We start from the raw sequence: 60948 nt of genomic DNA on the forward strand, positions 1-60948 counted from the left end.
TGTTTCGGGATGCATACAATTTTTGTAAATCGTGTGAACGATGTCAAAAACTTGGATCCATGTCCCGAAGAGACATGATGCTCCTCACCAACATTTTAATTGTTAAAATTTTTGATGTGTGGGGGATTGACTTCATGGGACCATTTCCATCTTCTTATGGCTATGAGTACATCCTTGTAGCGGTGGATTATGTGTCTAAATGGGTTGAAGCCGAGGCTACCAAAACCGATGATCATAAAGTCGTGATCCATTTCATTCAGTCTCACATCTTTAGTCGTTTTGGTACGCCCCGAGCAATCATTAGTGATGGCGGATCTCATTTCCGAAATCATTATCTCAAATCCGTCCTTGCTTAGTATTCCGTCATTCATAAGGTTGCTACACCTTACCACCCTCAAATGAGTGGTCAAGTAGAGATTTCTAACCGGGAGATTAAGCACATTTTAGAAAAAACGGTTAGACCGGACAGCAAAGATTGGTCATTAAGGCTAAACGATGCACTTTGGGCTTACCGGACAGCTTATAAGACACCCATTGGCATGTCACCATATCGACTTGTCTTTGGCAAAGCATGTCATCTCCCGGTAGAATTAAAGCACCGTGCTTATTGGGCCATAAAAAGGTTTAATTTTGATCTTAAACAAGCCGGCTCTAATCGTGCGTTGCAATTAAATGAACTTGAGGAATTGCATAATGACGCGTATGAAAGCGCAAAAATCTGCAAGGCAAAGACTAAACCTTTTCATGACAAACACATCGTCAAGAAGTCTTTTGCCCCCGGACAAAAGGTTTGGCTTTTCAATTCCTGCTTGAAACTCTTTCCCGGTAAACTCCAGTCAAGATGGGATGGTCCATACATTGTCACTACTGTCTTTCCTCATGGAGCAATCGAACTTCATGATCCTGCAAAAGGATCACTCTTCAAGGTTAATGGCCAACGGCTTAAGCCTTGCATTGATGGCACAATCCCAACCCGAAAAGTTGAGGAAGTCCTCTTGAAGGACCCAATTTATGAGGATTAGTGCCAACTCTAACTTCTTCTAGCTATCGACATTAAATTTAGCAACTCAAGGGAAGCAATTCTTTCAAATTCCAAGCTTCCTTCTCTTTGGAATTGCTCGTGCCTTGCAAATTTTCTGGGAAACGGTTTAGAAAAGCCGAAAATTTGATTTTTCTTAGACCTTCTCAACTCTAATTTTCATTCCCGGAAGTCTCCATCGCTTTCTAGCAATTTCATTAGATTTTTCAAAAGCGACTCATGTGCATATTTTCTCATTTTTATTGAAAAGTTTGAAAATTTTCTCAAAATTCTTCATGCATTTGAGATGATTAAAAAGTTGAAAAATTGCAAGGTTTCAAAACAAAACTTTCAAAATTTCCCATGCATTGGAATGGAATGAGTTTGCAAGTTTAAAATTTTCCCCAAAAATTTCATTCATGCATTGTGTGATGTTGCAAAGGTTTGAAAATTTTCTTACATCCACCCATGCCTTGTGTGATGTTCTGAAAGTTGGTAATTTTTCCATGCATTAGAAATTGCAAAGTTTGAAAAAAAAAAAAAAAAAAAAAAAAAAAAATTCATGCATTCTAGATGATGTGCAATTTCACTTTTTCCCTCATTGCATTAGAATGGATTGAAGTTCAAAAGTTTGAGAATTTCCCATGCATTAGAAAGAAGTTGAAAAGTTTTCAAAATTTTTCTAAAAATCCATCCATGCATTGGATTGGAATAATGTGCAAAGTTTCAAAAATTTTCCATCCATGCATTGGATTGGAATTATGTTGCAAAGCTTCAAAAAATTTCCCTACATTAAAATTGGAATGATGTTGCGATGCAAAAGTTCAAAAATTTCTTCTATGCATGGGAATGTCATGCAAAGCTTCAAAATTTTTCTATGCCTAGCTTGAATTTAGGTTGCCGCATGCAATGTTTAAAAATTTCCCCATGCATTACATGGAATGACATGCAAAAATTTTCAAAATTTTTTCCATGCATGGGAAGGTTGCATTCATGGAAAAATGTTGCCACATTTTCAAAATGCATACCTTCATGGGAATGAAGTTGCCACTTTCTAATGCCATGCGAGGTTTACAATTTCCATCTCAATGTTGCAGTCCAGTTTAATGATTCCATAGCATGCATTCATGCAATGCATAAGAATAAAAAAAAAATTCATGCATGCATCCATGATGAAAAATGCATGCATTCATGCATGCATAAGAATGAAATTTTTTGCATGCAATCATTCATCCATGCTAGCACACCATGCATAAAAATGCATCCAATGCATGCAATAGTGCCCACTGTCAACCCACAATAAAGATGTCCAGTTGAGTGCTCGAAACCAATTATCCTGAGGCTACTGCTATGATTTCGAGCAATCTACCTTCCATGTCGAGTGCTCGAATTACACCCCATTCTCTCCTCACTCAACCCCGAGCCTACTGTCCCATTTTCGAGCACTCTACTTCAATGCTTAGAGTGCTAGAAAAACAACCCCAGCAGCAACCACCTTCCTCTATCCCTCATTCTTCATCTCTCTATCTCGAAACAAAACCAACCCACCAAAGCCTCACTCCCTCACCTCAACCAACCTAATGCAACACCCCAAGCAACACCTCTCGGCATCTCTCTTCCTCATCCACTCTTCAACTCTCGGCTACCACCAAACCCAACCTCACTTCTATCTCTTCAAACCATGCACCCCATTCCCAGCCAACTTCCCTTCATCAACTAACCAACACCATTCCCTCAACCTCATGCATGCCCAAAACCATCTCTCTCTCTTGGCACTTCCATACAACTTGCATGCACCTCCAACCAACCCACACACCTTGCTCTAGGCATAACCCTCACCCGACCTGCATCACCACTCCCCACTAAACTTCCTTCCTAACCAACCTCTCTCTCCATCAAACCATCACCCTCGGCATCAACCTCATACATACATCTCACACATCATGCAAACCATGCATGAAACTCTCGACATGCACCCACACACCATGCAGCCTCCTTGCATCCCACCCACACACCATGCAGCCTCCCTGCATCCCACCCACAAGCCTCACCTTCTCTATCTCAGCTTCAACCTCATCAACCCACTTCTATGCCACCCACCATGCAATCCAACCGAGTTTATCTCTCACCTCAAAACCACCAACTTCCTTCCATCGAGCCAACACCCTGCACCATCATCAACCCACAGCACCCATCTCTCTCTCCCGCAGCCTTAACCATCACCCACCAACTCAACCCAAAATCAACCAACCAAACACACCACTACACAAAACACCCAACCTCAACCCATGCATGCAACCCAGCTATTTTCTCTCTTATCAACTCAACTCCACCAAGCCACCTTCATTCTCGGCTTCTCCCCAAACCAACTTCACCTCCTCTTCACCTCTCACAGCCCACACAACACCATCCCCAACCCTTCATCAACCTTGCATGCACTAAACACCCTCTCTGCCAAATTCTAGAGCACTCAAAGCCAAGCTTCGAGTGCTCGCCATTCCTTGAGTTTTCTCACCCCTCGGCTCCCAACCCACTGCCCCATTCTAGAGCACTCGAAGTCCAACTTTGAGTGCTCGAACCAAGCCCTCCCCCCCCTCTCTTTTAAAAACCCCGAAGCCCCACCCATCTCACAACCTTCCCTCATCTTCTTCATCCCTCCATCAACCCACTCTCAATGCAACCCACAACCTTGCAACCCATAAACCATACACCATGAATCAACCCAACCAACCCATAAACCCATACACATCCATGCAACCACAACCTCATGCATCTCTCACATCTTGACATCCATCCTAAACCCACCAACACCATCACCACCCCCATTTCCACTCAACTCAACCCCCTCAACCAAACCAACCCACAACCAACATCACCACTCTCAACCCATCTCACTCAAAGCTCCCTCCCTCTCTTTCTTTTAAACTCATCAACCACCCATGCATGTCTGCATTTCCCCATTTCACATTCTTTCCCAAGGTATGTGAGCTTTCTATTATTCTCATTTCCTTGTCTTTATTTTCATCATAAGGAGGATGGGATTGCATGTTGGTGATTTTGTTGATGCTTGTGTTGCTTGTTGTTGATGATAGCTCTATGCTAGAGCTTGTTTTCTTGCCAAAATTTTTGGGTTTGCTCCTCCATCCCACTCACTTTCACCTTCTCCTTATTGTGGTGCACGCCAGGTGTTCGCTGAAATTCCTCAACCAAGTCCACCTCTCTAAATGTCTCGTGCCGGTCCTTCTCGCCCTCCTAGACCCTCTTTGGGTGCCCGTGCTGTCAATCGTGAGCGACTATGTGATCCTTGGGATCGCAAACAACTCAACTACGAACTCTCATTTCCGCTCACGGATGCCTTTGACATTCTACCCACTACTTCATGGGTTGTAGCTGAATTGACTAACCGGCGTCTGCAGCACATTTGCGCGCCCCTTGCCAGGGTTGCCTACCCCCATGTAATGCGCCTCTTCTACCAGAATCTCCAATGCCCTGAAGAGCCACCCATTTCTCTCACTACATCCATTAATGGTACCACCTATGCTTTCACTATGACTGACATCATTCAGGTTTCTGGTTGCCCCATTGAGTGCCCCGATGACATTGTCAATCGTGAGAATCTCCCTTTATATGAGGAGCCGGATACACTAACTGTAGAGCAGATTATTACTGCCATTGGCAATGTTGACGATCCTAATAGGCCCCGGTCTTTTATCCGCAAAACCAATCTTCCGGAATGCCTATGGTTCATTGACACTATTTTTAAGCACAATGTCTGCCCCTTTGGTGCAAAGCACCGAGCGTAGGGGCCTCCTTTTGCAAGCCTTATATGCCATGGACCAAGGCCAATGGTTCTCCATCCCGGAGCTCATTTGGAACACATTTATAAAGTTTTGGCATGACGCTCATAATGCACGGGCTCCGCGAGTTGAAAATCAGAAATTGCCTTTGCCGTTTTTCATCACTCGGCTCCTAAAGCATAAGGGTTTCATTGTTCCTCCCCATGAACCAAAAGGCAAAAAGATTAAAATTTTTACCAAGCGCCGATGGATCAATGTTCTTAGCCATTCTAGTACCCCTCAGCCTGCTGCCCCCCTGTTCATCCAAGCTCCACCTCCTCCTCCTTCTGAGGATGCTTCCACAGCAGCAGCCGCTACAAGGGTAGAGACTCCGGTCGACTCTCAGTAGGACCAGGCTTTCATTCGGGCTAGCATTGCCGGTACTCATGAGCGGATGGATCGTTTTGAGAATTCTTTGTCCGCGTACACTCGGACTATGTGTGAGACTTCTTCATGTGCCGAAGAAGATCATCATCTTGCTGCTGAAGACCGCCGTGTCGCAGCTGAGGAACGTCGTTTGGCTTAGGCCGACCGGCGTAAGACTCAGTCTCTCCTCCATTCCATCCTCGCCCGTCTTCCCTCTGGACCATAGCTGCTGCGCGTGTTGGACCTTATCTTTTTGTTTCATATGTACCTATTTCTCTTGTATCTATTGTTTTACTTTTGCACTAAAAGAATTTGCTATGTATAGGTTGCTCTAGTAGACATGATCCCTGTACAGCTCTTTTTGTAATCATGTAAACTCTTTTTGAAATGCAAATTCTCTCTTTTCTGTTAACTTTATGTACATTATTTTTTTGTATTTATGCTTGTGCTATTAATGCTTTTTGTGGTTGTTTCTTTTTGTTCTTCGTCATACTATCCAGGTGGCGCAGTTCATTTCAAGTTTGGGGGTTTTGTTTCACCATGCTGTTTCCTCCCCCTGTGTATTTTTGTTCCTTTTTATTTTTCTGTCATTTTTGTCTTTAACTTTAACCCATGTCCACATTGAGGACACTGTGTAGTTTAAGTTTGGGGGTGCATCAAAGCATTCTTGGCATAGTTTTGGTATCATATTTTTGTAAAGCAATGATAGTGTAACTTGGAACGTGTCAGAGATAAAGCATATGTTTAATACCTTGTGTATAGAAGCAATTGAGAAATTTTTGAAAATAAAGAAATTTGAATTTGAAGTGATCATGCAAATACAATTTAGTCTGTATAAATGCCTCAATTAGATTCTTGTTGGATTTACACTCTTATAAGCTTCACAATGCACAGATGCACATTGGAAACTTAACTGTGAGGCATGCAACTTGATCAACCTTGACCTTGGCCTAGTTAATCTGATTTGATGAACCTAATAGATGAATATCTTTGGCATGATTTAAGTTGGATTTAAAAAAAAAAAAAAAAAAAAAAAATGAGAAAGAAAGAAAAAAAAATGACTAGTTGACGTTCGTAGCCTTTCCAACTCGAGCTATTAAGCCCTAGGAGTGTCTCTACACTTAGCACCCTAAAGCCGTCTGGTTTGGGAGTTGTTGGCCTAACGCTTGCTACAAGGGTTGGCTAGAAAGCTTAAAAGACTTAAACATTGCACGGTCATTCAAAAAAAACTTGTAATAAGCATGGTTTGCTGGAGTTCGTAGCCTTTCCAACTTGAGCTATTAAGCCCTTTGGAGTGTCTCTACACTTAACAACCTAAAGCCATCTGGTTTGGGAGCTGTTGGCCTAACGCTTACTATATAAGTTGGTTAGAAAGCTTAAGGGACTTCAGTATTGTACAACCATTCTATGTTTCGCTTATGAGTTACAATAAATTGTTAACAGGCAACAAAAGTTGTCTTGAAAATAAAATCATGCCTTAGGGACTTCATGTAAAGGGGAATTCATTGATTTGAAAACTTGTGCCTTGGAATTGGAAAAGAAAGTAAAAGCCGCATGTTGAGAATTCAATTCACTTTCACTGGAGTTTGAGTTATTTCCAATTAAGATATGACAATTGAATTATTTATATGGACTATGATGTTGATGCATGCATGTTGAAATGCGTTTAGTATCAATGCTTCATATATGCAAGGTAATCTTCCCAATGACCCCATCTCCAGCTCTTTTTATGTTTCAAGTTATTTTTGAGCTATGTATATATCTCATTTTACCATGGATGATATTTTTGTAGTAGCATGCCCATGGTTGTCTTTTCATTAAGTTTTCCATAGTAGTTTTGCTAAGGGACTAGCAAAATGTAAGTTTGGGGGTGTGATAAGCGCCGAATACAGTATATTCAAGTGCTCTAAATTACATTAGTTATGTCCGTTGTTTATTTAATTCTGTAGATTATCTTCATTTGTGTGTTTTTATGCATTTTCAGGTTTAATTGCAAAAAGGGAGCAAAAATAAGCCCTTGTGGATTTTTGATCAACAATGTGCTCAAAAGCTGAATTTCTGGCAGTAGCGAAGCTCAATTTTGATTGCCACTTTTTACCTAGAAAGCTCGATAACTGGACTTCCATCATAACATGAAAGATTTAGAGTTCTGAATTAGCTTTCTAAATCTTCAAACGGTTCATCATTCGGAGCTCGGAGCAGAGAGTTATGGCCTTGTTACCAGAGGTACGCAGAATTGCCTGGCAGCACTAAAGTACTGCCTTTCTCCCCATTTTTGACCAACCAGACTTGAGAATTGGGTCTTCATCAAAACATGAAGTTTTTAAAGCTCTGAATCAGCTCTCCAAATCTTCAAATAGATCATCATTCATAGTTCGGAGCACAAAGTTATGGTTATTCTTCCACAGTGGGTCAGAGATGGGCAAGAATTGCATGTTGCTCATTACACTAATTTAGAGTGCTCGAGACCACCCTTCGAGTGCTCGAAATTCAGGTAGATTGCACTCGGAAATGGCTCAATTTTAGCCACTTGCACATTGGTTTCCTCAATGCCATCTTCCTTCTTTATGAAGTGGTTGGAGGTGTTCCTTAGAGGAGAGAGAGCCTTGACTTGAGCTTGATAAGAGAGAGGGAGGACCGATCAAAATCATTATCCTATATTCTAGCAAGAGAGAGGAGAGAGAAGAGAGCAAGGAAGAGGGTGTTCTTGAGTGCTACAGTAGGAGCACGAAAATGGAGTCTTGGATAAAGCTTCTTCCTTCTTCTAGCTTAGCAATGGGTAACTAACTCTTTCTCTAGGGAGGTGATGAAGTCCCTCCCTTGTAAGCATGTCCTAAGATAGTCTATTTTGGGGATTTGCCATGTATATTTTATGGTCTTTTCATAACCAATAGCACCTCATTTGTTGTAATGAATATTGATACATGAATGGATGATTCCTTTAAGTTGATTATCTTGTTTTAGATGATGTCTTAGAGTAATCATATTGCTTGAGTTTTCATGGTGAGAGTGGAAGCAAGGTTATGAAATGGTTTCATGGCATGTTGATAGGTGAATTTGATAGACCATTACTTAGGAAATCCTTTGATGGTGTATGCTTAATCTCTAACTCCATGTGCTTTATCATTTTGTCAAGAACTTGATAGTCTCTCATTTAAGTAAATGTGTATAAGCTACACCTTAGTTAGGTAGTCTAAGCATGTTTGTCTTTTGATGGATTATACTTGTTTGAGACCTAATGTACCTCTTGATTACTTACATGGCAACCATGTGTTGCTATGTAAGTCTTGACCATCATATGTTGTTTTTCCCCCAATTTAGGTCTAATCTAGCATATGTATAGGGATGGAGGCGGATTCACTTCCCTAGTCTCCTCTTCTTAATCTTTTCATCCTAAATTCCTTGCAAATTATTGTTTTATGCATTCTGAATTTGTAGTTTAGTGACAAACAAAACAAACCCTCTATGAACACCCCTTATCACTCTAAAATGACTCTAGACACTTAGGTTGCCATAGATTAGCGCAGTCCCAGTGGTTCGACTTACCCGACCAATAGCCCTATTTTACAATGATTCGTGCTATTGCGAAGGTTGATGTTTAATTGACCAACCGATCAATTTTTTGCACCGTTGCCGGGGACTGCAAACAGTTTAGCGACCATAGTTCTAGGGTTAAATTTAGTGTGATTGTGAATATTTGTTTTGTGAATATTTCTTTTGTGGTTTAACCATCTTTGTGTTGTAAGTGAGATTCTAGAAACTCAAGGCTTGCCGAGGGAAAATTGAGAAAATTGTAAGTCTCGAGGACTTCCGGTAAGTTTTTCAAGGTTCTAGTCTTTCAAATTGTGAATATCTTGCATATGTTTAACTTAGTGTTATTTAGCTTGTGAAGCCCTTGTCGAGGCTATTATTTTGTTTTAATTTCGTGTACAAGCATCAGTCCTTGGCGTGGCCATTTATTTTTGTCTTGATAATTGAGGAGAAAGGGAACATCGTATGTGGAGTATTGATGATGAATTGTGTTGTTGAATATATGCTTTGTTGTTGATGTTTGGCCGTAGGTCACTCTCTCTACCCACACTTGACTCGCCTATTGATATAAATTCACTTGAAAGAACTCTCAGATGGAACCTTAGGGAACCCACTCTTACAAGGGATCTTGAAACTGAATTTAATACAATGGGAGATAACGTAGGAAATCCGGGGAATGAAAGGGCTGAAATTCCTAATGTAGAACCAATGACTCTTAGAGATCATTTCATCCCTACCACCTATGCTCAGCACAAACAAGCTCTAGACTGGAAATGTCCGATACCTGAAAAATGATGAGTGGGTCAGGCCCACATGCAAGTTCTATACTACTACTACCCAAACAGAGACCCGATACGCATGTACATCCTAACCAATCCAACAATAGCTAATAGTCTGTAGATAAATATATATATAATCACACTACAGGACTCTCACTGGACTACAGGCCCGTCTCAACCTGACTAGTCGGCACCATGCGAAAACGCACCCAAAGGTGGGCATGACTACTTAGTCCTAGCAGGGTACACATCCAACCATCATAGCCAGCTATGCATCCCAATGCATATACGCTCCCTAACCAACGACTCTGAGACTCAGGCTCATATCGTGGCGCCATAAAAATATATTTAAATTCCATTCCAAACCAAATTGTCACTCAATTATTTATTGATCTGACACAAAAGACAGGTAGGACTTAACTTTTGTAGTTAATCCATCCCTTATTCCAGAGTAGGTAGGACTTAGCATTTTTTTTAGCTAATCCCCCTAGTATGTCACCGTCCCATACCGGTGCATACCAAACATCCATCCAGAATTGATAATATATATATGACAGCATAACATATCAATATCAACATATCCAATCATAAGCATAACAAGAATGTTTAACTAGCAGGCTTGTTCAACACATCCAATACCTGATTCTCCAACAAATTTTAAATGCAGAGAATAAATATAACCATCCTGTAACTCACAATAAGCATAATAATAACATTAACAGACTTTACATGCTTACTCGTAATTACTCCACAACATCCCACAAGTTGACATAAACAATTTTTTTGTAATCATCAACTAGTTCCTTATTAAGTATTAACTGAATTTATATTAGTTAATAGGCTTAATCCCATACCCCTGTTATATGATTTACATATCAAATGCCTAATTCAATTGCTAAATTAAAATTAAACAACTTGAATCATCCGCACAAAGCACAATAGCTAGCAGTCTCGCAGAAAACCAAAAAAAAAGAAAACCCTCGAAGGAGCCGGCTCCACCTAGAGTGGAGCCGCCTCTATCACCAAGTAGAGCCGGCTCTACTACAAAGTAGAGCCTGCTCCATCTTTTAATTGAGCCTGCTCTATTTGAAATAGAGCAGGCTCCTTCCCCTGTGCGTCGTTTTTCCAATTCCGGCGGTGTCCGGCTGTGTTGATCCTCCAAACCAAATTTCTTACTGATTAAAATTAAGTCCTTGGGTGTTCAAAAGTTAATTAACTTCCTTGATTTATAATCACATTCAGTGGGAACAAGAATTAAACAAAATAGTTTAAAAACGATTAACATGCACCTAAAAGAAAACATGTTGTTCAACTTCTTCTCCAACTCCGGCAACTTTGTTCCTCCAACCCAAGTTTCTTGTTGATTTAAAACTAAGTCCTAGGGTATTCCAGAGTAATTTAAATTCATCATTCATTAATTGAATTCAATTGGAACAAGAATTACACAAAACAGAATAAAACATGCAAAATACTTAATCGGAAACACAACCTGTTTTGAACAAATTCCATGCAACCAAACAGTTTAATTTAGTTATTACCCATCCTGAGATTGTGTTAGAGATGCAAAGAACACAGGCCAAAGAGATAGAGCTAGTATAAAACTTGCCTTACACTGACGTCGTTCAACAAACTCCGGCCAACTCTCTATTTCTTCCCTTTGTTGCTTCCCAAATTTCTCCCAGACTCCTCTAAACTTCTCTCTATTTTCTTTATGTCGTGACTAGGGTTTTTGATCTCTAAACCCAAAGTAGTCGTCTAATACTATATTTATAGGCTTAAGTAAAAACCTAAACCCTAATTCTAATTGAAAGAGAATTATACAACCGATAATATAACAATCCTATACTATGTCGGCTACAACAATGACGCTAAAACAAAACCCTAATTAATCCTACTAACGTAAAAACTCATTTACTTAATTAAATCATTTAATAATTAATTCTATTTAAAGAAAACAATTTCATCAAATAATTAAAACCTAATAAATTCACAACTAAACACATAAAACACAATTTAAATAATTAAATAAATTTCAGAATTATCCTTGTTAAATTAGGGTTATTACAAAGACGCCCTCCGCCGGATCTCCTAGGGTTTAGGACTAATTTTTTTCAATTGGTATAGGGGGTTATTCACCTACATTTGTCAATAAAGAGTAGTTAGTAAAATAGGGAAAAATATGGGTAGCGAAACGTATATAATTCGATATTTTTAAAAAAAAAAAAAGAAAATATAAATAAGGATGCGTATGTGTATAATATGTTATATGTATTAAAAATTCGGGACCAAAAATTAGGCTATACCCATCTTATTATTTTCTTATAAATCATATATTTGTAAGTATAATGAATAATAGGTAACAAATAATATAATATAAATATATTACAATTAATAATATCACAATAATCATAACATAACAGATATAAACTATCTAAATATAATTAATCAATAACCATAAGTCCATAACATGATCAATTTATCACAAAATTGATGAAAAAAATTATAATTCAACTAATCAACTATGTTGCCTAAATTAAAAATAAAATGCAGCAGCTTGAACCTCTCAGGGTACTTTTGAACAAATTTCAATATCTCTACCTTTTACTCCGGAAAAACATGATTTGACTATTGAAATACCTCCATAATAGTAAGAGTTTTATTCAACATAATCCCAAAATGCATCTTTTTTTTTTTTTTTTTTTCATTATTCCTTGATAGCCTATATATTTATAATAAATGCATAAGTATATAGTGTGATATTTGTGAAACTATCTTTATGTTCTACTAAAACATCTAATGAATGTGGTGATTTACAAACTTCCAAAATAATAATAATAATAATAAATATACTAACAAAATTTAAAAGATCTTAAAATAAAACAAAAAATTTGTAAATGTCTACAAACATCAATAAAAATCTATGATTCTTCAAAATTATAGTATTCCACAAGGTATATATATGTGTTTCATTACTTTGATTAAAGACCAAGAATTGGATTGACAGTTTATAAGAGATTTAAAACTAAATAAATAAAATAGAGTGATAGTAGAACAACTGAGTGGTCATAGCCTTTCTCGAGATTGTACAATAAATAGTATTATTTTGATGGTGTGAAAGAAAAGGGTTATACGAAACAAAAGACGGTAATTTGTAGGGATGGAAAATTCCCTATCCCCGCCGGGGCCCCGCCCCACCCCACCCCGTTTATAGCGGGGATGGAGATCATTTTAGCTAAATGGGAATGGGAATGGGGATGAGGATAGGGATGAGGATGGGGGCAAATTATGAATTCCTTTTGCAACTTACAGATCATAAGGATTAAATTGGTAACTCAAGGAATATAAGAAGTAAGCATGCCTTAGGCGGGACAGTATTTATTATCCTTGGGACTACTTATGGATATTCGGTAGTGGAGGGAATTATATGTAGTTATTTAGTATGATATGGCCTTGTTGTAATTTCTGGATCCTATAGTGCAATTACGATATTATTGTGGTGTTTATTGTAATTAATTAGATATGATAGAGTTATGAGATAACTCTATCTCTATCTAATTAGATAGGATAAAGTTATGAGATAACTCTATCTTTATTTAAATGGAGTTAGGATAAGAATCCATTTTGATTCTCATCTCTAGCCCTATCTATATACACGATATATCTCTCCGGTTGAAACTCTCTTGTTCACACACAATCTTACAGAATATAGAGTAACGAGAGTGAGAGATATAGGGTTTTCACAAACCTGTGTATTCCAGGGATATAGAGGTGAACGTTTACTGGTATTCAAGACCAAAGAAGAACCAATCTAATTCACTGTTATTCTCCGAGTGTTGACGATTAATCAATCGTCCAAAGGTATGAAATCTTTTACAAATACTCCAGTTAATATCATGTGGATATGATACTGAAAATTTGTAAATCACTTCCGTTGTGCCTTCAATTGGTATTAGAGCCTGACCAGACGGAAGTGTGCCGACCGGGACGTCGTGCCTCCAAAAGGAATGGATTGTGATGACCTTGTGGGCGGGTGTGCCGTGGACGGGTGCGAGAAATACTGACAGATTATCACACTAGCGAGTTACGGGTGCACAAGTCTCACGTCGCCTGGGTAAAGGAAATGTGAAGTGCTTATATGTAGGTGTGTCACTCTAATTGTTATAAGGCCTTTTTGGGTAAAGTCTAAGAGCAAAATCGTGTGAGCTCAGGTCCAAAAGGGATAATATCATATCATGTAGTGAAATGGGTCATTACAAATGGTGTCAGAGCAACCCACGTGTTTTTCATCAAATCATGATAATGATTTGGATACTTGATTATGTTAGTATAATAATGGATGGATTTTATTTACTTCATAAATATTTTATTTATTCTGTTGATCCATAAAGATGGGTTTCTCGTAACGGTGAGTATATATAAATAATTAAATATCAGATGATTTGATATTCTTATTGATGTTTATATGTATACATGATTTTCGGTGGACTAGCTCTTATACATATATATACTTGATTTGTACTAGCAACTTTTCACTAAAGTTGTCATGTGATTGTGATTGGTTTTATGTAATAATGAGATTATATATATATATATACACACACACACATAAGTGGTTGTGTGTGGGGAGGCCATCCAGTGGGTACGCAAGCAGGATGCCCATTGAATGGACCTTTCTTTCCATGCCCCAATTTTGAGTTTTTGGTAGGCATAATCCACGTGCTAGTACATAGAGGTTGCCCAGATATGTTTTATTTAGTAGTAAGTCTCATGAGATGAGAAACTATAACTTTAATTTAAAATTATTTTAATCCCTTTTAACTTTGGATTAAAACATTTGTTAGATACCATACAATCAAACATAGAAATCTTTGATTGATTATATGTTTTTCTAATATATTTCTTTGATTGGTTAACCCATTAGATGGAATCCAATAACAGTGTCTAATAAAAAGTTTTTATTTTTTATTTTGATTGGATCCAGTGGCTGCACATAGGCTGTACCATGGGATTGGGTGTCAGTAAAGGAAATCTATTGATTACTAGATTTATGTTCCTTTTATAAAATATATGAAATTTTTAATTTTCTAATTATGATCGTCCAGTAAAGGACTTTCTATGTGATGGATTGTCCATATATATATATATATATATATAGTCACTAAGAACTCATGTGTACACGGCTGCACATAAGTAGACATTTGTGACCAGTACAAAGAAAATGTAGTATAATATATATATTTTTCAATAAAAATATATATATATATATATATATTAATATAATGAATAGGTTGCTCTGTTTGCTCAACGCATTCATCTAATTTGTTGTTGATGTTCAGTTGGATATATGCATGTATTTGTATATATATCAACGCTCACTTGCAGGTGCAGATTAATTAATTTAATCCTCTCATGGTCCGGTACAATTTTAATTTTATTATTTAAATGCATGTGATGTAATTAATTAATTAGAGATAGTGTTTTAAAGGGCTGTTCCAATAAAGGTTGGTTTCCCTAGCCGAATAGGATTTAATTATTTCTTTATTTTATCTTGTTTAGAATTTTATGTAAGTCCTAAATTGGGTATAAGAGATAATATTGTATTTTTTTTTTCTAAATTTGGGGTTGAAGTTTTTGAAAAATTTAAGAAAAGATTCAAACAAGATAAAAGTCAAGGCTTTCAATGGAGGAATTTGGAAGCACAAGGTGATCATGAGATGATATTTAACCGGCCATGAGAGAGGATTGGCACTATTTGTGGTGCAACATGATTTTTAATTACGTGTTTATATTCATGTGATGCTTATATGCTTGAATGTCATGCTTAATCCATGAATTACTTTAGTTATGTTTTATTTAATTTTAAACTAGATAAAATTAGAATTACTTATTTGGGTAGTTTTGGGAAAATTAGCACCTTCCAAAATATATTTGAAAATTTGATTTTCTAAAAATAAAAAATTTTATTTTTTAATTTTTGTGGAAAGTGTAAGATTATCCAATAGCTTAGCTCAAGAAATTGAGCTAAGTTGACCCAAATGGATTAGGTTCATTGAGCCTAAACGAAATTTTAAAATGGATTCTAATATTATTTAGATTAAAATTAATATTGTAATATGATGATATTATCCATAGGATGTATGGAATTTAAAACTCTCTAATTTTAAAAAGTTAAGTGGGAGCGGGATTTAATCTTAAATTCCACAGCCTTCCATTGTCAATCTATTGTAAGGTGGAACAAGTAACTCGCCACCAATCTTGGGTGCTCATCCGGAGGGTATTTGTTTCACCGGTTACTAGATATAGATTTCGCAATGATAGAACTAGCGGTAGGCGGATGGGGACGATCACCATTAGGAGACGGGCCTCATTCAATTGCACTATTTCTAGACAATGGTATACACTTGACTAAGTGGGAGCACGCTCTACCTCAGGGGGTATTTTCACTTAGAGGACAAGGTTAAATCGGTTGCCATATTTCTTTTGGCATGAGATGCCTAGATAGTGGGATATGGTGGAAATTGTTTCCGTCTAATCAAGGTAGTGACATGATCTCTTGGTAGTGGCATGTTCTTATTGCCCCCTGAGATAAATGAGTGAATACCTATAGGGATTATGATGACCGATGTTTTTATTATATCAGTGGTTTAGAGAGACCCATGGAGTGGCTTTATGAAAACTAAAGTTCATTTTTATTCCTGTATGTATGCCATTTTATTTATGCGCGAATGTTTATATATATTTTAGATATCGAATGTTTTCAGTCCACTTGCTTCTATTCTTAAGGATAACAAATTAACCGAGCTGAACTATGTTGACTGGAAGAGAAATCTTCACATTGAGCTTACTGCACAGGAGTACAAATTTGTGCTCACTCAAGAGTGTCCTCCTATGCCAGGCCCTGATGATAGCCATAAGCTAAAGGAAATGTACGAGAAGTGACAAAAGGCTGATGAAATGGCCAAATGCTATATTTTAGCTTTAATGTCAAACGTTTTACAACATCAGCATCAATCTTTTGTCACTGCTCGTGACATTTTATTGAACCTTAAGGAAATGTTTAGGGAACAAAGTAGAGCGGCACGACAAGTCGCAATGAAATAGATTATGAACGCTGGTATGCCTGAAGGAACTCCAGTTGGCGAACACTTTTTAAAAATGATTTCTTATTTCAATGAACTGGAGGTTCTCGGGGCAAACATAGATGGTGAGACCCAGGTTGATATAATTCTGCAATCATTGCCAGAGTTATTCAATCAGTTCAAACTAAATTATTCAATGAATAGTATGGCTTATTCTTTATCAGAACTGATGAATGCTCTGCAAGCTGCAGAAGGAATTTTTAAGGGTCAATAGAGTGTTCATACAGTGGAAAAGGGTTCTTCTTCTCATGGAAAGCCGAAAGGTAAGAACCATAATAAGAAGCAAGGTTCCACTGTCCCCAACAAGGTTGGTACTAGTGTTGGAATTGTCAAGGTTAAGGGCAAAGCTAAAATCAAAGGAAATTGTTTCCATTGTGGTAAGGAAAGGCACTGGAAAAGGAATTGTCGGGTGTATTTAGTAAAGAAGCACTCTGAAGGTATGTTTTAGTCACTCATTATTAAGACATGATATGTGGTTGGATCTACAGATACCTGGTTTGTAGATTCTGGAGCCACTAACCATATTTGCAATTTATTGCAGGGTACCAGGAAACCAGAAGATTGAGTGAAGGGGAGATATCTATCTTCATCATGCTTCACAAGCAATGGTAGCGGCAGTATCAGTAGGTGCAGTTATTTTAAAATAAATGATAGGAGTTTATTATTAAAAATTGTCTTTATGTACCAGAGAGTAGAAAATACTTGATTTCTATTTCCGTTTTTTCAAAATCTGGGTTTTCAATATCTTTTGATTCAGAAGTTTTAAAAAATAAAATAAAAGGTTTATTTATTCTGGTACATTGATGGATGGTCTTTATTTAATTACTCCTATACCTCACTCCTTATATGATACTGAAATAATTGATGTATTGAATGTTTTACCATTAAAAGGAAAGAAGGAATAGATCTTTACTGGATATAGTAAGATTGATGATCAGTTATTCAAGTCTACCAGTATTCTTTTGAGGTTCTATCTAAAGCAGTTCCAAACACTCCCAAGGAATTGTATACCAGATGTAAGCCTAATTTACTAAATTAATGTAAGTGGGAGTGTCTTGCACTTGTGTGGAAGGAAAAGCTTGAGAAGATGGAATAAAGATTAGATGTTTGTCTATTTGTGGGCTACCCAAATGGTACAAAGGGTTATTCATTTTATGATCCTAAAGAGCAAAAAGTGTTCATTAGCATGAATGCTACTTTTCTCAAGGAGGATTATATAATAAATCCTCATCCTCAAAGCATGATTGTTTTATAGGAAATGATAAATACACGAATCAATCTAAGAATGGATATGACAGTTATTAATTATGAGACATCATAAACGACAAGTCCAGAATCTCTTATTATATCAGAACCTTAACGTAATGGGAGGGTTATCAGGCCATCTGATAGGTTAATGCTCTTAGGAAAGTTTGACGAGGTGATCTTAGAAGAGCAAGATCCCTCTATATTTATGAAAAGGTTGCGAATGATTGTGACTCGGAACATTCGTTTTGATCATGGTCAAATCATTTGAACATGATTAGAATCTGAATGGGTCTTGTGTATACAAGAAGAGTGATGGAAGTATGGTGGTGTTTTAAAGAGATAATTCAGCATGGGGATATTGTTGTCACTAAGATTGCATCTACAAATAACCTTGTAGATCCTTTCACTAAGACTCTACCTACTAGGGTTTTTGAGTCTCATATTGAAAGGATGGGTATTAGATGTAATGGTAACTGGCTTTGAGTGCAAGTGGGAGATTGTTGGGATTATATGCCCTACAAGCCAATTATTTATTATTAATTTGATATTTTATTAATAAATGTGATATTCATGCATTGGGCTTTACATATATTTGCATGAGATGCATTATTATCTTCAAGTTGCATTATAGGTGACTTAAGTGTGTAAATGAGATTTACACGCAGGAGATTTAGGCTCACCGGTTTCTTGCACCTAGATAGGATGGTTTGTCTCGACCATTGGGGTAGTTGACTCTAAGGCAGTGTGTGTAATACCCCTATTTTCAAAAAGATAGTCCTGGTATTTACTTTATTGTTTAAATTGCATTTTTAATTGCTGAAGTGTTTATGTGTTAATTTATTAATTTAATATTTGTTTAATTGACTTTTGTTTTGCTTTAATTGATTATTTGATTAATTGTGTTATTTAATTGTTTGTTTCATTGGATTTTATTTTATTTTAATTGGTTATTTGCTTTAGCTAAATGTTATTTGATTAATTATTTTAATTGCATGGTTATCGTAATTGGATTAGGTTAAATGTGTTATTTATTAAATTAGGTTTTCTTGTGTTTTTAGAAGTCACGTTTTTAGCCGACAAGGTTTATAAACTAGGTGGTGTTTTACGGGCCGAGTTTCAGTTTAGGGTTTAGTTGGACTTAGGTTTAAGGGTGGCTTATAAATATATGTAATAAGTTCTGCCTAGGGTTTTAGAACCCTATTCACGACAGTGGAGGCAGAGAAGGAACGGAGGAGAATTACAGTAGTTCGCCGGAGAACTTAGAAGACGACGTTATGATTTTTGAACCGAAATCTCAAAGGCAAGTTCTAACTTCATCTCTTTCCCTTTTACTCGTGTTCTTTGCATGCCTAAGCAGTTCTAGGAAATTATTAAATGGAATTAAATTGACTTTGCATGTTTAAAATTTATTACATCAGTATGTGCTAAAACGAGTTGTGTATTGCTTGTCTTGTGTTCGACTGTGTATCTTTTCTTATTTAATTGCTGTTAATCAATGCCTAAAGGAGTTAGATGAGTCTTCTTTGGTTAAGTCTGAACATAATTAAAAGCGTTAGAGGCTGTAACAGAGAGGAACGGAAACAATGGAGATCACCGGAGACGAAATAAGCAATCAGGAAGAGAGGGGAAAGAAGAGGCGGCTCCATGGAATCATGGAGCCGGCTCAAAGAGGGTTGGAGGTGGCTCCAACATGTTTGGGGCTGGCTCCATCATGTTTGGAGGCGGCTCCAACTTGGTTGGAGGCGGCTCCCTTCATGCTCTTTCCAGTTTTTTGGTTTTCTGCGTGTGTCTGGGCTACTGTGGTTGGATTTTAAGAATTCCAGATTTATTTAGGGGTTGTTCAGTAGTGATTAAACTCATATTAATATGTCAAAAGTTATGGTAACACCGAATAAATCCTAGGAAGCAAATGTAGAACACAGTAGGAGACTCTTCATAAAGTTGTTATGTTGGTTGGGATGTGAATGATTCAAGTTGCTCATATTTAATTAACAATTGATTTAGGGGATTTGAGGTTTAAATCATGTCACAGTGTTATGGAAAAAAAAAATAAGCATGTTAAGTATGATAACTCTCTGTTATGCATAATAGGACTTTAGTTGCAAAGGTTACAATACTTTATCTTGTCAACTTTCTGGATATCGTGGAATGGTTTTTAATGAGCATGTTAATTTTGATATTTTAGTATTATGTTCGTAGAGGATCGCAGGATAGATAATATTTACTCTCTATTTATAAAATTGTTAGAGAACCCTGTAGCTGTAGGACAAAACCAGCATGTCATTTACACATTTTTATTATACTTGTAATGAATTCTGGTTATATATGTTATGGACTAGTTGGTAATTACTTTCGTTATTAATGTTATCAACTGTGGGATGGTATGGAATAGTTGGTATTTACTTTCATTATTAATGTTATCAACTGCGGGATGGTGTGGAATAGTTGGTATTTACTTATACAATTGTATTGTCAATTGTTGGGCGTTGGATGACATGCACCGGTATGGGACGGTGGCATGCCTAGGTTGGAATTAGTTTCAAAATACCAAATCCTACCTACACGGAATAAGGGAATGGATTCCAAAATAAATCCTACTTATACTTAGGTCAAGAAGCTGAACAAACTGAATGACTAACTGAATTTTTTGTTATCTATGTTAAGTCAAAGAAGCTGCACAAGCTGAATGACTAACTGGATTTCTTATGGATGGATATGATAGGACTTTAAATATATGTTATGGTACTGTAATCTGAGCTTGTGCCTCAGAGTCGTCAGTTAGGGAGCGTATACGCAATAGGATGCGTAGCTGGATATGAGAGGTTGAGGTATACCCTGTTAGGTCTATGTACTCATGCCCACCTTTGGGTGCGTTTTAGCATATGGCCTTCTATTCAGGTTGAGACCCCCTCCGTAGTCCAGTGAAAGTCCTTAGTGTGGTTATACTTATGTACAAACTATTAGCTATTGTTGAATTGCTAAGGATGTATATGCGTATCGAGTTTCTGCTTGGATTATAGTAGGTTAGAACTTGTTCGTGGGCCTGACCCAATTCTATATTTCAGGTACTCGTCAGTATCAAACTTAGACATGATCGTGCTGAGCAGATACTGCTACTCACTCTTCCGACGACGTAGGATTCTCTCCACAACTTATTTCTGGATGTTTCTTTCAGTTGTTTTTTTTTTTCAGTTTGGGTTATTATTAAGGGTCTACTAGAGATGGATTCCCGAGTTGTAATCATGAAGGTTTTGGAAGTTGGATTTTATTAAGTTTTATTAGTTGAGGATTTTATATTAGTATTCTTTTCAGCTTTTAATATTTATTCTTATTTCATTTCGTCATCTGTGTTCGTTTTAAAAATATTAATGTTTTGATATTCCCTCGGGTTTGGGCCTGGGCCTGATCAACCCGTGTCTCGGATTCGAGGGGTATCACAACGTGTTAGTGTGCTTGGACTACACTGAACTGGATCACCATAAGATCACACCATACAAATTACTGTTATTATTTTGGTGTGATTCTTATCAACTAGATACATTAAGCTCTAAATTCTGAGAGGTTTAGTGGACTCAAGTTTTAGTATTAGTCACTTTGACTTACCAACATGTGAGATATTTTAAGTTCAATACCATGGTATCTTGGGTGGCTAATGTTGGAGCTCTGGGAACACAAATGCTCAACATGGAATCCACACTTTTTATAAGAGTTAGAATATCTCCTTGATGCAATTTAATAAGTTTGATCATTGGAACCTGGCCAGGGCATTTTAGTAAAATGCTTAGAAAAATATTTATTTTGAAAAATTCTTTTATAAAAGAAATTCAATGATCATAAGGATTAAATTGGTTACTCAAGGAATATAAGAAGTAAGTATGCCTTAGGTGGGATAGTATTTATTATCATTAGAGCTACTTATGGATATTCGGTAGTGGAGGGACTTATATGTAGTTATTTAGTATGACAGGGCCTTGTTGTAATTTTTGGATCCTATAGTGCAATTACAATATTATTGTAGTGTTTATTGTAATTAATTAGATAGGATAGAGTTATGAGATAACTCTATCTCTATCTAATTAAATAGGATAAAGTTATGAGATAACTCTATCTTTATCTAAATGGAGCTAGGATAAGAATCCCTTTTAATCCTCTCTACGGTTGAGACTCTCTTATTCACACACAATCTTGCAGAATATAGAGTAACGAGAGTGAGAGATATAGGGTTTCCACAAACCTGTGTATTCCAGGGATATAGAGGTGAAGGTTTACTGGTGTTCAAGGCCAAAGGAGAACCAATCTAATTCACAGTTATTCTCAGATTGTTGACGATTAATCAATCGTCCAAAGGTATGAAATCTTTTACAAATACTCCAGTTATTGATTTGGTGAAATATCATGTGGATATGATCCCGAAATTTTTTAAATCGCTTCCGTTGTGCCTTCAACTCCAACTCCATTGCCTGAATGTGTTTGATTTATTGCCCCCATTTCAATTTTAGGAAGCAACCGTTATAGTGGAGTTTTGTTTGTTTTCATTCTAGGCCTTGGGCTGTTAAAATGATGTATCTTTCCTGTTTGGGCCTCTGGGCTCTCTTGTCCCCCATCTTGTTTGGGTTTGTATAGGCCAGAGGCCATCTCTGTACAATTCTTTTAATTTATATATTAGCTTCAACTTTCGAAAAAAAAAAAAATAGGAAGCAATTTGTAAATATTAGCTATACTTCTCCATATTTGACATTTTATTTATTTGTGCATTGAAATATTCTTTTCAAATACGCTTTGATGGATGTACAAGAATATTTACATGTATGAATTCAATACTTTCAAAGTTAATATTAAAGAATTTAAAATTATCAATCTAAATGACAGGCAGCAACTATATACATTAAAAATAAATAAATACTAGTAGATAATAAGCATTATATTGCCAGACAGGTAGAATTGGACTCCACAGGCCCATATTGGTGGGGTCAGCAGAGTTGCAGCTCACTGTTTCTTTTCCGGGGCGAGCCTGATTGTATTGAAATATATTATATATATATATATATTATCAGGGTCAAAATCAGAATTTTATTTTAGAAGGAGCACAATGCACTTATTTTTTTTTGGAAGTTAAAGTAATTACGCACACTTTACCTCCACTAAGGTTTGAACTCCTGACCTCCCCTTTGGAGGGAAAGGGTTATACCGCTGAGCCAATTGATCATTTGGTAGCACAATGCACTTGTTGAAAAAAAAAAAAAATCAATAAATATGACAAATATAATTTTTTAAAATTAAAAGGCAAACAAGGAAAAAAAAATAGTTCTAAAATAATATGCTAAATCCATACTATAAAAAAATATATAGTTACAAATACAAGAATCAAAATATTGATTAATAATATTTTAATTAAATACAATCACAAATATCATCAATAAAAAGAAATAAGTGAAAAAATAGAAACATACATAATTATACATAAGTGAAAAAAAAAATTAGAAAAATAAAAACTTATGGTATACTTGAAGAAGAGGAATATATGTAACTTTTTTTCTTTTCAAAATGAAATTAGAAGAATTTAAAATTTTAAGGGGGGGCACTATTTAAAATTACAATATAAATATATGTATATAACAAAAATATGTACCTATGTATAGTAAGTTGGAGCAAGGGCAAGGAGCAGGTGCCCCCTCTGGGCCTTAATTGGCTCCGCCCCTGTATATTATACATATATATCGTATTCGTTTTCTTTGATTTCCTCATTGATTTATTCATTTTGTTTCCCTTCTTTCCTCATTGATTTATTCCTTTTGTTGCAATTTTATTTCCTATATATTGTGTATAAACACAAGAAATACAAGTAATAAGAAAAATGTAGACTCAGTGACTCTTGATTCATGGATTTAGGCCTTAGTGCCGAACCATGTATGTCACTCCCCGAATTTTCTAAATAAAATCCTCAATTTTATTGAATCAAAATAAAAAATCCTTTATTGATACAAATCAATTTCCTCAAAATAAAAAATACAACATCTCTAAAGTAATTTAAATAAATCCTCAACACCAACTCTTCCACCTAAGCCCGAAACTAGCAATCCAAGCTCATCCACGGTACCTAAAATTGGAAGGAGGTGAGACGGGAGAAGTCCCAATAGGAAAAACCATAACAACAATTTCAAGAAGTTTCATGCAAAATTAGCTTCACAAAAATATATATATACTTTTAAACAAAATATACATATGCAATTTTAGCAAAATATCAATTAATAAAATATTTAAAACAAAATCATCTAAGCCATTCAAGATATGATGAACCCTACACTATAAATAGAAATAATCAACACTTGATCATCAAAATTGCAAGTCTGGCCTTCATTGTCTTGGCTCACTGTGTTTTTCCTTAATTTCCTTCTATGTATTACCAAAGTCACAAGCAGATACATATATAGAGGGAGTCCACTGATAAAACAGATACTACGTATCTTAATACAGCTCACTAACAAAATCATTTCAATTGTAAGCTTATCACTTAAGTGAACCCCGCCACTTTCCACTTTATTATCATCATCACCTAAACAACATAATATCAACCATTTTCCATGGTAGGAAGATCACTGATTCTATCCTTCTTGCTCATGAGCTTATGAGAGGTTATCACAAACATGGTAGGTATGCTAGGTGTGCAATCAAAGTGGACCTTAAGAAGGCCTTTGACTCAGTAAAGTGGGACTTCATTATTAGCTGCCTATCATTGCACAATTACCTCCCAAAGTTTATCTCATTGATTCATTTATGCATATCAACCCCATCCTTTACTATTGTACTAAATGGTGAATTCCAAAGATTTTTCAAAAGGAAAAGAGGTCTCAGGCAAGGGGATCCCATTTCCCCTTTCCTTTTTGTCATTGTTATGGATGCATTTTCTTTAATTGTTGCCAATTATGTGGAGAGGGTTCTAGCTTTCAAATACCACTGGAGTTGTAAGGAGGAAAAAATCACACATTTGTCCTATGCAGATGACCTACTGTTTTTTTGCCATGGTGACTTATGTTCAGTTTCAGCACTGAAGTCTGCATTAGATCACTTCTGTTCAATGTCTGGCTTAGACATCAACCTTACAAAAAGCTCAGTGTGCTACTCTGGAATCCAAGATCACACTCAACATCAGATTTCATCACTACTTGGTATTTAGCCATCCATACTACCAGTAAGATACCTTGGAGTGCCCCTAATCTCTACCAACTTAAAAGCTCAGCACTGTAGCTTACTGGTTAGTAGGATCATACACAAAGTTGCTAACTGGACTTTAAGGTCTCTCTCCTATGCGGGAAGACTACAATTAATCAAGTCAGTACTGGTCTCTACTCAGAATTATTGGTGCAACATATTCATCTTGCCTAAGGGAGTGATTGATGAGCTTAACAAGATCTTTAGAAGATTTCTTTGGTCAGGGCCAGAGATGAAATCCTCAGGTTCAAAGGTTGCTTGGGGTAGGGTTTGCTCCCCAAAAATTGCAGGTGGCTTAGGGATCCCTAATTTGAAAAATGCCAATAGAGCTGGGATGTTGAGGTTTATCTGGGACCTTCAAACAGATGAATCAAACAGGCTTTGGGTCAAGTGGTGCCACTCACATCTTCTCAAATCCAGGAACTTGTGGACATTGAATTTTCTACAGCCTTGCTCCTGGAGTTGGAGGAAAATGTTGCAGATAATACACACTGCTAGACTTCTCATCAAGCACTTAATTGGGAATGGAGCTTCAACCTCATTTTGGTGTGATAACTGGGCTCCAGAAGGTGTTCTTTGTTCTAGATTCTCAGCTGACATTCTAACTGAGGGTGGATTCACTTATGATACAACAGTGGGAAACTTCATTGAAGACAATAATTGGGTTTTTCCCCAAAATCTCACTACTGTTATCCCTGAATTGCTCCACCTGCCTACACCATGCTCCTCCAGAGGTGATACTAAGAGATGGTTACCTTCTCTTAATGGCAACTACTCATTTTCTCATAGAGTCTCTCACCTACAAGGTGAACTGCCATTTGTCCTATGGCACAACCTAGTTTGGCATTCCCCTATCATTCCAAGAATGAAGTTCATCCTTTGGCTAGCTGCCCAATCCAAATTGCCAACCCTTGATAGCAAAGCTATGGCTAAGCACCACAACATTTGCTCTCTGTTCAACAACTCAACTGAGTCCCATGACCACCTATTATTCAACTGCCCCTACACATCCCCTCTATGGTGTTTCATCAGGTACAAATGCAACATTGCCATCAACAATTGGGAAAATCTAATACAGTGGGCAAGCATCAAATGGAAAGCAAACAATCCCACTAATCTACACATAAAATTGGGTCTTTCAGCTCTACTCTATCATACCTGGGAAGAGAGGAATGCAAGAATCTTCAGAGGTAAAAGAGCATCGCAGAGGGTGGTCTGTGCTAAGGTATGTTCTACCATTGCTGCCATTTTAAAGTTGTGTTGTCTTCGCGATTGTCCTTCTTCTAGGTCAATTCTCATGGATTGGAGCATCTCCCAGTTGGCTTATAAACCTCATCCTCGTCCTCTAGATTGATTCTTGGGCGGCCAGGCTGCTTTCTAAAGCCACTGGAATGAAATTTGGCATCCGTTAATAGCTACTGCCGTTACTGGTAGTTACTACCATTTTTTTGGGTTTAGGTTGTTGGATTATATCCTGGGCTGGGCTACTGTTTTAGCCTTGTTGTTAGCTTTTAGCTTATCTGTTTTCATTCTACTCGGGCCTAAGGCCCAATTAGTAAATATCTTTTAATTAATGAAAATTGCTTTAATTTTAAAAAAAAAAAAAAAAACATAATATCAACCACCAAACTATATCAGATCACGTGAACAGCCAAGTCCAATGAACTATGGCAATGAAAATTCTTGTGGGTCCCGGGAACTATACATCACCATTATCACAAAATCTAAGCCTTTCCCACTGAATTTTCGACACCACCTGCCCATCATTCATTCATCAGACAAACTAGATCCGGCTTCATTTGGAGCTCTGCCATTTTTTTTTCCCCTTCTTTTACTGATTGCAGAAAGAAGTGAATGAAAAGATCAATAAATCTTATCCGTTTTTGCTTCAGATATCTCTTTGTTTTCCTTAATTTTTTGATCAATCACTTTGATCAACCACGCGCCAACGCTCCTGCGAAGCAGATCTGACTTACGCATTACTGCCCACAGATCTCACTTGCATTACACGCGCACACGCGCTCCTTCTTCACCATCGGTAGTCAACCCTCCGAAGTGGTGACAAACTCACCATCGTTTCAATTCCTGGTCATAGAGAGGCTGTTTGTGTTCTTTCCAGCCTGTTATTGATTATCGGCTTAGTTCTGACCTTTTATCGACTTTGTTCTGGATCTCATTCATTTATCGAATGGATCACCCTGAATGTCTCCCAATGTTGTTCCAGCCTATTTCTTGGCTTTGTTCCGACCCATTTCCCAGCGTTGTTCCAGCCTTTCGGATGCTTTTCGCTCCACCGTTTTCAAGATTTCATCTCCAAAATCAAGTTGGCTTCGAGAAACTCATCTTGACTTTGTGAGAGAATATTGAAATATATATTTTATATTATACATATATATATGTATAATATATTTACATATATTATACATGTATATTATACATATATATTATATTTATTTTCCTTTCTTTCCACCTTGATTTACTCCTTAATTTATTCCTTTTTGTTTCCTTCTATCCTCCTTGATTTATTCCTTTTTTCTACAACTTTATTTCATATATATTGTGTATCAATACAATGTAAAACATATCAAGAAATACAAACAATAAGAGAAATGTAGTCCATGGATGTAGGCCTTAGTGCCAAACCATGTATATGATGTGTTCTTAATCTTTCCTTTTTCTATTTCATATTCTTATTTTACATCTTATATTTCCGCATCATAAATTTAACATGTTAAATTAAGGATGCGAAAATATAAGATGTAAAATAGAAAGATGGAAGAGAGAAAGATGGATAACACAACATATACATGATTAGACACTAAGACCTACATCCATAGATCAAGAGTCACTTAGGCTACATTTCTCTTATTGCTTGTAATACTTAATGTATTTACATTATATTGATATACAATATATAAAAAATTAAGTTGCAGACAAAAGGAATACATCAACGAGAAAAGAAGGAAAATAAACGAAATAAATCAGGAGTTCCATGACTCCAAGGATTAACTGTTAGAATTCGAAACCTTCTTTAGATATTATTATCCTCCTCCTCCTTGCATTTTTTCTCCTTTATCAAACGTCAATGATGTCAATCTGTCTTCTTCTTTTTTAATAATAGGTATCTTGTATTATTTTTAGTCCCCCTTACCTACTACTATTATAACTAATTTTTCCCGTTTAATCATTATATATATATTTATATATATATATAGGTGGTTAGTTTAATAATTAGCTAGGTCCTAACCTATGAAGTACCGACACGTGTAAATAGGCTGTCGTACCGATGTCCAACACGGACATGCGTGTCCAAAGCTCGGACACAGCTGTAGAGGTGTCCTATTTTTTTTTATCATTTTTTTCATTCCGGACACGGCAAAAGATACGCCGGCGACATGCATAGGACACGAGTTCAGATTTTTTGTCAAAAAAAAGAAAAAAGAAAAAAAGGAGATATATACATATATATATATGGTTGTGTGTATTTATAGAAAGACAGATCGAGGGAGAGAGATGGAGAATATGCGAAAGTCGGTTACAAAAGATTGACCGGAGATTACAGGTTTTATGCATCTACTTTAAGCTTCAGATCAAGCAAGTAAGGCTGGGCTAGTTCATAGGATGATCCGATCCAAGCGAAGCCAGACGAAACAAGGAAAATTCCTTGAATCGGCTCTCTTTTTGCACTCCAGCAACTAGAAATTCCCAAAACAAGGCTTCGTTTTTCATCTGCTTCCCTAAAGATACTTTTCCTCTGCTTCCCTAAAGATACCGCTTAAAAAAAGGTAATAAAAAGAGAAGATAAGATTGTGATCTTATCTTTTAGGGTATTTGGGCCAATATTTTTTAAGGTATATGGGCCTATATTTTCAAGGTATTTGGGCCTATATTTTTAAAGAAAATAATGGATCTAAAGTTATGTTTATTAAATATAAATTAAAAATTGAGTAAAAATAAATAATATATATATATATATAATATGTATTATTATTTTATTGTCGTATCCTTGTCGTATGCGTGTCATGTTTTTTTGAAATTTGTCGTATGGCTGTATCCGTGTCGTATCGTACCCGTGTCCCATGTTCGTGTCCGTGCTTCATAAGTCCTAACACTCTAAAACTAAAGGACATTGACATATTTGTTAGTTTAAAAAACACAATTGTAGCATAAAAAAAAAAAAAAATTAGCATAATACATTATTACGTTTTTATTAGGTTTTCTATGTATATGCACAAAGAAATGCAGACAAACACTCCCTTCATTCTTAGCTAATTCACATATGGCACTGTAGGGGTGTAACTTGACAATTTAGACATAAGATATGATCTCGCGACCCATGAGACTATATATGAAATGAATGAATAATATATTAGATTATCATATTCTACTTTTGGCAAATTCTAGCTGAAAATTAAGCTGGACAAATATTTAATATTCAATTTGTTTGGTCATCAGTCCAAACAAAAAACAAAAGAGATCGAGATCGATGGTGGTGTTCAAGAAATTGCAAAAATTATTGCAAATTATTAAATCCATATCAAAAGAGTGCAGAGGGGCAAATCAAGAAAGATGACCCACAAAGATACGATGAGTTCAGTACCTGCAAATTGTCATTCACAACCATATCCAAAGTTAAGGGTCCTTCCCTTTGATGCCTCTCTCTCTCTCTCTCTCTCTCTCTATATATATATATATATATATATATTATCTATATATATTCATATATATGTTTCTCTTCCCTCTCCTTTTTATTTTTTTATTTTTTTCCTTTCCTTTGGCCTTGGACCATTAATTTGATTTAAAAACTCACATACAAACCATACCTGAGAGACCTCATTCAATAAATGACAATTCCAAATTGCCATACCTTAATTTCTTTTGTTTTTGTTTTCCTATGGTCAAAATTGCCAATTTTCATAATGAGACAACTATGTTTTTATCCAAACCTCTAACACTAACACAATCTATATATATATATATATGCAATTCCTTCACTACTTATGAAACAGCATGAAAATTGTCCATACAGACCATTTTCTCCATGGCAACCATTTCTTCTCAGCAAACCCACATTCCCAAGACCAACAATGAAAAAGAAGAAAGAGAAGACTATGAAACAACATACCAAAAGTACAGTGAGGCACTCCAAACCCTTCCCAAAGAGAGAGGCTGGATGTCTGAACATCTAGTCCAGTACCAAGGCTACTGGTTAAGCCCCAAGTCTGCCCTAAAAGGAGTCTTGTTGGTGCAACACCACTTCAAGGCTCGACCTACCGATATCTTCCTGTCTGCAAACATGAAATGTGGCACCACATGGCTTCGAACCCTGATGTTCGCCACCATGAACCGGTCCCGTTATGACTTCTCCTCCCAGGCCCACCCTTTGCTTAACACTGGCCCTCATGGCTGTTTCCCCTTCTTAGATGCCTCTATATATCAAAACTATCCCATAAATACCAACCTTGATGCTCTTCCTTCGCCTCGGCTCTTTGCTACTCACATTCCATACACTTTGTTACCTCAAAGTGTGACATCTTCTGGCTGCAAGTTTGTTTACATATGGCGTGATCCGAAAGATGTGCTTACTTCTCTTTGTCACTTCTCGGAAAGAATAAAACACAAAGAAGTGACATCCCTTTCACTAAAAGAAGCATTTGAGATGTTCTGTGAGGGGGTCTCACACTATGGACCCTTTTGGGATCATGTGTTGGAGTATTGGAAAGCAAGCCTTGAATCGCCTGAAAAGTTTCTGTTCCTTAGGTATGAGGATTTGAAGAAAGAACCCTCCATTTATCTTAAGAAGTTGGCTGAATTCATGGGGCAACCTTTCTCATTGGAGGAGGAAAGATATGGGGTGGTGCAAGAAATAGTTAAGCTATGTAGTTTCGAGAATTTGAGCAATTTGGAGGTGAATAAGACTGGTGTGCAATGGTTCAGCAATGAACTTGTGGTTGATAACTGCAAGTTCTTCAGGAAAGGTAAGGTTGGTGATTGGCAGAATCATCTAACAGATGAAATGAAAGAGCGACTAGATCAAATCACAAAGCAAAAGTTCAATGGTTCTGGATTGAACTTTGGTGTCTCCCCAAAATAGTAAACGTTGATCGCTTGTGGCAAGCCTTCCCTAGCTAGTACCTAATAATATGATCTTGTCAAAGTTCAATGGTCCCGGATTGAACTTTGCTGTATCCCCAAAATAGTAAGTGCTGATTGCTTGTGGCAAGGCTTGCCTATGAGCGCATTCTGGACTAAGTGAAATTACTTCTGGTGTGGGATGGGTTTTAGACTTGAGATGATGTTGCAGTATGTTTTCTTTCCTTTCTTGTTTGTTTCTGATGTGGCGTATGGTCACCTGTATTTCAGTTTCTATTGTTTTGTTGATATGGCTCCCATGCCATTGTCAATTTGATGAGCTTTGCTATTGTTGCCTTATTTGTGCACATCTCTCCTTTCATTTAATTTAGTTTTAGAATAGCCCTTGTATAAGTAGATCTTGTTGAAACTTGTACCCAATGGCTCAAAATAACATATTTGGGACATACAAGATCTAGTTAAGTCTACAAATGAACTGTGAAGCCTTATAACAAAGATACTTAAGTTCAGTTCTCTCTCTTGAAGGCAGCCTCAAAAGGATCTTTTCCTTTAGTAAAATTGTCAAATGACATCAGAACATGTCATCTACTTGGAGGGAATTAATGTCATCCAATGGAAACAAAAAAACTTTCCCTCCTCTTAGACTATCGCTTTTCAATATGTAAACTATAAAGGTACCATTCTACTCATAACTATTGGAAGTCTCACATTTTTGTATCCTATGGACTTTCCCCCACGTAGGTGCAAAATTTCGCTCAACCAATAATGATTAAGAAAAATAGAACAACTCACTCAACAAATAATAAAAATAAACAAGAACAATATAAAGAGAAGTGTAGAATTGCTTCCTTCCTTTATTGGAGGTCTAAGCCTCTATTTATATTCAAAAGATTGTAGAATTATGGTAGGACTCGCGTTACTTGTCCTCCAATTCTTTCTATATAAACATTCTTTACTAATAGAATTCTTTCCATTGTCTAATTTTTCATGCATAGAACTTGCCTTGTACAGAACTTCATGTCTCAGAATTTTCCTTCTATGGTAAATCCTTCAACTGGTAGGACTTGTGCATTCTTGAATAACTGGGCTGAACATATTTTGATCCGGTTGGGCTTGAATAACGGGCCGGATGTTAAATATTAAAAAGTTGGACTGATGACCTCTTGATTCGGCCTTGATGGAGGTTGGAAGACAAATAACAGTGGTCTTAGGCTAAAAATATACTCAATTTGGGCTTGAGCATGACGGGCCTTTGGAAGATAGATTTACATCTATGATGACGTGGAATATTCTTATTGGAGGGGATTTTTTCCCTCCACACTTTGCCCCCAATTCCCTTTAGTTTGACGTGGCAGTCATAACTAGAGGAAATTGAAAAATTGAGACAGTATGCCTTGAAGGCAGTGACTTATATTTGTCTTCTTGGAAAATACGAAAACCCAAAATCAAGGCTTCTGAGGAGGTTGTAGTTGAGGTGCCCCCATGCTCAGAGGTGGCGTCTTATGTTAAGCCTTCTTCTGTTCAAGCTATTGGCGCTTTCATTTTTTCAAATTGACGACAATCACTCTTGGCGATTAGCTTGGGTGACTAGCCTTAATGAATAATGACGGTGATCATTTTTAATGATTATCCTGGAGATCAACATAGTGTTTTTCTTGAACAATTAGCTTCAACTTTCCTGATTAGCATTCCGAGGTAATTTATACCCTCGACACTGCTCTGTGCTTCAGAGGATTTGATATGAAAACTTTAACTGTCGATTTCTTTAAGTTCGAGGTAATTTTCATGTCATTTTGTTCTGCGGCACTTTTGTGCCTTAAAGAAACTTTGAGGTACTCGGACTCTTGAGGTCTAAAGGCGAATGTTTATTTCTCGGCCATGAGCCTGAAAAGAACAGTATTGTACCGGATGCTTGAGGTTCAAGGCGTGTAGTTCCTCGGCCATGAGTCAGAGAGGAGCTGTAATGTACCAGACTCTGGAGGTCCGAGGCATATAGTTCCTCAGCCATAAGCCTCAGAGAAACTGTAATGTACTGGACTCTCGAGGTCCGAGGTACTAAGTTCCTCGGCCATGAGCCTGGGAGGAACTGTAATGTATCGGACTCTCGAGGTCCGAGGTAGTAAGTTCCTCGGCCATGAGCCTGAGAGGAACTGTAATGTATCGGACTCTCGAGGTCCGAGGTAATAAGTTCCTCGGCCATGAGCCTGAGAGGAACTGTAATGTACTGGACTCTCGAGGTTTGAGGTACTAAGTTCCTCAGCCATGAGCCTGAGAGGAACTGTAATGTATCGGACTCTCGAGGTCCGAGGTAGTAAGTTCCTCGGCCATGAGCTTGATAGGAACTGTAATGTACTGGACTTTTGAGGTCCGAGGTAATAAGTTCCTCGACTATGAGCCTGAGAGGAACTGTAATGTATCGGACTCTCGAGGTCCGAGGTAATAAGTTCCTCGGCTATGAGCTGAGAGGAACTGTAATGTATCGGACTCTCGAGGTCCGAGGTACTAAGTTCCTCGGCTATGAGCTGAGAGGAACTGTAATGTATCGGACTCTCGAGGTCCGAGGTACTAAGTTCCTCGGCAATGAGCCTGAGAGGAACTGTAATGTATTGGACTTTGGAGGTCCGAGGTAATAAGTTCCTCGGCTATGAGCTGAGAAGAACTGTAATGTACTGGACTCTCTAGGCCCGAGGTATTAAGTTCCTCAGCTATGAGCCTGATAGGAACTGTAATGTATTGGACTCTAGAGATCCGAGGCGGTAAGTTTCTCGGCCATGAGCCTGATAAGAACTGTAATGTACTGGACTCTTGAGGTCCGAGGTAATAAGTTCCTCGGCTATGAGCCTGAGAGAAAATGTAATGTACTGGACTCTGGAGGTCCGAGGTAATAAGTTCATCGGCTATGAGCAGAGAAGTACTGTAATGTATCGGACTCTTGAGGTCCAAGGTAATAAATTCCTCGGCTATGAGCTGAGAGGAACTATAATGTATCGGACTCTCGAGATCCGAGGTAATAAGTTTCTCAACTATGAGCCGAGAGGAACTATAATGTATCGGACTCTTGAGGTCCGAGGTACTAAGTTCCTCGGCAATGAGCCTGAGAGGAACTGCAATGTATCGGACTCTGGAGATCCGAGGCTGTAAGTTCTTCGGCCATGAGCCTGAGAGGATCTGTATTTAGGCCAGATAGTCTGGGCTTAAAAAAGAAAGAATATATTTTCTTTTCTTAATATCTCTTTAGGGCTGCTTATATTGCCCCCATTATGGAAGGTATTGCCCCTATGAAGAAAAGAAAAATATGTCTCGTTTGATGGTGGCGATGTAGATAATTTTCATATAATTATACGCACTGGCACTCTTTGTGTTTTGGAGGAGTTTACATGAAAATTTAACCTTCGACATATTTGAGTTCGAGATAATTTTCATGTCATTTTATTCATCGGCACTATTTTGTAATTTTTATGAAATTTGATTCCTCGTTGCAGCTCATTATGCGTTAAAGGAATTCTGAAGTCCTCGGACTCTTGAGGTCCGAAAGATAAATTTTATTTCTCTTTGCAGCTCTGTGTGCCTTAGAGGAAGTTTGAAATCCTTAGCCTCTTGAGGTCCGAATATGAATTTTATTCCTCGGCAGCTCTGTGTGGCTTAGAGTAAATGTGCTGAACCGGACAGTTAGGGTCCAAAGCCAATTGTTCCTCGGTGCTGAGCCTGAGAGGAAACGTGTTGAACCAGACACTTAGGGTCCAAAGCGAATAGTTCATCGGCGCTGAGCTTGAGAGGAATTATTGATTTGTACCGGACACTTAGGGTACGAAGCACATAATTCCTCGGCTATGAGCCTGAGAGGAATGGTTGATTTGTATCGGACACTTAGGGTCTGAAGCACGTAATTCCCCGGCTATGAGCCTGAGAGGAATTGTTGATTTGTACCGAACACTTAGGGTCCGAAGCACGTAATTCCTCGGCTATGAGCCTGAAAGGAATTGTTGATTTGTACCGAACACTTAGGGTTCGAGGCTTTTGTGGTTTTGGCTGCCCCCACTTTTTGGGGCTCTGTCGCCATATATAGTATAACTGCATAATTGGACTATTTGCCACTTCACTTGGGGATCGATCTTTATTGCAATGCGAATAAATCAAACCCAAACATTAATCAACCTACGAACACGGAGCAAATGCAAAGTTATTCGTAAGCAAAGTTATCAGAAGCATGTAAAATGATTCACGTAGCATCTAACAACTGATTAAAGAAAAGAAAGAATTTTAAGAACTTTTTATGTATCACAATTGAATTTATAATTAAAAATTTTAATTAGTATAAAGTATTTACTCATTCTCGTTTATCAAGTACATTAAAATTATTTAATGCATGTAATATTTTAGGACTTCAGGTAATAGACCAAATAGCATAGCTCGTGCATTCAACAATGCCTTTGGCCACGGATCTTTATGCAAGTATAAATTTTAGAAGTCAATGTAGAGGGTCAAACTTTTCTTGTAGTTGAGTAGTGATGAAGTTATGCATCTCTCTGAAGAGTCTGAACCAACAATATCAAGTGTTGTGGTCCTAAAGCTCTGATCAATTATCAACCTTCAGTGAACAATTAATGGATATAATCTAAAATTCTGATCAAAGTCAATTGTGAGCAAAACAGCTAGTAGATATAACTAAAATTGCAATGCTGAAAATCCTCGATGAGGGAGAGAGGGATGAATCCGTAGAGGATTATAATCGAAGAAAGAAAGACTAAAGAATCTGTTGAGTGTTGACATAGACAGAAGTTCAGGTGGTCTCTTTTTTATATCTTTACTCAATAGAGTATACTGAATAAGCAATTTGAACTGAGTCATAAATCTTTATGTATAATGAGCGTCTACATGAATAACAAAATATGATTGCATCATGTGTAAATATATATATATAGTTAATATGTATTTAATTTTTAACAAAAATTCGTATCATGGAAAGCTTAACTCAGATTGTAAAAATCAGAGTCGGAAAACTTATCTTATTAGAGAGATTTGCATCTGAAAAGGCCTAAGATGCTTGAAATGCCCGGCTGATGAGTCTGCTGAAGTTTGTGGCGTTGAGCAGCAACCCATCTTTAAAAAATTTCTGAAAGCCTTTATTTCGCCGTTAACCTTGAAAAATGAAATGCTGGGAAGAACTTTGCCGACCTAAGAGACCGATTTCTTCAGGTTCTTGGAAGACCAAGTTATCTTGGAAGACAAAGCTTTGAATGCTCCAAAATGAGTCCCCAATTCAAATTGGCAATATAATTTTTTTTTTTTTTTTTTTTCCCAGAACTGGGTTACCATAGAACTAGTTCTCAAATGAGGTTACAAAGTAAGCTTAGTTTTGGACTAATCCGAAACTAGGATAGCTTTGCTCTTGCAGCCAAACAGTGGCTATTAGGCTATATATAGTCTCTACATATATATATATATATATATATATATATATATATATATATATATAAACTTTCAGTCTACAGAGGAGGCGAGCAATGAGAAGCTCGGATGTGATGGACGGCGGGCTATTCCGCTTGTAAGCGACGGCTAGGCAAAGATAAAGATGGCCGATGAGCTCGCGGCAGAGATGGACGGCTGGTGAGATGGAAACCGCCAGCGATACAGATTCGCGAGCTTGGTGAGGACTTACGGCCGGTGATGATGAAGATAGTCAGCGAGCTCGCGGCAGAGATGAATTACTGGTGAGATAGGAACCGACGGCGAGACAGATCCGTGAGCTTGGTGAGAACTTGCAGCCAGTGATGATGGAGATGGCCGGCGAGCTCGCTGCAAAGTTGGACGGCTGGTGAAAAGGATAGTGATGGCTTGCGAGTGTGTCTGGACTTGATGGCAGCCGGCTCGGATGGATTTTGTTCCGGCGAATTTCGACTGAACTCGGCCGGTGAAAATGACGGTGATGGCCAACGACTATGGCTGGGCTTGATGACAGCCGGTGATCGGTGAAGGTGGCTGGTTTCTTTGCTAAGAGAAAGCTGAAGTCTCGGTGATTGGGCAATTACGTTAATGGGCAAAATGGGTTTGCAAAGTTGTTTGTCATTGGCATTGTAGATAAGAAGGCCAAACTACTCGAGTTTAGGCTGAACTTTATCGAAAACCTGTTGATTGAATGATTTTTTGCCGTGGAAGATCTCTTCCATGGTCATGGAGGCGGCGAGGACACGAGTCTCGCCCTCGATCACACCCAGGACGAGCTCTGTGACATGGTTGGAGTGCTTGCCATGGGGTGACATGAACCTAGCATACTTGAGCATGCTCTCATCATCCTCCACTTTGGGGCAGATGGTGAAGACCGCCGGGAGGACGAACGGAAGCTTCTCGACGCTCATGGCTTACAATTCGAACGTGTAGTTCTCCCGAGTTAGGTCAACCTTGACACACTTCTGGCCAGGCCGTAACCACCTCTTCTTAGCAAGCCTGATGTGTGGATCTATGATGAAAGATCCAGGGATGGCAAGGAGCTCAAACGGAGCAGCTGTGCGGTTCATGATGTGGATCTAGATCTAGAGAGAGAAACTAAAATGGGTTAGAGTAGCAGTATGTCTGCAGAGGGATTTTCCATTCCCGTGAGTGCAACATTGTAGCACGAAATAGTAAATCTACAAAAGGATTCTGAGAGTAATTAATCATTCTCCCAAGCTAGTGCTTATATAATAATTATGCATGTTGGATTTGTTGCTCAATATCATATATATATATATATATATATATATATATATATATATATATATATATATATATATAAATTAAGATCAGAACACTTATCTGATTAATTTATGGCTTTTCGGACTCGGATAGACATCTGATTAGCAGGGCAAACATACGTGATGCCTCTTGGGTTTTCCATTTATCAACCTTGCTACGCATTATTGTCTGAAAGCGTATTAAGCGACGTTGTTGATGGAAAGAACCTTGTGGGTCGGCTTGCGTTTTTGGACGTCGGCGCTTGTTATATGGAGACCTTTGGCCATGATAGTAGTTGTTGGAGATGACTTCGGTTCAAATCCTGGACTTGAAGATTTTAATTTCAAGTCACGTTGCTGGATTTGGAGATTTTAATTTGCAGTGTTATAACTTTGGTGGGGATATTTCTATACGATTCCCACAGATGGCGCCAAAGTGTAGGTGCAAAATTTCGCTCAACCAATAATAATTAAGAAAAATAGAAGAACTCACTCAACAAATAATAAAAATAAACAAGAACAATATAAAGAGAAGTGTAGAATTGCTTCCTTCCTTTATTGGAGGTCTAAGTCTCTATTTATATTCAAAAGATTGTAGAATTATGGTAGGACTCGCGTTACTTGTCCTCCAATTCTTTCTATATAAACATTCTTTACTAATAGAGTTCTTTTCATTGTCTAATTTTTCATGCATAGAACTTGCCTTGTACAGAACTTCCTATCTCAGAATTTTCCTTCTATGGTAAATCCTTCAACTGGTAGGACTTGTGCATTCTTGAATAACTGGGCTGAACATACTTTGATCCGGCTGGGCTTGAATAACGGGCCAGATGTTAAATATTAAAAAGTTGGACAGATGACCTCTTGATTCGGCCTTAATGGAGGTTGGAAGACAAATAATAGTGGTCTTGGGCTAAAAATATACTCAATTTGGGCTTGAGCATGACGGGCCTTTAGAAGATAGATTTACATCTATGATGACGTGGAATATTCTTATTGGAGGGGATATTTTCCCTCCACACCCCCTCTTAGACTTTCGCTTTTCAATATGTAGAACATAGGTACCCCAGTCAATAGTTCCAAACTAATAATTTGGGAAAAAGAAGCAACACGAAGCATGTAAGAATCCAGTGAAGTCTTACCTCTTGTTTGTTAATTTGTCAAGATATACGGCAATAGACCTCAATGAAATCCCCGTGATCAACAATCATCACATTCTAAGACATCTAGATGTTTACATAAATTACCTTCTTCTGATGGTGCGGCTTCATAGCAAGCATAGCAGTCACTTGTGCACGAAACAAGCATTCAGTAAGGTCACATATTCAAAGAAAAGCTTGCAATGTTCAGTAATTACTCAATCAAAAACCACTTGAAAAATAATCATAATCTATAAACTCACTAATTTGTAGCACATACTATACCAATTGTAACTATTGTGGGTTTCCTTGGGAGTTTACACATCATAAATCAGCTAAAAAAAGTGTCAAATTTAGTTCAGAGGTTAATAATTTTTTAATCATTTACCAAAATTCTAGATGTGAAAATGACATTTTTTAAGATTGATGGATGTTGAAAATGACCTTGGTTTTCATGATTAAAAAGCTTGTACTAACAGAATGCTCAGTATCCACTTCCCCTCCAAGATTCAAATCAAACATTGAGGGTTCTTCTGGATATCCAGATGTTCATTTACCTTCTCCACATTTGTGGGCACTGAACAGCAGCACAAGTTTAAAGTGATCACACTGAGGACGTCTGTGAAGTCTGTGTACATAATTGTGTGTGTGTGGTGTGTAATTTAAATGAAAAAGAAAAAAAGAAAAGAAATATAAAATAAAGTGGGACCCACATCACTTTTTAAGTGATTTGTGAGACCAAAATTGGTCTCTGCTGCTCTCTCTCTCTCCCGACTGCTCTCGGCTTCTCCTTTTTTTCCTTTTTCTTTTCTTTTCACTTCAACTTCCATTGTTGATTGCTCCTTCATCTTTTGTCGGATTGAGGTGCTGTTTGAGGTGAAACAAAGCTTGTAGCGAGCTCTACGCATCCATACTATCAATTTCCAGATTTGAGTCTTCCTTGGAGCTCGAATTTGGAGGACCTATTCTAGGGATTTCGGCTTGGATTATGAGGTAGGGACATCTTAAGCCATGGAATCTTGCTCTATAATGAATCATGCTCCTCTATGTGTGTCAAAGCATGTTTAATTGTTGTTAATTTAGATTAAAATGATTTAATTGACAACATGCTAGTTATGTAAATGTATATAACATGGTTGAATGAAAAGTATGTCTATGTGATGGTTGTTTACATTTTTTTTTTTTTTTGAGGTTACTAACATGTTATAATGATGCCATGAGAATATGCTTATTTATTATTGTGCTAAGTTCCCATTTGTCATTATATTGAGATCATGACATGAGCCTACATCTCATTGGGTTGCATGAAAAAGGGAAGTGGTTGTCTTGAAATGAAAATAGGGATTTGGGAATGAATGTTTTGAAAAAAAAAATTGGTTTTGACAAACCCGGTTGCTGCGGGGTTACCAACGGGCCGGAGGTTAATGTAGCCTAGGGAGGACTAGGGAGAGTACCCTAGCGTGGTTGAGCTATTCGGGCCCCTCGACGGCGACACGGGGTCACCAAGGGCCTAAGGACGGTAGCCAATCCTCCTCTCATTGCGGCGGGGTTACCAAAGGGGGTTACATTAACTTTGAACGTGATGGTTTTGAGAGTAAAAATGGGGAGTGACTTTAGCATGCATTGCATCTCACTCCATTTGCATTTGTGTGTGATTGAATTCGACTTGTACTTGTAATTATTTTTCCCCTTCAATGCATGTCCCCAATCTCCCATTGGCCTATGCTTTATTTGGATTCACTAGGACACAAGAATTGTGTCTTAAGTGTCACCTGCTGAGCTATATGCTCACCCCTATATCTATGTATATTTTTTTCAGGTCTTGGAAAGGAACTGGTGGATGACAACCCACCTCAAGCTTGAACGACGTTAGAAGTCCACTTTTGTATCTTTGTATATTCCCCATTATTTTGTAAAACACTAGAAGTGCAAAGATGTATAATTATTTTGTGGAACTTTGTCATGTAATATAACTAAAGTATTTATGATGTTTTGGATGGGGATTTGATAGTATGCAACTTGTTGATGAATGGATGGATAATCCTAGTTTGAAGCATTGTCTAGATTAGTTGGTTGTATCATTATCTTTTGTTGCCGTGAATTCAGAATTTGAGCCATGACAGGTTAAAAATGCAATTAAACAGGTTGTGATAGGCCTATTTTCAGGGGAGGTCATGCCGAATTTTTTTTTGTTTAAAAAGTATTAGTTTTGAGTAGTTACAAATTTGGTATCAGAGCAAAGGTTCGAAAACCTTTAGGATGACGGGTAGAGGCCTACTTAGAGTCACATGGAATATTGTTTGTGTTGCTTACTTGACTACTTGCTACGTGATATTTTACTTAAATGAGCATGCTTAACTGCCTATGTGCTTACTACTTACTTGTTTATGTTAAAATGTTTCTTGCATAGTCTTGCATGCTAAGTGTTACGGTATCAATTCTTGTTGAGTCGTCCACAGTCTTAGTGTCATGTTTCTGAATCGTTTTCTCATTTTATAGCACGATGTCACGGCGTGAGGAACCTAGAGAAGTTGGCCTTAGGCCAACAAGGGGTGATGTTGGTGAGAGCTCCAGCTCCAATCCGGAGGAGCTAAATGATGAGAACATGCTTCTTAGGGACTTGATTCCCCCGAGAGCTGTCCCCACAAAAAGGGATAATGTTGAAACACCCGTATACGTAGAAGTGGGTGAAGGTTCTGTGGCACTGGAGTTTAATCGTTTGTTGCAAAATGTCGTGAGGGCAACGATTGTTGCTCAGTCGCAGTCGGCACCACAACCTACAGTTCAAGTTGAGGAGACGCCAGCTCAGAAGCGTCTCAAGATCATAAAAGGGTTTTCTCAGTTGATGCCGGTAGTGTTTGAGGACAGTACGGATCCAATGGTAGCAGATGACTACTTGGATCAAGTTGAAACCCAACTAACCTCAATGGATGTGACAGAGGATCACTTGAAGATCATCCTAGCAACTTACAAGTTTGCTATGGATGCCAAGGTTTGGTGGAAGTCGATCACCAACCAGTACAAGATTGAAGAGATGAGTTGGGACAGGTTCAAGGAGCTGTTTTATAAGAAGTATTTTCCGCTTTCCAAAAGATGGGTGTTACAAGACCAGTTTCATAATCTTATTCAAGGAAACATGTCAGTGGCGGAGTATGAGAACAAGTTCACCTCACTCTCCCGTTTTGCTCCAGAAGTGGTGAGAGATGAAGCTAATAAGACTCGGAAGTTTGTTTCCGGTCTTAATGATCGGATGAGGCCATTGATCATGGCACAATTCATTAAGGTTTATTCTGAAGCAGTGGAAAGGGCTTTGATGTTGGAGGCTGATAATAAAGAGAAAGATGCAAGAAGAGAACAATGGAAGCAAAAGAGGGGTGCAGGGCTATCTTCAGAGGGATCTTCTTGGAAGAAGAACAAGGGTGGTTCATCTCAGTTTCAGGGACAACAGTCTACAAGATCTGCTCCTACCACTCCTATGCCAGCTGGATCTGACAGGAGTGCAGTTGTTTGTTATCAGTGTCAGCAGCCTGGGCATTACAAGTCCTGTTGTCCGATGAGATCGTCTTCAGTTTCGTCAGCTCCGAAGGCTTGTTATGGGTGTGGCCAATAGGGTCACTTGATTCGTGATTGTCCAGGCCAGGGAACAGGCACAGGTAGTGGCAGGGGGTCACGACAGAGGCCGTCTCAGTCGGCTACAGTTCAGTCAGGTTTCAAACCGCCACCACCACAGCCTGCCATGTCTTCACAGGGTTCACGGTCAGTTAGGAGGGATACTCCTACTATGTCAGTGCAGCAGTCAGGTGTTCAGGTTGGCAGTCCTCAGGCACATGTACCACAGGGACGTGTTTTTACACTGGCACAGACCGATGCATCTTCTGGACCGTCAGTTCTTCGAGGTATATTTCCAGTGTTTGGTTGTTGGGCCCGTGTTTTGTTTGACTCTGGTGCATCTCATTCTTTCATTTCATCATCATTTGCATTTGCATCGGGGTTGGAAGTTAGTTTCTTGGAACGGGCGTTGAGTGTTGATACGCCAGTTGGGGTTTCAGTGTCTTTGAGCCGAATTGTGCGGGAGTGTCCCATTGTGATAGTTGGGCGGACTTTCGTGTTTGACCTTATCCTCCTAGAGATGACTAGCTTTGATGTCATTCTCGGGATGAATTGGTTGACTTCATTTCATGCCACGATCGACTGTTACAGAGGAAGGGTTACAGTTTGCACTTCCGAGGGAGACTGTTTCTTTTTCGTGGGAGATCGGAGTGATTCCCACATTTCATCGTTTTATGGAATTCGTGGACGGAGTCATGGTGATTACTTTTTGGCTACCCTTATAGCCGAAGAGGATGATATTATGGAAGAATATTATCCTGCAGTTGTTCGTGATTTTCTGGATGTGTTTCCGGAGGATTTGACAGAGTTGCCTCCACACCGAGGAGTGGAGTTCTCTATTGATTTGATGCCAGGTACCGCACCGATTTCTATGGCACCATATTGAATGGCCCCAGTTGAATTGGAAGAATTGAAGAGGCAGCTTGATGATTTGAGGATGAAAGGTTTCATCCGACCGAGTGTGTCACCGTGGGGCGCACCGGTCTTATTTGCTAAGAAGAAAGATGGATCTTTGAGGTTGTGCATTGATTACCGAAAGTTGAATCATGCCACCATCAAGAACAAGTATCCTTTGCCAAGGATAGATGATTTATTTGATCAGTTGAGGGGAGCCAGTTGTTTCTCGAAGATTGACTTGAGGTCTGGCTATTATCAGTTGCAGGTTAGGGATGAGGATATCCCGAAGACAGCATTCCGTACACGGTATGGACACTATGAGTTCCTTGTTATGCCTTTTGGCTTAACTAATACACCAGCGGCATTCATGGACTTGATGAACCGTGTCTTTCACGATTACTTGGACCAGTTTGTGGTAGTTTTCGTGGATGACATTCTTGTGTACTCACGGACTCGGGAAGATCACGAGGTCCATTTGAGTATTGTTTTACAGATTTTGCGGGAGCACCGATTGTATGCCAAATACGAGAAATGTGAGTTTTGGCTACAGGAGGTGAAGTTTTTGGGGCATGTTGTTTCAGAAGGTGAAGTATCAGTTGATCCATCAAAGGTTGAAGCAGTTTTGACTTGGGAGCGACCCAAGAATGTGTTTGAGATCCGCAGTTTTCTTGGTTTAGCGGGTTACTATCGGAGATTTGTGAAGGATTTCTCCCGTTTGGCAGCTCCTATGACCTGTTTGACCCGGAAAGGGGTCAAGTTTGTCTGGAATGAGGCCTGTGATTCATCTTTTCAGGAGTTGAAGACGAGATTGACTACAGCGCCAGTGTTGGTGATACCTGAGCATGGCTTGGGTTATGTGATCTATTGTGATGCTTCACGTGACGGGTTGGGCAGTGTGTTGATGCAGGATAGTAGAGTAGTGGCTTATGGGTCTCGACAGTTAAAGACTCACAAGTACAACTACCCTACTCATGACCTGGAGTTAGCGGCAGTTGTATTTGCCTTGAAGTGTTGGAGATATTACTTGTATGGTGAGAGATTCGAGGTATTTTCAGATCACAAAAGTCTCAAGTACTTTTTTTCCCAAAAGGACTTGAACAACAGATAGAGACGATGGGTTGAGTACTTGGAAGATTACAACTTTGATTTGCAGTATCATCCGGGCAAGGCAAATGTTATAGCTGATGCCTTAAGCCGAAAATCTCATGGAACTTTGGCCAGTTTAGCTATTCGGAAGTGGAAGATGCTTGAAGATCTGGCAGATATGGGATTACAGTGTTTTGATGATGATGGTTACAGTGAGTCGGCATTCTTATTTAGTCTTGTGGCTCAGCCTACTCTTGTTGTACGAGTGATTGAGTCACAGAGATAGGACCCGGACTTAAATGCCATCCACGCTTTGATCTCTAGTGGTGAGACAGTGAAAGATTGGGCCTTGCATGCAGATGGGGGTCTACGGTTCAGGGGTTTGTTGGTGGTTCCCACAGTATGTCGTGAGGATGTCCTACGGGAGTTTCACACTTCCCGTTTTGCAGTTCATCCAGGTGGTACTAAAATGTATCACAATTTGAGACGTCAGTATTGGTGGAGCGGGATGAAGAATGATGTTGCACAGTTTATGGCTAGATGCCTTACCTGTCAGCAGGTGAAGGCCGAGCATCAGAGGCCAGCAGGTTTGTTGCAACCATTACCTGTAGCGCAATGGAAATGGGAGCATATCGCTATGGATTTTGTGACAGGTTTTCCAAGGTCACGAAGAGGCAATGAGTCCGTATGGGTCATCATTGACAGATTGACCAAGATGGCTCACTTTTTGCCTATTAAGGCAACAGACGATGCAGAGAAGCTTGGTGTATTTTATGAAAGAGATTGTAAGGTTACATGGAGTCCCTATAACCATTGTGTCAGATAGGGATGCTAAGTTCACTTCGAAGTTCTGGGAAGGACTTCAAGCAGCGTTTGGTTCAACGTTGCATCTTAGTACGGCATTCCACCCACAGACAGACGGTCAGTCAGAGCGTGCTATCCAGATTTTGGAGGATATGTTTCGGGCATGTGTACTTGATTTGGGAGGTAGTTGGGAGGATCACCTTCCACTTATTGAGTTTGCCTACAACAACAATTATCAGGGGAGCATCCAGATGGCTCCATTTGAGGCGTTGTATGGTAGACCTTGTAGGTCTCCTGTTTGTTGGACTGAGGTAGGCGAGACAGCCACCTTAGGACCCGACATTGTACTCGAGACTACTAAGAAGATTAAGTTGATAAGACAGAGGTTACTTACAGCTCAGAGCCGACAGAAGAGCTATGCGGATAAGCGGAGACGACCGTTATCCTTTGAGGTGGGAGACCACGTTTTTCTACGGGTTTCTCCACGGAAGGGGTGGAAGAGTGGCAAGTTATCGCCACGATTTATTGGACCATTCGAGATTTTGGATCGGGTAGGAGAGGTTGCCTACAGACTTGCTTTACCACCACAGATGGACAGAGTTCACAATGTCTTTCATGTATCGATGTTACGAAAGTACGAGCCGGATCCATCTCATATTTTGAGTTGGGTTGATGTGGATATTGATGCGGATGTTTCCTACGAGGAAGGACCAGTTCAGATCCTTGACACTCAGCAAAAAGTGTTGAGGAATAAGACAATACCAATAGTGAAAGTCCTTTGGAGACACCACGGAATCGAGGAGGCTACTTGGGAGCTTGAATAGGAGGTTCGGTCCAAGTACCCAGCGTTGTTTTCTTCCTCAGGTATGTCTTAATTTCGAGGACGAAATTTTTTTAAAAGTTGGGGAGAATGTGAAGTCTGTGTACATAATTGTGTGTGTGTGGTGTGTGATTTAAATGCAAAAGAAAAAGAGAAAAGAAATATAAAATAAAGTGGGACCCACATCACTTTTTAAGTGATTTGTGAGACCAAAATTGGTCTCTGCTGCTCTCTCTCTCTCCCGACTGCTCTCGGCTTCTCCTTTTTTTCTTTTTTCTTTTTTCTTTTCTTTTCACTTCAACTTCCATTGTTGATTGCTCCTTCATCTTTTGTCAGATTGAGGTGTCGTTTGAGGCGAAACAAAGCTTGTAGCGAGCTCTACGTATCCATACTATCAATTTCCAGATTTGAGTCTTCCTTGGAGCTCAAATTTGGAGGACCTATTCTAGGGATTTCGGCTTGGATTGTGAGGTAGGGACATCTTAAGCCATGGAATCTTGCTCTATAATGAATCATGCTCCTCTATGTGTGTTATAGCATGTTTAATTGTTGTTGATTTTGATTAAAATGATTTAATTGACAACATGCTAGTTATGTAAATGTGTATAACATGGTTGAATGAAAAGTATGTCTATGTGATGGTTGTTTACATTTTTTTTTTTTTTTTTTTGAGGTTACTAACATGCTATAATGATGCCATGAGAACATGCTTATTTATTATTGTGCTAAGTTCCCATTTGTCATTATATTGAGATCATGACATGAGCCTACATCTCATTGGGTTGCATGAAAAAGGGAAGTGGTTGTCTTGAAATGAAAATGGGGATTTGGGAATGAATGTTTTGAAAAAAAAAATTGGTTTTGACAAACCCGGTCGCTGCGGGGTTACCAACGGGCCGGAGGTTAATGTAGCCTAGGGAGGACTAGGGAGAGTACCCTAGCGTGGTTGAGCTATTCGGGCCCCTCGACGGCGCCACGGGGTCACCAAGGGCCTAGGGACGGTAGCCAATCCTCCTCTCATCGCAGCGGGGTTACCAAAGGGGGTTACATTAACTTTGAACGTGATGGTTTTGAGAGTGAAAACGGGGAGTGACTTTAGCATGCATTGCATCTCACTTCATTTGCATTTGTGTGTGATTGAATTCGACTTGTACTTGTAATTATTTTTCCCCTTCAATGCATGTCCCCAATCTCCCATTGGCCTATGCTTTATTTGGATTCACTAGGATACAAGAATTGTGTCTTAAGTGTCACCTGCTGAGCTATATGCTCACCCCTATATCTATGTATATTTTTTTCAGGTTTTGGAAAGGAACTGGTGGATGACAACCCACCTCAAGCTTGAACGGCGTTAGAAGTCCACTTTTGTATCTTTGTATATTCCCCATTATTTTGTAAAACACTAGAAGTGCAAAGATGTATAATTATTTTGTGGAACTTTGTCATGTAATATAACTAAAGTATTGATGATGTTTTGGATGGGGATTTGATAGTATGCAACTTGTTGATAAATGGATGGATAATCCTAGTTTGAAGCATTGTCTAGATTAGTTGGTTGTATCATTATCTTTTGTTGCCGTGAATTCGGAATTTGAGCCATGACAGGTTAAAAATGCAATTAAACAGGTTGTGATAGGCCTATTTTTAGGGGTAGTCATGCCGAATTTTTTTTGTTTAAAAAGTATTAGTTTTGAGTCGTTACAACGTCGTTGTCTTCAGCCGGTAAACTTCAATGACTTGATTTTTCAGGGCTCTGTACCATGCAAAAAATATTCTTTACATATTTTGTCTCTCTGGCTCTCTGCTTTCTCTCTCTAGAGTCGGCATTGGATTGACACGGAGGCTTTGATCACAGAACCCCGTGCAATTCGCCAAGAAACTTGCGTGGATGTGTGGCAGACGCCCTCCGCCGGAGTCTCTCCTCGCCGGATCTCCTAGGGTTTAGGACTAAATTTTTTCAATTGGTATAGGGGGTTATTCACCTACTTTTGTCAATAAAGAGTAGTTAGTAAAGGAGCACGTACCCTACGCCGGAGTCTCTCCTCGCCGGATAGGACTAAAGTTTTTCAATTGGTATAGGGTTATTCACCTAGTTTTGTCAATAAAGACGTACTACCGAGCACTAAAATTTATTTTCAGAATTTCAGAAATTTGCTTTACTTACTCTACCAAAATATACTATTTCATCCATTTGATAATATGAATTTGGGTCCAAAAAAAAAAAAAAAATTATGAATCATTCCAAATTAAAATTAGCTGTCACAAATATTATATGGGCAATATCAAAAAAATAATATCACGTTTCAAACATGCCATTGTAATAAGTTGTGGATGAAATTTTGCTTGCATTAGTAGTTGTTTGATCTAATTTATGTGTAGTACAAGTCTTGAAATGGTGCAGTACTTATCTGCATAAAAAAAATTGTGTAGGTGCCTCATTTGCAAATTATTTAAATGATCATGTCATAGTCGGTTACAATTCAATACACAAATAAAAAATAAAATTAAATAAACATATTTATTTGCATATTAAATTATAATTGACGGAGAACATATAATCTTACATCAAATAAAATTTTCTAAAATGAATTGTGGTTGAGACTCCAACTCTGCAACTCTATTGCCTGAATGTGTTTGATTCAACTCTTATTGCCCCCATTTCAATTTTAGGAAGCAACTATAGTGGAGTTTTGTTTGTTTTCATTCTGGGCCTTGGGCTGTTAAAATGATGTATCTTTCCTGTTTGGGTCTTTGGGCTCTCTTGTCCCCCATCTTGTTTGGGTATGTTTGGGCCAAAGACCATCTCTGTACAGTTCTTTTCATTTATTTATTAGCTTCAACTTTCGGGAAAAAAAATTTAGGAAGCAACTTGTAAATATGACTAATACTTCTCCATCTGACGTATTTGACATTTTATTTATTTATGCATTGAAAAATTCTTTTCAAATACGCTTTGATGAATGTATAAGAATATTGATATATACGGATTGAATACTTTCAAACATAATATTAAAGCATTTAAAATTATCATTCTAAATGACAGGTTGCAACTATATACATTAAAAATAAATAAATAATAGTAGATAATAAGCATTATCTTGTCAGACAGGCAGGCAGAATTGGACTTCACAGGCCCATATTGGTGGGGTCAGCAGAGTTGCAGCTCACCGCTTCTTGTCCCGGACGAGCCTGATTGTCTTGAAATATATTATATATATATATATATGTTCAGGGTCACAATTTTATTTCATAGGGTCACAATGCATTTGTTAAAAAGAAAAAAAAAATCAATAAATATGATAAATATAATTTTTTTAAATCAAAAGGCAGAAAAAAAAAATCAATAAATATGATAAATATAATTTTTTTAAATCAAAAGGCAAATAAGAAAAAAAAAATAGTTGTAAAATAATATGCTAAATAAATACTATAAAAAAATATATAGTTACAAATATAAGAATCAAAATTTGATTAATAATATTTTAATTAAATACAATCACAAACATCATCAATAAAAAGAAATAAGTGAAAAAATAGAAAAATACATAATTATACATAAGTGGAAAAATAAATTTTTTGAAAAAGATAATAAAAATTAGAAAAGGAAAAATATATTGTATACTTGAAGAAGGGGAATATATGCAACTTTTTTTCTTTTCAAAAGGAAATTAAAGAATTTAAAAGTTTTTTTTTTTTGGGAGGGGGGCTATTTAAAATTACCATATAAGTATATGTATATAACAAAAATATGTACCTATGTATAATAGGTTGAAGGAGAAGACCATTAAAATCCAATCCGTTTCTGGTTCAGATCTCTCTTTATATTCCTTTTTTGATCAACTACACGCTTTCAAGCGATGTCCCGTATCGACACTCCTGTGAAGTAGATTTGACTATCGCATCACTCTTCACAGATCTCACAAGCACTACACGAGCCCACGCGCTCCTCCTTCACCGACGGTAGTCAATCTTCCAAAGCGGTGACAGACTCACCATCGTTTCAGTTCCTGATTAGAGAGAGGTTGTTTATGTTCTTTCCGACATGTTATTGATTATTAGCTTAGTTCCGGCCTTTTACCGGCTTTGATCCGGATCTTTTTCATTTCTCGAATGGATCACCCAGATGTCTCCCCCATTTCTCAGCTTTTTACCGACCCATTTCCCAGTGTTGTTCCGGCCTTCGGATGCTTTTTGCTTCACCACCGTTTTGAAGATTTTATCTCCAAACTCAAATTGGCTTCAAAAAACTCATATTGACTTTGCGAGAGAATATGTAGAATATAATATTATACATATATATTATATTCGTTTTCCTTTTTTCCTCTTCATTTGTTCTTTTTGTTTCCCTTCTTTTCCTCCTTGATTTATTCCTTATGTCTGCAACTTTATTTCATATATATTGTGTATCAATATAATTTAAATATATAAAAAAAATACAAACAATAAGAGAAATATAACCTTAATGACTCTTGTTTCATGGATGTAGGGCTTAGTGCCGAACCATGTATATACTGTGTTCGTAATCTTTTATTTCTCTATTTCATCATCTTATTTTATATCTTATATTTCCGTATCATATATTTAATAGAAAGATGGAGAACACAACATATACATAGCTCGACACTAAGGCCTACATCCATGGATAAGGTCTACATTTCTCTTATTGTTTGTAATACTTAATGTGTTTACATTGTATTGATACATAATATATAGAGAATAAAGTTGTAGACAAAAAGAATAAATCAAGAATGAAGAAAAGAAAAAAAAGAATAAATCAAGGAATAAATTACAAAGAAAAGAAAGAAAAACAAATATAATATATATGTATAATATATAATATATATATTTCAATAGATTGTTTGGTATCATCGTTTTCTTTTTTCATTTTAGGGAGGTTTCACATGTTTTATTTTATTGCTGACCAACTAAATCGATGACTTCAAGGATTAACTTTTAGAATTCGAAACCTTCTTTAGATATTATTGTCCTCCTCCTTGCATTTTTTTCTCCAAACTTTTTATCAAACGTCAATGATGGCAATCTATCTTCTTTATTTTATTTAATAATCGGTATCTTGTATTATTTTTAGTCCCTCTTACCTACTACTATTATAACTAATTTTCCCGTTTAATCATTAGCTATATGCAATATATATATATATATATATATATATATGCTATGTAGGTGGGCTAGTTTAATAATTAGCTAGGTAGCTTAAAAAACACAATTGTCGAATATATATATTAAAATAAAAAGGAGGAGTTTTAGCATAATAAATTATTCCATTTTTGTCGAGCCTCAGAGATTCTAACAAAATCCTCGAATTTATTCAACTCAAAATATATCAAAATACACCAAGAATCATAAAAATTACCTTCTATTATACAAAAATTAATTTCCTCAAATATACAAAACTCTCCAAATAAATAAAAATAAAACTCGCAACGCCAACTCTTCATCCTAAGCCCGCCTCTAGCAATTCCCGTTTATTTTTGGTATCTAAAACTGGAAGGTGGTGAGACAAAAAGTCCCAGTAAGAAAAACCATAACAAGAATTTCATGGAGGTTTAATAAAACAGTTTCATAACATAAACATATACATTTAATACATATGCATTTAATTAAAAATATTAAAGCAAAACCTCCCTATGCCATTCAAGGAACAGAGAACCCTACACTAAAAAAGTATTTTCTCATTGGATCATCAAGTCTCCAAGCTTCCGCTGTGCCCTCTGCAACTCTCGACTCACTCGCTGTCTGCTCAAACTCTCTCTGTCATCACTCTATTTTTCTCTCTCTCAACTCTCTGTCACGGCTCTCTTTCTATTCCCTAATTTTTTCACTTAGGCTATGTTTGGTAGGGTGGGTTTGAAGGGGAAGGATAATATTAGTTATGAAGGGAAGGGAATGGAAGGATAATTTTAATTTGGTATAGTGTTTGGTTGATTATGGAAGGAAAAGAAAGGGAAGAAAAATAATTATGTTTGGGGAAAGAAATGGGAGGATAAGAAAGAGAATTATTTTAATAAATTTACTATTACGCCCTTTTATAATTTAAAATATATATATATATATATAGCTCAACGCCGACCTTCTCTCTCTCTGCAACTACAAACTGACCCCCCTTCTCTCTCTCTCTCTAACTACAAACCGACATATTGGGCTTCCTTTGGTCGATCGCTTATTTGGGCTTCCTATGGTCGATTGCTTTTTACAAGATCTCTCTGTTCTCGTTCTCAACGCCGCCGAACTTTTTTTTCTCTCTCCTCTCTCTCTCCAACTACAAACTACTACAATAATCAAAACTTCAAAACCTATATCGCCATCATTTCAGATTCTTCAAAAAATCAAAACTCAATTTCAGATTGTTCAAAAAATCAAAGCCCATATCGATCAACACCCATATCAGATTGTTCAAAAAATCAAAACCCATATCAATTTCCATCGCCTGCTGTTCCAATTCGGGTTCGCCATCAAGCTTCGCCGTTCAAGCTTGCCCCCCTCTCTCTCTGCAACTGCTACATCAACTAAGGGTAAAATTGGCATCTGAAATCACACACCAAGCCTCTCATTTCCTTTCCCTTCATTTCCTTTCATTTTTGGGAGGTTAAAAAATTCACTGTTCAAGGCACAAATTAACCCTCCAAACCTTCTCTTTCCTTCCAATAATTTTTGTCAAACATAAATTTTTATTCCCCTTTTATCAATTTTCCTTTCATTTCTACTCTACCAAACTGACCCTTAGTGCACGAAACACTTAAAAGACCAATACTTCAATAAATAGGTAATTTCCGCCTACCCAAACCATACAACTCTCCCAACAAATAATAAATAAGCGGATCCCGCCACCCATGCCTTCTTTTCATTTCCCACACCACAAAATAAGGCCACGTGATTAAAAATCAAAGGCCAAAAGTACTTTGGCCACAAGACACCTAGTAAGTCCCGCGTCAAAGCATAACATTTCCACCTTTTTCTTTCCTCAGTTTTTCACCAACTGCTCCCTTCTTCTTTATCTCTTCAGCCGTCCATCTGCTCCGTCAGACTGCAACAAATAAATACATATAATATATATATATAAATATAGCAATAGCAAACCCACGTGAAGGAACCAGAACAAAAAGATAATTTGGTCAAAAAATCTTCAGTGGGTCCCGCAAAAATCACAAATTCAATCTTCCGTTCTCTCTCTTCCATTCGGCACCTCCCCCTTCCAACAGATTACACATATCTATATAGATATAATACTTATATAAATAGATATTATAGTATAACATAATTAAATCAAAATTCAAAACTCATTAATTTTAATAAATAATTAATTAATTTAGACAGTCTAAAAATCATAAAATAATTAAATTAAAATTCTAAAAATTCGGTTCATCATAATTTTTATTGGGTTTTCTTTGTATATACACTCCTTCCATTATTAGTTAAAGAAATATAGACAAACACTCCATTCATTCTTAACTAATTCACATATGGTACTGTAGGGTACACTTTGGGCTAACCCAACCTTAACCCGGCTTTGGGTTAGGTCGGACTGGCCCGAGGTAACTTGAATTCGAACTTCAATTCATAAAACTCAATTTAAATATTTGTCTAGCTTCTTTTTTTTTTTCTTTTTTTTTTGCAATGGGTTAGGCCCTCTCTCTCCACACTATATATATATGATATACACGTAACCCATGAAAAGGCTCTCTCTCTCTCTCTACACTATATATATATATATATATATATATATATACACGTAACCCATGAAAAGGCAGTGACCAATAATAAACTGAATCCTACAACTGATAGAGATTATATTATGAGAATGTTTTATATTATAATGCCAGACGAGCATAATCAAACAATTCAGACATAAGATTCGATCTCGCGACCCATGAGGCTATATATGAAATGAATGAATATTATATTAGATTATCATATTCTACTTTTGGCAAATTCTAGCTGAAAATATAGCTGGACAAAATTTTGTATTCAATTGGTTTGGTCATCAGTCCAAACAAAAAACAGAAGAGATCGAGATCGATAGTGGTGTTCAAGTAATTGCAAATTATTAAATCCATGTCAAAAGAATGCAGAGGGGCAAATCAAGAAAGATGACCCACAAAGATATGATGAGGGGCAAATCAAGAAAGATGACCCACAAAGATATGATGTCGTGCCCCTCTCTCTCTTATTTAATTAACTTTCTTAAAATTATTTTTACAAATTTACTTAATTTTTTATTACCATTCGATACTATTAAAATGAAATAATAAAATTAGACATTTAACAAAAAAAATAAACAATATACTTTCCTAAAAATAAAAATTAACAGTTTCGTTACTCCCCAATAGGCTATTGATTCCTGATAGTTCATGATTGTTACGAGGATGAGATGGAGAGATGGGGCAATTGGAAGATGCAATAGGCTATTATTGTTGAAACTACAAAAAAAAAAAAGCTAGACTTTCAAATTAATTAATTTGCTTGAAGTTTTACCGGTAACAAAATTGGTTTAGAGAATACTGATTTTTAAATAATACTTTACTAAACTAATCTGGTTAAAGTGTAAAGGATTTAGTTTATTCGGATGTTATGCTTAAGATTAAAAATCACTTTGATTATATTTGCAATGAAGCTTCTCTCTCACTTTTAATTTTGCCAAGTAGACTTTTTTAATAAAATTATTAATAACAATCCAAATTGATGCAGTTGAACACTACTTTTATTAATTATATGAGAATCAAGAAACTGTCTACTTTTTTATGAAAAATATTTATTTTCTGCTCATTGGATAATACGAAATAACACACTATTAATTTCTAGTTTTACTTATTGGAATAAGAAACTATAATTTTTTATTTGTTTTGAAGAAAATCTCTAGTCTTACTTTGTGAGAAGAAGATGAATTTTTTTTTTACTTCCCTAATTCTAATTCAATCAACGACAAGAGTAACACAACTGTTAAATTTTTGTTAAATGTCTAATTTTGTCATTTCATTTTAATTTTATTGAATTTTAATAGGAAACATAAGTTTCTTTCCAAAAATAATTATAAGAAAGCTAATTAAATATGGATTAGATTCTACAATTAGGATTAATAGTGAGTATATTACTCTTTGCTCACCAAAGAGCAATTGAACACTACTGTCCATATATATATATATATATATATATATATATATATATGGTTTGTATGTGAGATTTTAAATCAAATTACAACCCACTTGTAAAGAAAAAAAGAAAAAGAAAAAGGGAAAGAGTCTGATGCTCCGTTTGGTTGGAGGGATGAAAAAAATATATAGAAGGGAAAGGTGGAGGGATGGATGAGTCATCTCTAAGAAAGAAAAATGTTTCTTTCATTTTTTGTTTGATTGAATGGAAGAGACGGCCGAAAGAATTGATGGAGTGCTAGTTTTTTTTGTTTAGTTGGAAGGAAGGAAATGATAGTTTTTATATATTTTTTTACTAATATACCCTAACTATATAAAGTTATAAAATTAATTAGTTTAAAATTATTTAATAATATTGAGTTTTACTAACAAGTTGTCTAAAATGAATGTTTTATACTTACATACCAAACAATTTTTATTTTTTTATTTTTACATACCAAACAATTAATTAATTTAAATTTATTTAATAATCGCTGTATAACGCAACAGAGTTTTAACAAATTTTAGGAATGATAAAAATGAAAATTATAACAGATTTTGATAGTTATCCTTTTTTTTCCCTCCTTGCTTCGTCCCTCTCTTCCCTTCCGTCCAACCAAAAATGAAAATATTCATCCATCCCTCCCCAATCCATCCCTCCAACCAAACATAGCATGAGGGTCTGCATCCTTTGAGAGACCTCATTCAATAAATGACAATTCCAAATTGTCATACCTTAATTTCTTTTGTTTTTGTTTTCCTATGGTCAAAATTGCCAATTTTCATAATGAGACAACAACTATGTTTTTATCCAAACCTCTATCACTTATGATTCGTTTGGTTGGCAGGATGGAAAAATGGATGGAAAAGATAGGAGGAGGGATGGATGAGATATCCTTAGGGAAGAGAGGGTGTCTTTCCCATTTTATGTTTGGTTGAATGGAATGGATAGTAGAAAGGATGAATGGAGTGATACTTTTTTCTTGTTTGGTTGGAAAGAAGGGAAGGAGAGTTCATATATTATTTTTACCAATATACCCTTTTATATAAAATTATAAAAGGTAGATATTTATTTCAAAATTTTTGAAAAAGTTAAAATTGTAAATTACCAATTCATAGGTAGTTATGCCTTCTTTCTCTCCTCCCTTCCTCCCAAAAGTGGGCGGATAGAAAAACATAAAGGAAGGAGGGATGAAGCATCCCTCCTTGTTTCCTCCCTCTCTTCCCTTCCCTCCAACCAAACAAGAAAATATTTATTCATCCCTCCTCCCATCCATCCCCCCTCAATCCCTCCCTCCAACCAAACATAGCATTACACAATGTATATATATATATATATATATATATATATATATATATATATATATATATATGCAATTCCTTCACTAGTTATTAATAAGAGAATGATTTTATGTTGTATAGTATTGTTCTGTGTGGATTATGTATATATATATTTTTTAACCTTGCAAAGCCAAACGACACTTACAAGATCAACATAACGACCACCAATTAATACGCAAGGACACAACCACTATCAATTAATACACAAGGAAGTATAGAAGACTCTTTACAACCTTGACCACACAAAACAAGAAATGCGTTACAATCTGCAGGGGACTCAAACACCAAAAGACCAATGATGATTGAGGGCAGAAATTTATCTTAAAGCCCATGTACACATGGCCCACCATTTGACCCAAAGCATTGCAACGTCACAGACCCTAACCCAATATTTGACTTTGACGCTCTCTACCGATACCAAATAATTGTGATACCCCTCGATTCTAGAGACACGGGTGATCAAGTCTGAGCACAGATCCGAGGGACACCAAACAATTAATATTTAAACAAGTATGATTACAAAAAAGAATTTAATTATTAAATAAATAAGCTGAAAGAATTTTAAAATAAAAATTCTTAAAAGTTATAAAATCCAATATAGCCAAAACCTCCATTATTTGATACAACTCGGGAATCCACCTAGTGGACCCCTAATAAAACCCAACTGAAAGTAAATAACTGAAATAAAATCCAAAGCTAAACCATGAAGGGAAATCCTACGTAGTCGGAAGAGTGAGTGACTGTCTCTGCTCAGCACGAACAAGCTCTAAGCCTAGAACTGACGAACACTTGAAAAATAAGAGTGGGTCAGACCCACGAGCAAGTTCTACTCTACTACAATCTAAACAGAGACCCGATACGCATATATGTACATCATAAATAACTCAACAATAACTATATAATCCATACATATATATATCCACACTAAGGGACTTTCACTGGACTACAGACCAATCTCAACCTGACTAGTAGGCAACATACAAAATGCATCAGAAGTGGACATGAGTACCTAGACCTAACAGGGTACACCTCCAACCATCAAAGTCAGCTATGCATCCCAATGCATATACGTTCCCTAACCATCGATCCTAAGACTCAAGCTCATATCGAGGTACCATAATTATATATTTAAAATCCATCCGAACCAAAGTAATGTCATTCAACTATTTGTTGACCTGACATAAATATAAGTAGGACTTAACTTTTAAAGTTAGTCCGTTCCCTTATTTCAGAGTAAGTAGGACTTAGCGTTTTGAGCTAATCCACCCCTATTATGCCACCGTCACATACTGGTGCATACAATCCATAAATCCACTAATTGATGAAATAATAAATAAGTTAAACATCAATTAAATCCAAACAAGTATAATACAAATATGTAAACTAACATGATCATATTATGATGATAATACATGATTAAAACGGTATAATCATTTACAGAAAATTGTTAAAATAAAGCTAAGCAATTCACATCATCCATATCCAGAAACAACCTGCAAATTCGTTAAAAACCCCATATTATTCAAATTCCCAGCAAGGCACAGTTTATTTTTCATTCTGGGATTCTTTTAAATTATTCAAATTCCACCAAAGAAGTCCCTAATTAGATTTGGAACCTCAAAACTCAATTACAGTAGCCAAAATTCGCCGAAAACCATTAAAAAAAAAAAAAAAAACAATTTCAGTGAAGGAGCCAGCTCCTTAACAAAGGGAGCCACCTCCTCCCTCATGGAGCCAACTCCCCATTAAGGGGAGCCGCCTTTACTCCATGGGAGCCGGCTCTCTCCTTCCTCTGCTTCGTCTTCCACTTCTACGGCGACTTCCACACATCCAGTTCTTCTCCGTTAGGGTCCTTAACAGTCCTAGCTAAGTCCCAAATTGTCCCAGAAAAATATTGAAGTTCATTATGTATTGCTAACACTAATTTAAACAACCATTTATGCAAGAAAACATAAGTTCAAGCAAAACAAAATTTACTAACATACATACTGTTATGATCATATTTAACATGCCTGAAAGATAAATTTAACAATTCAATTACTCCTGGAATTATTTAGGCATGCAAAAAACACGAAGAATAAGGGAGAAAGTTAGATATAGAACTTACCTTTAGGTTTCAATTTGAAACCTTGCACCGTCGTCTCTAAGTTTTCCAACGACTGCCGACTACTATCAAACATCCTACTACTCTGGTTCAAACCCACAAGCAATCCCTTTCTTCCTCTTTGGCCCGACCTTTAATCTATGGTCGAAACCCTAACTGTTTCTCTCTATTTTTCTCTCAAATCTCTCTCTGTTCGTGAATAGGGTTTTGTTGTTTTTAAGCCCTAAGCAGACGTATAATCTTATATATGTAGGCGTATACAACCCTATTTCTAGTTATACTTAGAAAAGGAAAATAAAATAAAATAAAATAACCATATCACTAAGTCAACTAACCCGTGATTTCATAAAAACATATAAAACCCTAATAGTATATTATACATTATATAATGAATAATAATAATACTAATTTAATTATTAATAATTATCAATAATTAACCTAACCCTATATACATATATACCCATATATACATGTATATACATCCATGGATAATAACTGTACCCATTTAATCCCCTATCCAAGCCCAACTCCATTTAAAAATAAAAATAATACATTTAATTTACATTCAATTTAAACAACTAAAACAATTTTAAACCTATTTAATTTAAACAAATAAATCAATTTTAAACCTATAATTCAATTAAACAAATAAAGCAATTTACAATACAATGCCACATAAGCATATAATTTCAATCAAAATAAAATAAATCAATTAAACAATTAACCAATTAAACAAAAAGCCAAATAAACACATAACGAATTTAAAATTGCAATAAAATCATAAAAGAAATACCGAGACTATCTTTTTAAAATTAGGGATATTGTAACAATATAACTCAAATCTCGAGGACGTCGAATGATTACCGGAGCCAGAATCAAATAGTTTGGCCAGTGTGGATTATGTATACATATATATATATACACACACGAAATGGAAGAAAATACTTTGTGCAAGGCACTATGAAAATCAGGCTGCAATATGGAAATGAAAATCAACAAACATATGTATATATACTATTTCCTCTGACTAGTCCATATGCGTTTCAAGTTAAACCTCAATTATGTATTTTCATGTTGTATACACTAAATTTTTAGTGGACTTTGATTTGGACAAATGGACCCATTAAATATGGGTCTAATGTTTAATTAAGTTATTTAATTGGACCAAGCCTGGTCCACTTAAATTATTTAATTAGCCCAGCGCAGATGATTAAATGAAAAGATAATTATTTTTAATAAAATATATTTGGAATAATTATTTTTAAGGATAATTATCATAATATAACTGGCCCAGCCTAGTTATGATATTTTCCTTATCAATAAAGATACGTGTCATCATCCTATGGATCCAAGAAACTTATAAATAGAGGCCTGGAGGAATGGAGAAGGAGGACAAAAATTCAGAGTCCAGAAATCCAGAGACTCAGAAATTGAGAGAATCAGAAATCCAGAGGGCCAGAAATCCCGAGGGCAAACCTGAAGGCGAAAAACACCAAGCACATCCAAAGTCGTGATGTTCTTCACCAAAATCAACAAATTATCTTCTCTCTGAAGACAAAGAACAACAAGCACATCCAAAGATGTGCCGTTCTTCCTTAAATTCAACAAAGGACACAAATTCAGAATTCAGAAGTCCAGAAATTCAAACACAAATTCAGAATTCAGAAGTCTAGAAATTTAGACACGAATTCAGAAGTCCAGAAATTCAGACACACAAATTCAGAATTCAGAAATCCAGAGACTCAGAAGTTAGAGACACAAATTCAGAATCCAAACCCAAAAACGAAGAACATCAAGCACATCCCAGGACGTGCCGTTCTTTATCAAATTCCACGGTGATTCAAGAACAAGCTCGTGCAGCCCTTGGATCCAACCAACAATAAAAGGGAGATTTAAAAAATATATAAGTGGCTCTTTGAAGACTTGTTTACAAAATTTGTGTGTACAAATTTTTGGCACGCCCGGTGGGACATCATTTGCCTCTCATCTCTTTCTCCTACATCAAATTCTCAATAAATTCATCGTCAGATTCTATGACTTCCACTAAGATTCAGACGAAGAGCAAAAATACCA

The 60948-nt window shown here is 37.0% G+C and overlaps 1 protein-coding gene and 1 long non-coding RNA gene across 2 annotated transcripts; both read left to right on the forward strand.

Annotated features, from left to right (window-relative positions):
• The first annotated feature begins 30167 nt into the window (after window positions 1-30167).
• On the forward strand, window positions 30168-31220 carry LOC132281855 (flavonol sulfotransferase-like). The gene has a single exon (XM_059783519.1). It carries the CDS (start codon window positions 30168-30170, stop codon window positions 31218-31220), a length of 1053 nt encoding a protein of 350 aa, XP_059639502.1.
• A 15093-nt stretch (window positions 31221-46313) lies between these two features.
• Window positions 46314-47779, forward strand: LOC132284329 (uncharacterized). The gene is made up of 2 exons (XR_009472250.1): window positions 46314-46755; window positions 47586-47779. It is a non-coding gene; the product is annotated as an uncharacterized LOC132284329 (long non-coding RNA).
• Window positions 47780-60948: the final 13169 nt, after the last annotated feature.

This window comes from Cornus florida, unplaced genomic scaffold (genome assembly GCF_030987335.1).
Source record: "Cornus florida cultivar Cherokee Brave unplaced genomic scaffold, ASM3098733v1 CherokeeBrave_3.0.0_Hap2_Chr11, whole genome shotgun sequence".
NCBI lineage: Eukaryota > Viridiplantae > Streptophyta > Magnoliopsida > Cornales > Cornaceae > Cornus > Cornus florida.

Bases quoted from the DNA above. Each gene is read 5' to 3' on its own strand.
- LOC132281855 (XM_059783519.1), top strand. From the start codon at position 30,168: ATGGCAACCATTTCTTCTCAGCAAACCCACATTCCCAAGACCAACAAT.